Consider the following 69,014-nt stretch of genomic DNA (forward strand, 5'->3'; position numbering starts at 1 on the left):
CGACTAATCATTGCCGGATTCCGACAATTGGAAATCAAACGTGTGTGGAAGGACGAAGAGTTTAATTTCAAAAAACGATTTACGGTTTTGAAAATCGTAAATCGTTTTCCAAAAATTAAAGAAACTTTTACGGTCAAACTGAAAATGATTTTCGTTGACCATTATTTTCGCTCCTACCAAATACCGTAAAATGTCGAAATCATTTTTCAGAAATCATATTATGCTGAAACCAACTGAGCATTATGCTGAAATTAAACTCTACGTCCTTACACGCACGTTTGATATCCAATTGCCGGAATCCGACAATGGTCAGTCGTTAAAATCCAACTGGCGCCGAAATTCGACGACATTCGGCACCATCGCCGAATTCCGGAGGACTAGAATATGGCCGGATTCTGGCTATGGTCAGAAGCCGGCCGGATCTGGACAAAATGACTGGGGTCCGGCCAGATCTGGAGGGATCTGGCCATTGATCCAGCCGAATCTAGACGGATCCGGCCAAACCTGTTTGCCAAAATCCGGCAACGGCGACCGGACGTTGTAGGATTCCGATAGCAGTTGCCGAACTTTGATTTTCGCCTCTTGAAATTTTTTCATGCAAGCTAAACACCGTAAAATATTTTCGAGAAAATCATTTTTTTTTTCTGAAAATGATTTCGCCGAAAATATTTTACGACAAAAATCATTTTACATCAAAACAAACAAAGCATATATATTTTACATTATTTACCTCTCGAATAAGGCTGCTCTTCAGCCTTTTTACCTCTCTGGAAAATTATTCATTTTGGCATCTTTGGGACCCTAACGAAAAGTAGAAAGAGACCCTAGAAGTTGCATTTCAGTTATATTTGTTATTACCTAAATAAGATTTACTTTCAATAAAACATCTCGAATAAAATGGTTGTTATCTTATTCACTAAGCCTAAATGAGATTAACCTCCAATTTACGCACATGAATTACCTCAAAAATATAAATTGGAACCACATATATTGCCGCAATATGTTTCCAATCATTTAAAATTTTTAAATGGCGTAACACCATATACAATGTTAGTTGCAATAAAACAAAATTTGAACTATAAAACAAATCCTCATTATTTCACTTGAAAATGAGAGAATCATGTTCTGAAAGTGCAATGCTACCATTTTGAATTTATTTATTTTTTATACGTAATTTCATCTCATTGAAAAGTGCATAGAGTTGCAACCCTAATACACATAAAGTATATAAGATAATCTTCTATTCAATAAAAAAAGAATAACAAAGGTTCAAAAAATATAGAAAAACTAGGACAATAAAGAAACTATTATGTGCTACTATCCATGTTTAAAGGGAAATGAATATAATCTTCTTTAGTTATACCACTGAAGGCTCTCTATCTTCAAAATTTTGGGTATTCTCCAAAGACACCACATTAAACATAAAGGAGCAAACCTCAAGACTTTCAAAATGTCACAACTCTCCCATCTGACCTTCACAACTCATCAACAACTCTCTCACATTTCTAACCATAACTCAATCAACACCAAACAAATTAAATAGCAAGCTCCATAAATCTCTTACAGCTTCACAATAAAGAAGAAGGTTACATTATCATTTGACCTATTTACAACATACTACATATTGTTTCGTGAAAAGTCTTTACTATGAAAATTACTTAGCAGCTGTTTCATTTTTTTTTATTTTTTTTTATAAGTAAGAAAATTTCATTAAAAAAGCGTAAGGCGCCCCTAAGTACACAGGAAGTATACACATGAGCAACTCAGCTAGTCCACATGAAAAACCCAAGAAAACCCATAAGAAACTACATATCCACAACACCCAAAACTCACATGAAACCCAAGATATAATAGAAACCCCCCAACAAACACCCAAGATACAAAGTAACCCCCATAATAAAATAAAACCCAATAGAACCCCCCAACCAACACCCAAGATACAAAGTAATCCCCCATAATACAATAAAACCCAAGATTCAATAGAAACCCCCCATCAAACAGTTCTACAAACACCCAAGATACAATAGCTGTTTCATGCTACAAACAGTTCTTACCACTTCATCAGGCACAAGATAGATGGGTCCTAAGCGTTCGCAAGTACTTGCAGCTAGATGAGCCTTTGAAGTGTTTATTGCACCTGCTGCAGCGTGCGGCAGTCAAGAAATGAATCCCTTGCTCTTTAAACTTTCAACAGCTTCCTTGATAATTTGCTCCACGGGAATGAATTGTAAGCCCAAGTCCATCAGCTTCTTGGATCCAAGCGTCGCCCTCGACAACCCAGGTTGGGTATGCTTAGGCAACCTACATATACAAGAACATCATAAGTTAGGCATTTATGCAACCACTTCTATTGCATTTAAGTTCTAAAATTTCCATAGAGCAGATATATTCACGTGGCCATAAGTTTCTTGACTGCAAAATCTAAAAATAATATATGATGCATGGCAGCACAAAGAAAACTTAAATAAGCCAGTGAAAGATGGAACATCATCAAGAGGCAAGAATAAAAGTCACATCACTGGGCCTCTACAGATCCAACCACACCCAATTCAAGGATTAGAAGAGCCATTTTATAGTTATGATTTTACTTTGTTACATTTAATAGTGTATATGATGCCAAAAAATTCAATGACATGGGATCATGTATACCATTAGATGCAACAAAATAAAATCCTAAATATGAAATGGCTCCTCTCCATTACAAGTAAAATGGAGAAGATCATGTTCCGTCCAAGGATTGGAGTGACATTTGGTGGGATGAACCCCAGGAAAAACTAAAGTGATTTTTTATATTATTAAAAAACAAAAAATCATAGTTGATTTATGGCCAACTAAAAGTAGTTAAAATCAAAACAAAATAAAAGATACACCTCCATGATACTTTCTGTAGCAGAGAGTGCATTATCAATGTCAAACTTAATAAAGCTCGTTTGACAACCGGTAGTTAGATATCTTCTTCATCATTAATGCAATCCACCATTATAATCTCTAGATCACAATTATCCTTGGAATGCAATCCAATTCCACCATATTGTGGGCATAAGGTTCTGATGCTGTTTTTACGGTTATCAGATGTTCAAGTCTATATACAAGACGTGTATAGAGTGTCTGCTTCAAATCCATTTGCAGTAGCAGGAAGTCAAATTTATTACCTTGGCACCTTATATTCAGGGTAAAGTTCAGCAAGCTTTGCTACAAAATCACTATAATTCGATATAGATTCAACACACAAGTGCCTTCCAGTTGCTGATTTGTTTTCATACAGCAAGATATGTGCTAGGGCTACATCTTTAAAATGCACATATCCCATAAAAAGGTCCTCAGATGCTTCAGTGCCTCCTGCAGCAAGGATAGAATAGCATCATTAGTGCTTTTATTAACTCTAAATATAAGAAACTTAAACTTAAAAAGTCAAGAGACTACAGAGTCACAGACTACATTCAGTTAAAGGTGTGACAGGGGTTTCGGAACATCAACCCAAATAGGGCTCATCTTCTATATAAAGGTAGAATGACAAAACTCGTTGAAAGCTTACACTACCGTGTTTTTGCCTGCTGCTTATTACTTGGCATGCATTGTCTTTAGCATCCTTTGCTTTTAGCATGGCTACTTCCCAACCCGGGGAACAGCAAAGGGTGACAAGCTTTAGACAACCCAAAGGGTAACTATAGTGAAACCCTTATGGACATCAATTCTCAAGACCAACCTATGGTAGCCAAGAGATGAAGAGAGTAGTATATCACTGCACACCTGCAGAAGTTGAGTACCGTCCCTTTTTCCAAGCTGGGGACTACCCACGTATATGACCCTAAATATGAGATTAAAAGTACTAAATGAATACTTGTTTTCTTTTTATAAATAATCGAAATATCATTAAAAGCTTTAAGCGCCACTAGGTACACACAAAGCATACAAGAAAAATAAAATAAAAAATAAAAACTAGCTAGAAGGAGAAAACATAACAGGAAAATCATAATAATTAATCATCACAGGAGAAAGAAAAGTATATGTCCAAAGATACTGAGTTTTGAAGAAAAAAATACTTAATCCTCAAAGGAAATCATGAATACTCGTTTTGAAGAATGTTAACAAACTTAACTTTTACAGTGACAAATTCTTTATTTAAGGCAGCCATTTGGTTTCTATTCCTTGTTCCACTCAAGCCTTAATCATATGGAGACTTGACCAAAGTAAAGGGGAAGATGGGGTTTGTTTGATAAAACTTTTTAGATGGTGCTTTTTGCTTAAAAAAGTGTTTTGATGTGACATAAGAGATGCAAGTAGTTATGAGTGTTTTGTGTTTGGAGCTATTTGTTAATGCTTTTGCCTTTTTCCTTAAAAGCAAAAAAAAAAAAATCCAAAAAAGGGTAACAAACGGACCCCGTGATTTAATCAGGGTAATATAAAATGAAGAAAACTTATAATTACACCGGTCATTAAAACATCTTCCAAGTAAAATAGTTGTAACTTTCTGAGCAAGCCTAACACCCCTTTGGCCCTTTGAGTTCTAGTTTGGTAATTCAAGTTGAAGTTAGAAATATAAGTACCATAACAATATAATGATCACTAAAAAGCCACATTGCACAAATAGAGCACTACCCTGAAAAAAAGAAAGAAAAAAGAAGCATTACCCTGGAGAAGGCTGCCAAACAATAACATGCTTGCGTTGAGTCTTGGAGGAATAACAGGGCCCAACACCATCCCAGGGTTCACCACCACCACATCCAAACCCTTCTCTTTGGAAAAATTCCATGCCGCTTTCTCGGCTAGTGTTTTAGAAATTGGATACCATAACTACACCACAAAACAAACAAACAAAATTGTCATTAGTGTTTGTAATATCCTATGTATGATTCAGACATTCAGTCCACGTCGATGCAATGCCTGATAACCCAATCGGGGGTCCCAATCGGGAGTCCAACAATTATTCTCTAACAAATTGGTCCAAAGCTACACAAACGGACGTGCATTTTGCATATATACGATAGGGGCACTCACTCCCTTCTGCTTGCAGTACTCAATGTCGGTCCAGCAAGCCTCAGCCTCGACAATGTCGTCTGGCAAATTAGGGCTCGTAGTAATGGCCATCAACGATGATGTCAGCACTACACGGCTCACCCCAGCTTCCTTCGCCGCCGTCAGTACATTTATAGTTCCCTTGATCGCCGGGTCCAGAAGTTGCTTCTACATAAGACATCAATTTATACAATATTGTTAGAATAATGGTTAAATCATAACATATATATATATAATTTCAGGTTACTGTGTGAAAATAAAAATAATTAAAAAAAAAAAAAAAAAAAAAAAAAAAAAAAAAACCTCGGGATCTGGGACTTGATCGACGATGTTGGGAGAGGCGACGTGGAAGACTCCGGCGCAGCCATTGACGGCGGAGACGATGGAGCCGTAATCAAGGAGATCGATCTGGAAGAGACGGAGGCGAGTCTCAGCGCCTTCTAGGGCCTCTAGGTGCTTCGTTTCACTCTCGTTCTCTGCAAATAGGGAGCGAATTTAAGCGGGGAGATGGCATTTCCGTAGATAAATGCAAGAGTAAGCGCATTTTTGAAACGAAAAATAGTGTGTGAAGTAACTGAGATCTTGGACGGTGGCGTGGACAGTGTAGCCACGGTCCAGAAGGAGACGGACGACCCAGGATCCAATGCAGCCGCTGGCTCCGGTGACGCACACCACCTCACCCTCCTTCGCCATCCCACTCTCTCCACTCACTAAAGTGTGGCACTCAGGGCTGGGTTCGGATTTTAGCTACGTGGCAAGATAGGAATGCTGTAGTGGCAGTGTATATATATATATATATATATAAAAGTAACGATTGATTGTCATCTTTTTATATAATTTTTCACCACATTTTTGATGTGGTAAGATAGTCTTCCACCTTATTTTATTTTTAAAATTCAAAAATAGTAGGAAGCCACCTTACTAAAATGGTAAAAACTTGTACAAAAAGATGATAATGAATCATTACTCATCGTGGTATAAAAAGTTTACTTTAATAAAGCTAGACTGATCAGCTGGTAGGATTGCGGGGTCAGACCAATAATGCTTGTTTGGGTAGCCAATAATAACAAGCCAATAATGTCATCTGAGTGGGCTTAGAATCACAAATCATCAAGTGATCCTAAGAAGTAAATGGGTCATGTCCAAACAGATTATGATTATGACCCTGGAAGATTGATTCTTCATCTTCAGCATCATCTTCATCATCACTATTACTATGCTTGAATGTTTTCAAGAATAGATTCAACATTTCCAAATCTCTCTTTGAAGGTCCTGTCTTTTTCTTGGACTTTGAAGAAGTAGAGGACTAGACTTTTTCTTACAACTGGAGTTAACAACTTCGTAATAGCAGGGGGTGCCACAGCAACAGCAGGGATAGCTGTTCTTGCTATCTTTTGGGCAAACTCCTTGTTAACAGTTTTCAACAATAAGATCAATTTGTGGAAATTTGTCTCACCATTTGGCAAACCAATGTCGATCGAGAATGTCACCATCTTTAACATATTGCCATTTAAGAATCCAAAGAATCTTATATTTTTTTTAATGAAATGCAACATAGGGGTAAATTGTGTACCATAAGAATCCACCTTGTACAAATCCTTGAAGTTACAGAAGGCATCGGCAAGTTTTAGGGGAAGAATATCTGGAATGGGTCCGAAATTTTCCCACCATTTGCAGAACCATAAGGACAAAATTCCCTCAAATTGTTTATCAAAATTAATGAATCAGGAATGATCAAAATTAGGTGTCTGGAATAACATTAATTTAAACCAAGCCTCCACATAATCATAGTAACAATAAGGGATATCGAAACCAGGAAGTTCTTTGGTTTTGGAAGGGTGTTCACCCCGGTCCTTCTCATAAATAATTTTATCAAAGTAGACACAATGGTAAAGAAGTTTAGTGGAATCAATTCTATCAAAGATAGGTTTAAAATGGACAGATTTGGTTGTTAATAGGATAGTAGTATAGAAATTGAGATTTTTAGCTGGATGTACAGGAATCCAGTGAAAACGATGAGGAAAATAAGTAAGTGTCAATTGAGAATGGTCTCTAATAGAGGCACGATTTAATTCAACAAAAAACAAGTGTTGGAAGAAGGAATATAAACATAAGCATAAGCTTGCTCGTGTTTAACAAATGGGGATCTGGGTTTCTGCGAAGAAACAACAAAGGGGCAAAAACAATGAGCCAGGAAGTTAGAGAGAGAACATCTGAGAAACTTCTAGAGAGAGAGAGAGAGAGCCTTTCCGAGATTTTGTTTCGTCAGGGGGAGGCCCCTCCCGGCACTGGTCTTTCCCTTAATCCTTATGGATTAGGGAGGCTTTTGTTCGCCCCACTGGTTCCCAATGGCGGGTGTTGTTGTTCTCCCAGCCTCTAGGTTGTGGAGCTTTTGGTCCCTTCAGGTGTTGATCCGGTTGTGGTTTGTTTTCTTTGGTTGTTTTGTCTTTGTTTTTCTGTTGTTTTGGTACAAGCAAATGGATTTTCAGGCTTTGGCCTTTAGGGAATGGCGGATGTTGGTGGGTCTTTGGCGGAGTTGTTCTTTATTGTTATATCTACAAGCCTCGGCTGGGGGTTTGTCAACAGGAGCCTTTTCTTAGTGTTCACCGGCTTCCTTTGGTCACGGCTATCACTTGACGGGGCTATGCGGTTTGTTGATGACCACGCGCCGGGGAGCTTCCTCCCTAGGTTCATGCGTGAGGGTCACGACTTGTATATTCGGTCTTGACTGGTGTGGTTCTGGGCTTTTAGAGGTCGTTGGATGCTGGATTGGTTCTCGGAGTTGGTGTGTCCTCTTCAAACGCTAATCTCCAACGACGGTTTTCCCGGAGCTTCAATTTGTGTTCTTCTGTTTGTTTTGTATATTCTTTTTCTTTGTTTCACAGTCTACCTTTTGGTAGCTGCTTCAAGCCAAAATCTTTCCTGACTTTGTGATTAGAGATTCTTCATCTCTGTTCACTTCTATGGCCTACGGGCTTTGATGTAGCCTTTGGGCATTTAGATTACCTTCTGTGTTCCTGTAAGTGTATTGGATTTGGCCTTGTGTAATCCCATCTACGGTTTGATTCTCTGCAATAAAGGTTGAAGGTTGTTATAAAAAAAAAAAAAAAAAGAGAAACAAGGGCACTAGCGTATGTAACAAGAGGTTTTGGGCTGGAGGCCATAAACCTATTTGCAATAGTAACAAAATAGGCAATAGGGGAAGACTCTAATTTGATGACCAGAGCGTTTGCAGCATTAGGAACCTTCGATTTTCCTTTGTCCTTTTTGCTTGCTACGAGGGCATTGCAAAAATTCACAAGAAAGAAAATCTGGAATGGAATTATTAATTCCTTTGATATATTCAATATCAAAATAAAAAATACTTAAAATAGCTTACCATCTTGCAAAAATTTGTTTTGAAGCAATATTTTCAACATCCTTTTTCAAAATTTATTTAGCAGATTGACAATCAATGCGTAATAAGAATTTTTGATTTAGCAAATTAGATTGAAATTTTGTAATGCAGAGAACAATAAAAAGAATTTATTTTTTAATAGTACTATAATTAGTTTGTGTATTATTCTAGGATCCGGAGTGGAATCAAACAATTTGTTCAGGAGATTCTGGTGAAACAATTTGTTTCAGAATTCCTCAATAACCAATGTCAGAGGCATTAGTCTCAACAACTTTGAAAGCATGTTCATAAGGAATACCTAAGCAGGGTAAAGTTTTAACATGGGTCTTAATCTCTATGACTAGAGTGGTATGTATATCAGTCCAGGGAGGAGAGTTATCTTGTAATCTATCAAATAGGGGTTTGCAATATTTCCTAAGATCCTTATAGAAGTCGGCAACGTAGTTTAAAGACCCTAAAAATCTCTGGAGTTGAGTTTTATCAATAATGACATCAGGAAATTTGTCAGCAAATTGAATAGCTCTATCAATTGGATGAACTTGTCATTCAGAAAAGTCAAAACTAAGGAATCTAATCTTGATTTGAAAAAGTCAAATATTTGTAGCAGAAACAAGAAGACCATTGTGTTTGATAATATCTAAAAACGTATTCAAATGTTTCCAATGTTCATCAATGGATTTGGAATAGATTAGAACATCATCAATGTAGACAATAGTGAAATGGCTGAAGGGATTTAAAATATCATTCATAATATTTTAGAATTCACTATGAGCATTTTTGAAACCAAAAGGCATAACATTCTACTCATAATGACCAAAATGAGTGGTAAATGCTGTTTTGTATCTATATTTCTCAATAATCTAGATTTTCCAAAACTCAAACTTCATATCAAACTTAGAAAAAACTAGAGCCTCACTAAGACGACTAACCAAATCTTTCCTATTAGGGATAAGATACCTAATACATTCTAACACATCATTAAGGGGTTTGTAATTAATAACTAGCCTAGGGGTCCCTATTTCAAGTTCAGCATTTTTCATAACATAGAAAGCAGCACAAAATCGTGGAGACTTACTTTTGCAAATAACATTTTTAGCAAGTAAATCAACAATTTCTTTTTGCCAGATTTTTAAAGTTTCAGCATTCATTTGGATAGGTCTAACCTTAGTAGGAATTTTGTTTTCAGATAAATCTTTAATGTAAGGCAGAAAAACAATATGTTTTTTCCTATGCTAAAAGGCAGTTGGAAGGTCATAACAGATAGTATCAATAAGCAGGGTATTGAAAGCATCAATTTTTTATTGCAACAATTTATCACAAAGTTGATTTGCAATCTTTTTGTATTAAACTTCTTGTTTTAAGAAGTTCAGATGGTTAGTTTTTTGCAGTTATTAGATTTAATCGATTAATAACCATATCAAATTTGGATGCGAAGTTGAATTTTACTTTTGCTAGTGGCCGGTAATCGTTTGCATATTAATTATGAGTTAAAACAATATTCATGTTTGCCAAGATGAAGTCTGTTTCCCATTCATTTCTTTGCTTGTTAAAAATATGTGTGATAAAGTTATTCTTGGTCTTCCGTTTATTGCTGCACTTTACCCTTTCTCTGTCGATGACACTGATATTATTACTAATGTACCTCCTTGTCCAAATCACCTATTAATTGAGAGGAAAATTGTACTGTGTGAATAACCCCAATTTTAAAGAACTACAACGATTTTTTAACATGGGCATAAGTACAACGAATAAGTAAATCAAGAACTCGGCTATGTTTATTTGTGTTTTTGTTTTGTATTCTCAAGACAAATACATTAACAAATAACTCTAAAAAAAAAACCCACTAACAAACATGCCTCCTAAACTGTCCTGAGATTGAAGAATACATCCGCAAACTCACTAAACTTTCATCAGACTGAAGAATACATCCGCAAATGTAACTATCATGAAACGAACACAGAAATAGTACAAAATCATAAAAATTGAATCTTTGCTAAAGCATTTCTCTCATCAACGGGACAATTTCTAATCAAATGAGGATCAAAATAAGATATCGGGAAATTGTGAAGGAGCTATCTCTTCTCTTAGTAACTAATGCTTGCAAAATTGGAGCAGGCACAGCACACTAAATCAATTATGTCTATCCAGAAACTTCTCTATCACGACTGAAAATGCTGCAAAACCAGCACAACCAGCACACGCTGCTTTTGGACCACCTAAGAACCACACAACGGAAGAAGATGGGTAAGATATTACATGGGAAGTAAAAGGCAGAACCAGAAAGAATATATAGTAAAAGAACTGCTAAAGTGCATTGCATATAGGCATGATAGAGGATCTACTGAAGAATCCAACCTCAAGAAACCCGCTCCTTCGAGAGATCCCTGTTATTACCCTTGCCCCCAGTTATTGGGCAGGGGGCTGTCAGAAGGGGGACCTCCTGCCCAAGCAAGGCCCCCTCCTCTCACAACCTCTTACATTTTTTCCTGCCCCCTCCTCCTCTTTGGGCAGGAGATTGTAGGGATCCAAATCTGAATGAAGGACTCCATATGCGTTTGTCTCCAGAAATAGTAACCAAAAAAGCATTTACCTATGATGACTAATACTGTAAATGAGTAAAAGGAGACATAAGCCGCATAAGGTCAGCCAACAGTGACTAATTAATGAATTTGTTGGTTCCAAATGAATCCATTTCCAGCTTTTATAAGAACGTTCATGTATTCAAAGGCAAGCATGTAGCTTCCAGAGTTTGATGCGAAAACTTAAAAGATAAGCCCAAACTAAGCAGTTCTCTAATGTTTCAGGAAGGGTTACACAATCGGGACCAGAAGTAGGCATCTCCGGCCAGGTATTTGTTAAAGTATGTTATGGCATGCATGTCATGTAAACGTATCTGCAAAGCTACTAAACTATAGTTAAAGCTGTATATCTTTTTTTTGATAAGCCCATACATCTGTATATCTCAACTCAGGCAAGATTGTGAAACTCAGGCAAAACAAAGATAAGTTTTCAGTCCATCACTATCTAGAAAATGGGGAAAACTATTTACAATTAGTTTTCTTTTCACATTATGTCCAATTTCATCACATTTACTACCCTCGTCATTAAATTCATCACATGCACAATCACCTCTGTTGTTGTACACATACATCACCCAATCAGTTGTTTTCCAAAACAGTTCCAGAAAGCTCTATTCTAATGCCATTTTGTGCTCTCTTTTTTTTAAAAAAAAAAAAAAAAAGTTGATTCCTCCAAACTCATCTAGAAATCATGAGTATCTTTTATCAATAGATTCTGTTTGAGTTAGTCATCTCCTAATAGTAGCCCACCTCTCTAAAAGCCTAGAATCTTCCTAATTATACTGAACATAAGCAAAGAGGAGTCACCTTCCAGAACTTTCTCTTGGACAAACTAAAATATTTATCCACCAGCCTTTCAAACTCCTACTTCTGAGTTTGGACCACTCAATAAACCTCAAAAAGAGGGCAGATCAAAATCTCATCTGCTTTGCAATTGAACAACTAATCAAAATATGTCTTATATTCAACGCAAAGCTTCCCACGCTTGTGTTCAAATAGACTAGTTTCCTTGAAATAAACTATTTAACAATACATCAGATAACCTTACAGAACACATTGAGGTTGTTTGGCAAACAATTCTCACTTCCCCTCTATTTTTTTCACTTCTCCCAAAAAAGTCAAATAAAAAACATTCTCTCTTTTTTTCACTTTTTATATCACATCAATAATTTTTTATTATTATCCAAATAAAAAAAATCCATTACAAAACAACGAACCTGTTTGGTAATTCATCCAAATAATTTTCATTTTCATTTTACTTCTCCCAAAAATATCAAATCAAAAACATTCTTACTTTTTTACACTTTTTACATCACATCAATAATTTTTTATTATTATTCAACCAAAAAAATCCACTACAAAACAAAACTTTTTTACTTTCCTATACAACATTCTCAAATTTTATATCACATCAATCATTTCTTACTACTATTCAAATAAATATTCCAATTCACAATCACTTACCAAACACACTCACTTTTTCATTTCTATAAAATAATTCCAAACTTTTTTATACTTTATATCACATCAATCACTTTTTACTACTATTCAAACAAATATTCCACAATTACAACCATTTGCCAAACTTGCCAAACAAGCTCATTGTTTTCATACAAAAATAATGGTACCCAGATATAGCAGCCACCAAGATTATCTAGATAATGACTTAGGTTGGATGATAAAGACACCATTGGCATGAGAGTCACAAGTGCCAGGATCCTAATGTCCATGCTCTAATAAGACTCCTTATGGGCCCAGCCAAGACCCTGGACTAAAGGTCATTGACATCAAAATTGGCAGCTAAGTTTAGTCTTTCCACCAGATGGGTCAGCAAAATGCTAATTAGAGTGATAGGATCTACGTATGGGGAATGAAATATAGAGATGAAAAAGGGAATTATGATAAATAAATGTTCCACTTAAGGTAGGGAATCACCGTAAACACAAGGCGTTTGATTAAATATTTTCTTATTCGACATCATAACCTCTTGACTCTATACATAGAAGAACACTCCAACTGGGCATGAACAACCCATCAACCAATAAACATTACTACTGATAAATAACTACGATAAACGTAGGCAATAACACTCCTACTAACTTAACAACTCTTAAGATAAACCAGCTGGAAAGATAAAGATAATAAGATAAACCAACTGGAAAGAGAAAGATTATATTTCATCACTAATGAGATGGAGATCAGCTTGAACTAATCCAAGTACTAGGATTGGAGGAGAACTCCTATCAATTCCGCCCCCTTGACACGACACTTGTCCTCAAGGTCGAACCCAATAATTTTGCAACTTTGCTTTTCTTCTATAGACTTCTTCAAGAACACATTCTGAGAAGGACGGTACCATGAATCTCAATGGCAAAGGGGGCTGCTCTAGAGGTTTGGGAGGCGGCCTTCGATGGCGGAATTCCACACATGGTAGTGCTCTCCGGTGGAGCGGCCGGATTTGTGCAGATTTGGCCAACGGTGGTTCTGTGGGGGGTTTTGCTATTGATTTTGGTGCTAGTGGGTGGACTGGGTGTTGTGTGTACTGGTTTGTGTCCTGGGTCACAGTTTGGCCATCCGTCTGATACACCTTCTGTATCCACTACCATTTGTTGGTAAGCAAAAAATTGCACAACCCAATCCAGCCACTCAATGGTTTCATCGCCAGAGAAACAAGGAAAAACCATTTTCATTGGCCAATGGAAATTGGGTTGCTCCTCCCAATTGTCACGATAATGGTTGTGACAATAGAAAGAGCCTCGATCCTTGGTTTCGGTGGTAGGCTGTAGTGCAGGTTTGCGGTTGGGTTTGAAGTTTCGCCATTGATTTTTTAAGAAGTCTCCATAAACTCGTGCACAGAACGGTTCCAGCCCCTTTGATGGAGGTGTCGTGGTCTTGCATGGATGTGACGAGCTGTTGTTGGGATGTCACGAGCTTTTGGACACTGTCCTTAAGCTCTTGCATATCTGCTTCCAATTTTTGCATCCGCTCTTCGTCTGTAGCCATGGCGGCAAATCTGGTTTACTGATAATGGAATTTTTCAATGGTGGTGGTTGCAATGGCTCTGGTACCAATTGATAGGATTTACGTATGGTGGATGAAATATAGAGATGGAAAAGAGAATTATGACAGATAAATGTTTCACTTAAGGTAGGAATCACCGTAAACACAAAGTGTTTGATTAAATCCTTTCTTATTCGACATCATAACCTCTTGACTCTATAAATAGAAGAACACTCCTTCTGAGCATGAACAACCCATCGACCGATAAACATGACTACTATTGATAAATAATTACGATAAACATAAGCAATAACCCTTCTATTAACTTAACAACTCTTAAGATAAACTAACTAGAAAGATAAAGATAATATCTCATCACTAATGAGATGGAGATCAGCTTGAACTAATCCAAGTACTAGGATTGGAGGAGGACTCCTATCATAGAGCAACCCACCACTATTTTGCTTAAGCCACTCAACAAGCTTCCGTCAAAGCAAAAGATTTGATCCAACAGAAATCCTGCATATTGAATGACTCCTTGTCTATCTTGAGAAATGCAAAAATCATATAACCAGCTGAATCCATGACCATTGTAATTCAATCCACATATGCTATAAACTTAAAGTTGAAGCTATGAAGCAAATAAAATGATATGGTGGTAATCTGAAACACAAAAGGCCTTTGACTTTAATAACTTCAACCCAAGTATAGGACTCGAAGGTGATATCTGCAATATACTCTTCTCTAAGTGCAAGTCACCAGTTGTTATGCACTCGAACATGGAAAGAATGCTCAGGTGATGGAGAAAGGGGTTACCTTTTGCTGATATTGCACCTCCAGTTACACACCCAGCGACAACTGTATTTGTCATATCATGTTTTGCCCGTGCCTGAAAACCAATAATCAAGAACCATTTTTCATTCAAAGACATTAAACCGATCATATCTTTTTATATTTAGATTTGCAACAATACCTTCTCAACAACACATTCAGCTGCTGAAAAAACCAAGCCCATGACTGCAAATGCTTTGCAGGAACTCCAGCTCCTCCGCCCCATCTGCTTTGCTTGATAAATGAACTGCTGCTTACCAGTCATTTCCTCTTGCATCAAAGGGTTGTCCAATGCCCCTAGAAACAAACCCATGAACAGCCCAAGGCCACCTCCTAGAAACATTTCCACAACACAATAGAAAACAAATTATCAAATAGAGGAAGACCCGTCTGATTGCTTCATAGACAATGAAAAAGTATCTTAAGATCTTAAGATACAACGCAAATATAAAACTAGCTTATCAACAAAATTCATAATATCTATTGGTTTGGTTGCAGAAACAAATGTGGGTAAAGGGAAAACTTCCCCATCCCAAAATACCATAAAAACATAAACCAACCGAATTACTTATCAAAACAACATAAACCAACCGAATTAACAAAAAATGGGGGGCTTTTCCCGCATTTTCTCAGCAACCAAACAGATTAAAAATGAAAATTGGAAAAGAAACGTGAGGGGAAAAAAAACAAACGACTGAAGGGTGGTTTGTTCTTACCCATGACTCCGCTGACGACACTGCGCATAGCGCAATTGTTCCAAATATCTTGGCCGCGTATTTCCTCGACCGTGGGCAATCTTATGGGCTCAATTGGAGGCCTCTCTGCTTCTTTTGGGCTCGAGGAACCGTTTGTAGATTCATTTCCCGTATCAGAAGCCATGGACGTAGCTCGAATCAGAAGCGGAAACTGGCATAACAGTAAAAATGCTTGTGTGTTTGTGTGCGCGCGCGAGGAGCGGTCAGCGGTGGTGAAGATGATGAGTCACGGAGGCTTTGTGGCCTCGCCGCCAGTGAAGTACAGAAGTGGTCTTTGAAGCTCTTTATGAAGCTCATTGAGTCGAGGTAAATACCTAGTTATAGAAGCCTAACGTGGTTTTGGTCCTTTTGGAATCTTGGGATGCAAGAATTATGCGCGTGCGGTGTTGCTAGATGCTGCGGAATCGATAGTCAAGTGACGGCTTGTCGCAAGTGTTGGTCGGGATTATGGCTCGGTTTGGTAAATATTTTTGTGGTGGGTTTTTTATTTTTTATTTTTTAATAGTAATCAAATGTGATTGGAGTGATTTCAAGTAAAAATGAGTTTTTAATTTTTTTTTTTATGAAACAGTGAATTTTTTTTTATAGTACCAACAAAATTATTGTGAAAAAAAAAAAAAAAAACTTATAAAAGGGGAGGAGAGTCCAATTGTTTATCGAACGGTATCAGTATTGTTTAGATAAAAATATGATATATAATATTTGTTTTATTGTTAATAATTTATTTTGTTATATTTAATAATATATATTATGCCGTATCATTTAAAATTTTAAATGATATGAGAGCATGTTCATCTTGTAACAATGCATATAACATTATAGGTAACTAACCATCCCAAAATTTATTTTGGGGCTGGCAACTATCCCATCAACTACCTTGGGATGAGGAATCACCCTGGCCCGCAAAATTGTTTTGGGGTGAAGGGACACCTCCATTTTTTTGATGTCATTTCCATACTAATAGACATCACCCCCAAACAACTCCACCATCACTGGTTGTCACCCCCAAACAAAAGGCTAAAATACAAAAGCATTCAAATCCGATTCTTTAAACATGTTTTTTTCTTCAAACTAATAAAAAAATAAATAAATAAATTAGGGCAACCACATCCGATCCTTAAAACAATCTTTTTTCTTTAGATTATGAAGAACCACAACTTAACATCACCATACGTCTGATTTTTTACTCATCCTTTACATTAAAGAAAACGCTATAATGATTTGTATGTCTTTTATCTCTTATTTTATTAATTTATCTGTCAAAATTCTATTTCTACCTTTATTAATTATTTTTTCTTTGAGCTTAAAAGAAAAAATAATAACATAATAATTAAATAATAATAAAATGAGTTATTCTCCAAAATAACGAATAAGGGTAAACTGTAGTTAGAACAAGTGATTCATATTTTAGTGGGCATAGAGAGTAATACAAGAGTACCAGTATAATGGTCAATTATAAGGTATTTTCGGGTTTTTCATACCTATTCATACAGTAAGGTTTTGTTATAAATATGTTATATTATAACCCTAAATCATTATTAAAATAACCACACTCCTGTGAACGTAAGTACATTGCCGAACCACGTAGATCTGTGTCTTAATTTTTCCTTGCTCTATCTCTTTTCAATTTTATATTATTCATTGTTGTGCATCATAACAACTGTATAGTCAGGATTTGAACTCAATAACTCTGTTATGATACTATAGTAAATCACCACTTATTCTAAAAGTTTTAAGGTAATAAAATGTTTTTTCAAAATATTAAAAATAGAGTTGTTCTTCAAAATTTGAAGAAAATTTCAAATGATCCAATGTAAATACTCTTATAGGCTCCACAATATCAATCTAAGGTATCATAAGGAATCATAATCCATCTACCACCATACTTTGTAACCTTTGGTTACTTTTGTTACTAGACAATAATCTTTTATAAGGATTGAGAAAATATTGGGAATTTTTTTTTTTATATCATCGACCGACCCATGGGAGGTGGGGTAGTTTCAGCCACTTCTAAATGGGCAGAATGTGGGTTTGGCTATACTCCTCAACTTTCACACATACTATTTAAAATGTATGTGTTTATCATATGCAAAATGACACATGATAGTTATTATAGGCCAAGTTAGAGGGACCTCAAATCCAATTTATATATAGAGTTTTTCTCTAAAATGGGTTGAAGAATTTATCTCTAAGCTAGTGTATAAAATTGTCATGTGCCCCTTAGTATGTGAGAATCACATGATTTTTTAATGAGTAATGCTACATACTATACGTTCATCTTATTGAAAGTTGTTTCGATCGTTGTTAAAAAAAAATCCAAAGTGTAATAGACAATGGCGCATATGCTTTTTAATATAAATATTTAAAAGAGTATATGCTTCTTACATATTCAAAGAACACATGATAATTTTATAGATTAAATTAAAAAAAATTCATCAAATTCAATGCAGAAGAAATTTATACATTTGTCCTTTAGAAAAAAGAAAAATTCCATCATGAAAACTATTTCCCACAGAAGTTATTGGGACGGCATGGATCGCCTCTACTACTTAAAAGGTCGCCAAATAAACATTTTCCACTAGAAATGCATGGGAATTTGTAACACCCTAAACGACGCCGTAGGAAGGCTCATAACGGCACTTCTGTAATTATCGCTCATTTAGAATAAGCACCGCTGCACCAGGTTTGAGCACGTATATGTATATATATATATTGCTCTCTAGGGTTTATGGTTGCCCTAGCTATTGTTTTTGGCAGTTTAGCCGAGTGAGGACCATCTCCGCCGTCGTCCCAGAGATCTACGATCCGACGACTCCAAGATGGTTCGTCTTCTCGCTATGTTCTCCATAATCCTCACATGAATTAGAATATTTGGATCTACTTGTTGAATATACTTTTACATGTGAAACAAAATTTTCTTTCATGATATCTGTACGATGATCTATTTGAGCTTTTGTGGTTTTTCATGATGTTATTGTTGGATTACAAGTTCTGGATTTGTCTGCTGCTGGCTGTTTCGCCTAAAAATTCCACAATATGTGGGTTTTGGATTCCATTTTGGTTCTAATACTGTTTCATGGTACTTCTTTTGAAAGAAATTGAATAGATTGTTGTTCATAAAGGTTTTTATTTATTTATTTATTTAATTAATCTCCTACTGATTTATTGGTCAGGTTGGCATTTTTACGCTTTGGTTCATTCAGATCTAGAAGTAACAAACAGTCATTGTTCTGGGGATGGTTTTCTTGTTTTTTGGGGGATGCTTGATATTAGTCCAACTCAAATTGTCTTTGTATTTGTAAATTGTATTATTCAGGAAACCGTACAAGGTTATGGGTAGAGAAAATGGTTTTGATTGTACTTATGAAAAGAAAAAAAATAACAAAAATGGTTTTGATTATGTATGGTGTATTGCTTTTGATTTTTCTAGTTGAAGTTTTGCTTGTAAATTGTAGTTTTGTAAGTATACTATGATGCGTTTTTTAACCTTTATTTTGGATTCTTTTGGTTCTGAGTTTTGGTTTACTATGTTACATTACAGGCTAGGGGTTTGAAGAAACATCTGAAGAGGCTCAATGCTCCTAAACATTGGATGCTTGACAAACTTGGGGGTGCATTTGTGAGTGAAATGTTCTGCATAATCTTTAGATATTTTCAACTTTGTTTCCTTTGTTTTTGGTCGTCCTCCCAGTGTGTATGATGTTTTCTAATTCTCTGTGCAGGCTCCTAAGCCATCATCTGGCCCCCACAAATCCAGGGAGTGCTTGCCATTGATCCTTATTTTGCGGAACAGGTTGAAGTATGCCCTCACATACCGTGAGGTCATTGCCATTCTGATGCAGCGACATGTTTTGGTTGATGGGAAGGTTAGGACTGACAAGACCTACCCTTCAGGCTTCATGGGTATGTACACTTCTGACTAATTTGCTACAAGTTGGTTGCATTATTAATAGCAACATCACAATGCAAAGTTTTACCCAATGGAGGTAGTGAGGTGTTGAGGTTTTATAGTAGCTACAATAATCATGTTGATATTTACTTGTATAAAAAAAAATTGTCATTTTGTCGTTTCTTCTGCTTAAAATTAATTTCTGTAATATGCTTGTTTTTTGGATACTTTTTGAAAATTTTCACCTTAATCTTTTTGAAATTTTCAGATGTGGTATCAATTCCAAAAACAAATGAGAACTTCCGTCTCCTTTATGATACCAAGGGTCGTTTCCGTCTTCACTCAATTAGGGATGAAGAGGCAAAGGTTGGTTGCCCAAACTTCTTGATTACTCTCTCTCTCTCTCTCTCTCTCTCTCTCAATGGGAGTAGGTTATCATTCTATCTTCCTTGATATAATGTTGCCATATCTGCAACTACAAGAATCATGATGTTCAACATATTCACTAGCACAAATTGATTTGACTGCAAAGGGTACCATATATAAATGCGTTTAGAGTGGTCTCTAAGAGGTAGCTCAATCGGCTGGTGACTACAGTCATTAGGTTGAATATCCCCTTTCACCTCCCCTCTTGGGGACAAAAAATTACGTAGAAAAAAAATGTGTTCAGAGTGAATTTATAAATACATGAAAAAGAAATCAGTCAAAAATGCCTTTGGGATGAAAATTCCATATGTAAGACCTCTGTTAATATAGCTTAACCACATAGGATTGAAATTTTGATACATGAAAATCCTTGGAGAAAAGATAATCCTTGTTGCAAGACTGTCTTTGGGGTTTGAGTTTAAAATCCTTGATAATTCTATAATTTGGGATTGGTAACTCTTATTTTTGTTATGGAGAGCCCTTAGTTTTTGTTTATGTATTGTAAGTGTTTACTTGACTTTCGGTTTGGTGATATCCAGTGAGTGGGAGCGTTTGGGTTTCAATGATACTTTTTTGGGCCGAGTTTTTGACTTGCTTACGGATAAACAGTTAACTTATGACCCTATCTTCTAATTTCTCTTGCAGTTCAAGCTTTGCAAGGTCCGGTCTGTGCAGTTTGGGCAGAAGGGAATTCCCTATCTCAACACCCATGACGGGCGAACTATCCGCTACCCAGACCCACTTATCAAGGCCCATGACACCATCAAGCTGGACTTAGAGACCAACAAGATCACTGATTTCATTAAGTTTGATGTTGGGAATGTTGTCATGGTGACTGGTGGAAGAAACAGAGGTCGTGTTGGAGTCATTAAGAACAGGGAAAAGCATAAGGGAACATTTGAGACTGTTCACATTCAGGATGCCACTGGTCATGAGTTTGCAACCCGTCTTGGAAATGTTTACACCATTGGCAAGGGTACTAAGCCATGGGTCTCTCTGCCCAAGGGCAAGGGTATCAAGCTGACCATCATTGAAGAGGCAAGGAAGAGGAACCAAGGCCAACCAGTCATAGCTGCTTAACCAGTATTGTGTTTATGGTTTTAGAAGATTACCTAGATTGTATTTTTTGCAATTTGAGGATTCATGTTTTGGTTTAAATTTGTAGTACCGGGGGTTTCGGACGCTGAATGAGTTGCAATACTGTTTAATTTTTTGTTTTCTCTAGAATGAAGAATATCAGACCTGTTTGATGAGCTTACTCTTTGTTTATGTGAATTTTAAATTTTCCCTAAAGCAGATTTTGTCAAAAGGCTTTTTGGCATTTTCAGTAGTTATCGATCTCTTCATATAGAATTTTGCTTGTGCACATTTGCGTGGCATTTTATTTGTTAGTGCACCATTAGCAGATTTCTTTAAACATTTATTCAATTTAAAGAAATAAACTACTTTTTTTTTTTTTTTTATTTAAATACACTCTACAATATTTTGTTTTATACAATTTAAATATTTTTTAAATTAAATGTTAGGAAAAGAAAGGAAAAAGAGAGAAGAAAAAAGTTATTTAAATGTTATTTTAAATAAATGATCAAAGAAAGAAAGAGGATAAAATGTTTTTTTTTAAAAAAAAAAAAATATTAAAGGAACTATTTTTGCTTTCTAGATTTAGAGTACAAATTTTAGTGCTCTCATGTCTCTTTTTAATTTAGGGAACAAAAAATAAATTTTATTTCCCTACATTTAGGCCTTTAGGGAAGTGAATGAGATTTATGAAAATTGATGCTAGTGCTCTTAATTGGAGAGTGGAAGAAACAGTCTGAAAAAAATTGAATTAGAGTTTGCTTAGTTCTGATGACGTTCTATATATTCTATGAATTAAATTGGAACCCTTGTTTGAATGTTGTGAGAGCTTTGGGAGCTTGAGATATATGCTGAAATGCAGAACTTCCTCATTCAGACCACCACCATTCATGGAAATACGATAGATGCTCTCATGGATTGTGTTTTGGGCGAATTTATGATACTTAAGAAAAAGAAAATCATCCAACATGCCTCTGTGAAGAAAAGTCCAAATGTAAGACCACAGTTAGTATTGCTGAACACCATTGAGTTACATGAAAATCCTTGGACAAAAAGATCATCCTTGAGGCAAGATTGTCTTTGAAGTGCTTGATATAAATTATAATTGCTATAATTTGGGAATGATAACTGTCTTATTGTTGTTATGTTGTAACTAAGAAATTATGATTCGGGTTTTCAACAACTTTTTAACAAAATTACCAGCAATTCGGACAAAAAATAAATGTTAAAGAATTTTATAAAATTTAGCTGCCCCAATAAATAGATAGGTTGCTTGAGACCTTTTTAGACAGGTAGGCCATATAAGAGCTTTCTCATATTTGTTCTTCGAATTCTTAACAATCCGAACAACAAAATTACTGAAAATCTCTATAAAAGAAATTAGGGAGCCTCTTAGTTTCTATTACTATGCTTCATTTACCAGACTATAGGTTTGGTAATATCGATTGAGTGGTGGCATGCAGGTTTCAATGATACCAAGACCCACTTATAAAGGCCAATGACACCTTCTAGCTGGACTTTGAGACCAACAAGATCATCAATTTCATTATGTTTGATGTTGGGAATGTTGTCATGGTGACTGGTGGGAGGAACAAGGGAAATGTTGGAGTTATGAAGAAGAGGGAGAAGCATAAAGGGAGCTTTTCTAGCTTTGACACTTTCACATCCAAGATGCAGTTTGCAATGATTTTGCAAGTGTCTCTTCCCAAAGACAATGGTATAAGCTGTCCAAGAGGCAAGGAGGAGACATGAAGCTCAAGCGGCTTACAATACTTGCTAATACTCGGTTTCTTTCCACGAAAAATGGTTTTTGAAAAATAATTTTGACATTTTTTAGTATTTGGTGGGGATGAAAATAATAATTGCTCACTACTTTTTATTTTTTATTCTATTTTTATTCTTATAAAATTGATATAACTTTTAAAATTACCATAAGATGAATCACTATTGAATCTGAATTTTAAAAGTCACATTAACTTTGAAAGGATAAAAAATGGTCATTAGCATTACTTATACGCTCCATTTTATTGGGCTGATGTGATAATGCTCATCAACCATTAATATATATAATTTAAATTTGTTAAAATAAAATAACACCATATATATATATATATATATATAACAAAATAAAATGTAAACCGTAAAATAGGGAAGAATTGTTGATGGTCAATCCGTTTCCCAATTTTGGGACTGACATTCCCCGTGACAAAATATTCTGAATCAGATAGGCTCCAAAAAGTTTGAAACAAAACAAGAAAACAGCACTTCCAACGTCTCAGCTTTGCTGTCCTTGTTTTTGGTTATTCAAACCAAAACCCCCAAGAGTCAAGACACTCTCACTCTTCCCACCAGTCCATGGCAAACTCTCACCAAATGCCTCCGAATCTTTGCCCAATCATCTTCTTCTTCTTCTTCGCCATCCTGGGCTTGGCCTCAAGGATCCGAGCCATAGGCGTGAACTGGGGCACCGCGGCCTCGCACCCTCTCCCACCGCCCGAGGTGGTGGAGCTCTTGAAGTCCAACAACATCACCAAAGTGAAGCTCTTTGATGCCGACCCACTTGTTCTCCAAGCGCTCTCCGGGTCCAACATCGGTGTCATTGTGGGCATTCCAAATAGCATGCTCAGAAGCTTGAACTCGTCCAAAAAGGCTGCGGAGAGTTGGGTACACGATAATGTCACCCGCTACTTCTTCAATGGAGGCAGTGGAGTTCGAATTGAGTATGTTCCTGCATTTTTTTTTTTTTTTTTGGCCTTTTCTTAATGGGTTTAATTAGATTTTCCAAGTTAGATTTCCAGGTCATGATTTTTTTTCCGGTTATGTAACATGGATATCTGGGTTTTCTTTTGTACTTTAGTATCTATTGTTCATCATTTTTGGTGACTTGGGTTTGTCATGTTTTGAGTTAATTTATCACTGTTCATGTTTGCTTGGTTTCTTGGACAAAAAGGCGTTAGTCAATTTGGGGTGGAAAATGTGGATAGATCCATTGGTTTTGTCTCTTGATTGATTAAAAAGAGGCCCTGGAAGTTAAGGTTTACATTGACGTAGTTGTTGCAGATGAAATGGTTGATGAACTTAAAGCATCCCTCGTCACGCCATTACCCTAGTCGATGGCTTGAGTGATACTACAACACCTATGTCTCATGTTGGGAAAATGAGGAGTAGCTCACATAAAGTTGGTGGTTTATAAAGATGGTAATGAGTGTTAAGTCTCACATTGCTTACTTACTAGGTGAAATTAGCGTTTATAAATAAATTTAGGGAAGCTTCAAATTGATTAGTCATTTTGTGGTGATAGCACAAATGTGGTTAGTGCTTTTCCCTAGGTCATTGCAGATACACGGTCATGATGTCACCTGATAAGAAAGGAAAATTACCAAATAATTGAAGCTACCAATTTGGTACTTTTCTTTTGATAAACGAATGGTTAGCAATTATAATTTTCATCACGCCATTGAATATGCAAAGTAGTCTATGAGTTAGCCTAATTTGGTAGTTAATTTTGGTTATATTTTAAACATTGCAAGCAACCTCTATGGATTGCAACATTTTGCAATTGAGAAGTATGGAACCCAACTGGAAAATCTTTGCTTGCCCGCAAATTGTCATTCCTAGTTCTAGTTCAGATACTGCTTTAGGTGAACCTGTTTTGTGAAAGTATGATACATTCTGTCAATTTTTTCAAGGGTGATGTACACATACAGAATTCGAAAGTATCTACCTTCTTGCAGCTTTGATCTGTTTAGAATGAAGCAGAGGACGTGCTAGGGCTTCTGTCAAGTGAATGAGGGACAATAGGAGGAGAGGAAATTCAAAATTTTTTAATGCGAAGTTGCATTCACCTAGTACTTTGACCTCATTATACTGCATTTGAAATGGAAAAAAAGATGCTTAGATAGCTGGGCACTGTTGTATGAAATTTTTCTAGTTAGATTTACAATGGATGTGTTGATAGTGTTAGAGAATATACTCTCCATATACGGGTCATGGTTCTTTGTAAGGGTCAGCTATATTGGCAGAGGGTATTTAGTAAAGCAGTTTCTGTCTTTTGCATGCTAGGAGCATGAAAACACCGGGTTTCGATGTTTGCATGTTAGGTGCACAAAGCTGTTTCTGACTTCAGGAGCTGCGCCATTTCGAATAAGTGATGAAAGTTTTTGCTTGGTGTTGTGGTAGATTAAACAATGTCACCCTTCTTGGTTTTCTGGCCCTTTGCAAGGTTAGTTTGGTCCAGTGGAACTCTCATCTTTTTAAGACACGAGCTTTCCTCTGTAAAATGAAGTTTTAAGATTGATTGCATTGGAAAACCAACTCACAACTGCTGCCCAAGTTTCCCCACCTCACTCTTTTTGTTAATGGGTTTTATGTTGATTTGGTTGTGATTCATGTTGAAATTAAGATGCCATGATGATTTTGCATTTGTGCGCATCTTTTTGTCACCATCATTTTGGTGGACAATTATTTGACAAGAAATGTGTTATAAGAATGAGCTTATAGCAAACAACTTAGGACAGGACTGGATGGTATCAGCTCCAGACAAGACACAAATTTAAATGAGTCGGTGTTTATTAGGGGAGCAAGCTTCAAGATGGGATAGAAAGATGCATCTCTCTCTGCGTATTGCATGCTTAGTCGGCAATGCAAGTTAAGGAAAAACTATTTAGGTCCTTTTTGATTGTCCTATGAAATTGAATGGTCCTATGTATAGAATCTAATTAAATGGGACCAATTTGAGACTCTTATATGACCCCAGTAGCTTCAATTATTTCCTTTGTTAGGCTAATCAAAAGCTAAATTGATTTTGCTTATCCTTAGGGGTGTGGATTCATTCTATGAATACTACTAACCAGATTATCTACAGGTATGTTGCTGTTGGAGATGAGCCATTTCTCCAAAGTTACGTTGAGCAGTTCCATCCCTTTGTAATTGGAGCGGCCACAAACATCCAGGCAGCTTTGATCAGAGCAAACTTGGAAAGTAAGGTGAAGGTTGTAGTCCCTTGCAGTTACGATACCTTTCAGTCAGAATCCAGCCTGCCCTCAAAAGGACACTTCAGGTCTGACCTCAACAAAACCATGATCCAACTCCTCACATTTCTCAGCAAGCATAGCTCACCATTCTTTGTGACCATCTCTCCATTTGTAACTCTCCACCAAAACAAGAACATTTCCCTTGACTTTACTCTCTTCAAAGAAACTGCACACCCTCATAATGACAGCCACAGAACATACAAAAATAGCTTTGACTTAAGCTATGATACCATAGTTAATGCATTATCAACAGTTGGATTTCCCAAAATGGATATTGTTGTGGCACAGATTGGTTGGCCTACGGATGGATCAACCAATGCGACCCCATCTATTGCAGAGACCTTCATGAAAGGCCTCATGAACCATCTTCATAGCAAATTAGGTACCCCACTTAGACCTCAGAATTCTCCAATTGAAGCATACATATTTAGCCTTTTAGATGAGGACCAAAGAAGCATAACCACCGGAAATTTTGAGAGACATTGGGGTATTTTTACTTTTGATGGCCAAGCCAAGTATCGAGTTGATTTTGGCCTGGGGTCAAAAAACCTTGCGAATGCTCAAAATGTGGAGTATCTTCCGTCCAAGTGGTGCGTTGTGAACAATAATAAAGACTTGTCTAATGCAACGGCACGTGCGTTAGAGGCATGTTCGGTTGCTGATTGCACAGCTCTCTCCCCCGGTGGGTCTTGTTCTAATATTAGCTGGCCTGGGAATATATCATATGCGTTTAATAGCTACTATCAGCAGCATGATCAAAGGGCAGACAGCTGTGATTTTGGAAGTCTGGGTTTAATCACTACTGTTGATCCATCGGTTGATCATTGCAGATTTTCAGTTGAACTTCGCACTTCGCAATCAAATTCACTTGATGGGTCCTTTTTTTTCCACTTGACAACCTGGCTAACAACTACATTAGTATTTTTGCTCAGATTTACGTAGACAATAGATATCTGTGGGGAATTTTTGCCGCTCTTTATCTTCTCAGATATGATGTTGTGGTTACTTGTCATTGTACAAGGTTATGTTTATTCCTAAGATTTCTTCAGTGACTTCAGGCCCATTCATGTTTCCTGATTGTTCATCTCAAACTTTTGTGATTGACTGGTTGTTCCTAGTTAGAATGAGATAGCTGTTCCTTGGAATTTAGAATCATGGTCTTTGATGATTGACCCTAGACATGTCTCCTTTTTATGCCATTCAAACTGAAGCACATTCATGCTCTTCATAACTATTGGAACCCTGATATGACTTGTAGATTAAGAACACAGTATTGAAGGCATTTATATGATCATTGCAGATGTAGTTGAAGATGGCGTCCCACATTCCTTTCTGGTATTGGGCACTGTCTTGGTGACCATTTTATAAAACAGGACTAAGTTTTTGTTGGCTGTCTCAATGATTCCTCACAAGCTATTGATATATTGTGGTTTGATCATTGTAAAATTAATTTTCTATTGTTGATGTTTCTTTTTTGGATGGTTTTATGATCCTATTGCCTTCATACTTTAAATTTAGGTTATCCGTTGTTATTGGATCATCTTGTAAGCCGTATCAGAAGGAAAAGCTTAAAATTCAGTGGCATTGGTTTTTGTGGGCCGAAGGGCCTATCTCATTTCTACTAAACTACTACTAAACAAAACACTTTTCATAGAGCTCGTCTCTCTTCTTCTTTCCCACTCTCTTCTTCCTCTTGTGAGATCCTCCCTCTTTCTTTCTTTTCTTCATTTTTTGTTTTTTCGTCTACAACTTGAAAGTCAGATATACCGCGTCTTTCCCATGCATGTGATGCACCCATTGCACCACCGCTATGCTTTTGCTTGCGCGGCAGATCCTAGGCTTTCCCCTCTTCTTTTCCACTCGATCTCCATAGATGGGTACCCTCTTTTTGTCAACAGAGAGCCCCATATCTAACTGCAAATCCAAGTGTGGTGTTCATCGAGCCTATTTTGATGGGTACCTTCCTCATTGGACGCTAAAATGGTGCTCATCTTCGGCAGTTTCGGTTCAGCTACCGCTAGTACTTTTCTTCCTACTATAATTTTTAAGGTTGCTTGTTACTGTAATGAGTGTTGTTTTCAAGTAAATCCACCTCTGGACTGCCCCTTCAAACCGCCATCTAAAGCGCCCCCTCTCTTGGCCTTTGAGCCAAGAACCCAACGGACCTGGCCAATCATTTGGCTTGTTCTCAATAGATTTTAGGGTTTTTGAGCACTATAATGATTGTATTAGGGCCTTTTTTGGGCTGCCCCACCCATATTTTGTGTGGGTGTGTGTGTGTGTGTGTGTTTTTTTTTTTTTTTTTTTTTTTTTTTTTTTTTTTTTAATTTGATGTAATTCTCCCCTTTCCCTGTTTCCTTGTATTTGCTTAGGAAAAAAAAAACTACTATTAAACATGGCTGTGCTTGTTTCAACCTAAAACTTTTTTTTTTGGTTAAAAATATTTCCATAATTTATAAGGAAATTAATTGATTTATTAATTTCTTTGTTGTTTGGTAGAATTTCGTGAAAATAATACTGAAAATATTTTCTAATATTCAGCTCGTATTGAAAAATTAGGTGCTGACTTGTGTAATCCAACAAGGAGCACGAGTTATACCATCCACTCTTTGATCACCAGAGAGGGCATTTCCAGTTTCCACCGAACTTTGCAGCACTCCGTATAGCCATGATGACTCATTACAAACATTATTTTTTGTTCTTTAAATTGTCAATTCAGACAATTAAATTGACGCATAGATTTTTATATGAATATTTTAAACTGAACGTAAAAATCTTATACACTGTCAATCTTATTAAAAATATATATAAAATTACATATTTTAAAAACATATTTCAATTTAAAAGAAAACTTTATTAATCACTTAGGCTTTTTCTGCTTCACCGTAAAATATTTTATGAAAAATATATTTTTTCTTTTTTTATCTATTTATGAAAAATGCCTAAGAAAAATATTTTTAGTTGATCAAGAAAATAACGTTCGTAAGGTGTAAAATAGTTTACGCTTCTCATTTGCATAACCTATTTTTCGATGTTCTCCCACACACCCCGATATAGGAAATTGTGAGAGAATTTCTTATGATACATATCTGTCTGAACATGTCTCAAGCTGCTCGAATATTTGCCTAAGCAGGTGAGCCTCAAAAGGTTGTATCATAATTAACTGTCCAAATTGCAAGCAATATGGGCATAAAATTGTAATAGATCTCAATCCCACCTTCAAATACTTTCTATTTTCACACAATTTCTTCATTCGTAGTCCTTCTTTTGTCTCTCTCTTCCTCGATGATCTTTAAATTATATGAAAATATAAGAAATATTTGACAATTTTTCATACATATTAAATTTCAAAAGATGTTATTTTCTAACCATATTTAAGGTTGCAAACATACAACAAAAAAATGCTACTATTTTTCTGAAAAATGCTTTCACATCAACAAAAAATATCTTATGTGCCTTAAAAGGACATCATTGGATTTTTTTTTATTTTTTTTTTTAGGTGAAGGACATCATTGACTCTATTTGTTAATGCTTTTTAAATAGTTTTTATTTTTTGCTTAAAAAGTATTTTAATGTGACATAAATGTAAAAAAAATAATTTTAAATGTTTTGTGTCTAAGTTATTTGGTAATATTTTTATTTTAAAAATAGAAAATAAAAGTGAGAAAAGTGAAAACAAACAAAGCTAATTTTGTTGTACTTTTTTTTTTTTTTTTAGGCCACTTTCTTTCTTTATTGTATTTACTTTGTAGGCTTTTTAGGCTATCTCCAACAGAGTAGTTATTTTAACCAAAATAGTCAAATATGACTATTTTGAACATTTTTTCCCCTCCAACAGATTAGCCACTATAACTTTTTATCTTCAACATTGAATAGTGAATAGCCAACACTGGCTATTCACTGTTCACCTGTTTATAAATTTTTTATTAATATTTTCTCTCTCTCTTCTTCTCCCTCTCTATCATTTAATAAAAGAAAATGATTAAAAAACAATATTTTAATGAAATGAAGAGTAGAATAAAGAGTATTGTTGGAGTGTTTTTAACTGTTGGAGTAGCTAAAGTAAATATTTGTAGTTTTTGAGTAGCTACTTTAACTTTAACTGCTGGAGATAGCCTTAGGTCGGGCAGGATAAAATATCATCACTTATCAAAAAAAAAAAAAAAAAAAAAAGGATAAAATATCACCCCCGAAATGAAAAAGAAAAACGAAAAAGAAACAAAGAGCGGAAGCAGAGATATCTTCGTTCTTCTCGCTATATAAGCCACACTCGTGCGTTTGCATCTAAACCGACTATCTCTCACGGACAAACCCTAGATCTCTTGCAAGCAGCTCCGAACTAACCCTCAGACCATGTCTGGGATGTACGGTCAAGAAGGTGGCGAGTCGGCCCCTCCAAACTACGGAGCTAGCGGCGGCGCCGGAGGGTACGACGGAGGTGGCTATGGCGGTGCTGGAGGTTACGGTGGTGGAGGTGGATACGGAGGAAGTGGAAGCTCTGGTGGAGGCTACGGAGGAGGCAATAGTGACGGTGGCTATGGCGGTCGTGGCGGTCGCGGCGGCGGAGGAGGTCGAGGCGGTGGAGGTGGAGGATACGGGGGAGGCGGAGGCGGAGGCGGAGGATACGGTGGTAGAGGTACCTTGTGCATTTCTTGTTCGCCTTTGTTCCGTTTCTGATTGATTTTGATTTAGACCTAGGGTTAGAATTGGCTTAGTTATTTATGATCTGATTGATTGGATCTTATTTGCAGGAGGTGGTGGATACCTAGGAGGAGATCGTGGTGGCCGAGGCGGTGGCCGAGGAGGAGGTGGGCGTGGTGGGAGCGGTGGGAGCGGCAGAGACGGCGATTGGCTTTGCCCCAATCCAGGGTGACTTTTTTTATTTTTTATTTTATTTCTCTGATTTACGATTTCTTTCACTGTTCTTGCCCTTAGTTGTTAGTAGCTTTAAGTTTTACAATTTTGGGGTTTAAGGTTTTCTGAACACTTGAATTTAACCTCTGCCATTTTTAATTTTTTTCAAACTCGCTGTGTGATTGAAACTGGTATATAATTGTATGTAGTTGCGGGAATTTGAACTTTGCAAGAAGAGTTGAATGTAACAAATGTGGTACACCGTCACCTGCGGGTGCTGGTGCTGGTGCGGGTGATCGTGGTGGCAGTGGTGGTGGTGGTGGTTATAATAGAGGCGGAAGTGGTGGTGGATATGGTGGTAATCGAGGTGGAAATTATGGAGGGGGTAGGGGTGGTGAGTACAATGGCGGTAGAGCTGGTAGCAATGATGGTAGAGGGGGGGGAGGCAATAGGGGTGGTTCTTATGGAAAAGAAGAAGGTGGATATGGTCAGGCTCCTCCAGCAGCAGCCCAACCTTATTATGGAGGGGCTGGTGGGAACCATCCGCCGCCTCATAACTCATATAGTGAGAGCACAAATTATGGACTGGATGCAGTTCCTCCACCTACAAACTTTGCTGGAGGGCCTGCATCGTATCCCCCATCTTATGGGGCCCCCCCTCCAGGTAGTTATGGTGGTGATGGTTTTGGGGATGGAAGGGGTCGGGGCGGCCCAGCCAGTGGATATGATGGTGGGCGTGGTGCTGGTGGTCGAGGTGGATATGGTGGTGCTCCTGCTGAGGACCCAGCTAAGGTGAGGCAGTGCGATGAGAATTGTGATGATTCTTGTGACAACTCTAGAATCTACATATCAAATTTGCCACCAGATGTGACAACTGAAGAACTAAGGGAACTCTTTGGAGGCATTGGACAAGTAATATACTGGTCTTTTCTTTTCTACTCCTTGAATTTAAGAATTTACTTTCCAATTTTGAAGTTGGGGATTGTTTTGCATCTGTGTGCTCTTTGTAGAAAATGCGTGCAGCATTTTTATTTACTTTCTGGTGTTGTTTTACGTTTAATTTCTCGAGGATGATTTGACATCATTTTTCAAACCACGTTGTCTACTTTAGCCCATATGCTTGATGCAGAAAATGGAAATAATACTTTATGCTAAGGGGGAGGCTGGTGGCCACCTTCTATCCATGGCCCTAGGGAGGCATCCCTAAGAAGGATAAACCCAACTAACCCCATAGAACTAGGTAGCGCCCCATGCAACATGAGTGTAGCAGGATTCGAAGAAAATTATGTTGAACCTAATTAACTTAAAACAATTACCATCTTGGTTGTATATGGGTGAGGAAGAATTTCTTCTTGTCCGTCCTCTATGTTAACTGTGATAGAGAAGACAGTGGATATGTTTGATAAATCTGGCATCTAGGCATTTTCCTTCTTGATGGTAATGTTTGACTGGGATGCTAATGATATTAGGTTGGAAGAATCAAGCAAAAGAGGGGATATAAGGATCAGTGGCCATGGAATATAAAATTATATACAGATGAGATGGGAAACAACAAAGGCGATGGAGTTTTGTCCTTTGAAGATCCGTCTGCTGCACATTCAGCTGGCGGTTTTTTCAACAGTAAGTAAACAACTTTACTGGATTTAGCATGATATTAGCATTTTCTAAGAGTGTACTTACCAGGAACCTTGCTTCGCAGATTATGAAATGAGGGGTTATAAAATCAATGTTGCAATGGCGGCAATGTCTGCACCAAAGGCTCCGCCTGACAACAGGTATCTCCCTGCTGATGTCCTCGTTTTATTTTACTTACAAATGTTGGTCTGATGTATATTATGTAGATCCATGTTCCTTACCAGTTATATACTTGCTACATGAGAAATGTGTTGTAACTGCAGTTCAGTTTTCTTAATGCACGCTCCACATTTTTGTAAGTCCCATAACAAATTACAGATTCTTTTTGTGATCATTGGTGGATGGTGTGCTTGGGTCCAACTGTTATAGGGTCTAATTGTTTGTTGATGATTCTCATTTTTTACTGAGGTTGCGTTATTATTTCTGTGCTTTTCCTTGGGCCTGGATTACTGAAGTTTTTGGTGCTCTAGCAGTTTCATTTTCTTGTGAAGTGCTTGTGGAGATATATTGCAATAGGGTCTTATTGTTTGTTTTACGGACTTGTTGTGTGTCAGTGTAAAAAGTAAGACTATATAGAATTTCTTGTTGAATTCACGTTCTCACATAATTGGGCTCTTAATATTTTGCTGATGGCTGTATTTGAGGATGCAATGAGATCCTGCTGACTGAAACTTTTTGAATGTACTTTCAAATATATGCATGTGATGCAACAGTTGAGCTCAAATACCATTCAAGGGTTGTGATGTTTACATATGTAAAGAAATATGAGACTGAGGGCAAGAAGATATGATATAGTGATTTTTTACATTCTGGCTATTTTAACTTGGTTCTTTTTCTTCTTTTTTAAGGTAGTTACTCAAGATGGTTGAGAAACATACTAATAGATGGGAAAATGATCTCCAAATCTATTGAGTGTAGCAGAAACTCAACTAAAACTTTTGGTGTTTTAGATGGCCAGGAGCTTTTTTATTTTTCTCTTTCGTTCATTATGGATATCTTTATACGTTTAACGGGGTTTTGCTCCCTGTATCTCTGGACTTGTATATTTATTTACTCTTGTAAGTAGAAACCTCAATAACATGCTTCAAGTTTTCAGTTTGGTTGACTGATTTAGCATTCAAAGTTTGCTGCATCTTTGGAGCATCATCATTGACATTTCATTTGTGCAATAGGGGTGGTGGTAGAGGCGGCTATGGAGGCGGAGACAGGCGTAGGGATAATTATAGAGATGGGTCTGGGCCTGACAGACATCAGCATGGTGGAAATCGATCACGTCCTTACTAAAGGAATCTCAGCATAAAGCATTTTATGTAACTAATTATGATCTGAGAGATTTTATTGTGTTCCCATCGCGTGATACTTGAACTGGAGACTAAGAGGTAGGTTGTTCACTTACTCTGAGCATGACCTCTTTTCTCCATTTCTTTTCATTCGCCGCTAACTGGAGGGGTTTTTATTTCTAGACATGGGATTGATTTTAATTGTGTGAATTTTTTTTAGAGACAAGTGGATAATCTCCAAATTGCTTGCTGCTAAGGTAGGTTGATATTTTCAGGTGAGTGCCGCTTTTTCAAAATTGTGCTTTAATCCTTGCTTGGAATTTGAACCGAGTATCTTAGTGTGGATTTGCTTGCATCAGTCACATTAAATGTGACAGTGATACAAGCATTGGAATGCATGTAATATGTCATTTATGCATGTCTTGACTTAGGTAAATAGGGCATATTCTATCTATAACATGTTCTGGCAAGAGAGCACTGGAATATTAATTCGTTCCTTGGATAAACTGAATTGCCCTCGCCCTTTCCCAGCACTTTTGGTGAGAATGTGGCTCACATTTTGTGGTTCATTTGTGCCCCCCCTTGTAAAACATTCCTGGACCTGCCGAGCAAGTTGAACAAGAAGATTGATAACTTGCATTTGGATAAATATTATTTGCTTCATTAGAAGGAAAACAAAAAGAAGATAATTTTATTTCTTCCATTTATAACGTCTAGTAGTTATATTGCATTAAACGCTAGTATTCGATGGGGCTATTTGGAGCCCTTGCATGTTGTCTTGAGAGTCGATGTTGGATTTTTAGAAGAGGAGTTTTTCTTTCGTTTGGAAAATGTGCAGTTTCGCTTTCGTCTACAACTATTCAATCCAAAATATCCAGTGGAGCCCCCTTATTTCAAACCGTTCAGAATCAAAGGTTTTGGAGCCGCCGCTGAACTGAGAAAGTAGCCGAAGGCAATAGCACCATCTCTTAACAGAGTAACTCGTTTACAAGCAGCCTAAAGAAATGGCTTTACAAGCATCATCCTATAGTCATCAATCTCTTTTATCCTCGTGATGGTTGTTCCACCTCAAGACTTAAAAAGTGATTCTTCCTCCAATTTTTTCTTTGTAATGAACCATCTTTCTTCAGTACTTTCTCTTGCTGTTATGAGTAAATGAAATCTGAAGGGTAAATATAAGTTAGAATTGGGCTGGCTCAATAATTATTTTCGGAGTTTTCCTGAATAAGTCTTTTGGTTATGAGGTTTTGTTTATGTCCCGTTTGTTTCTTCGGCATAAAATATTTGCAGATGAAATTATTTTTAAAAAAATTATTATTATTATTTTTTTTGACAAAATTAACAAATATTTCTTATATTTTTATTAAATCATATTAACCTGTAAATATTAACTTTTATTTACAACAGAAAAATATTAATGTAAAACAACTAAAAAATTTACTTACAAATTATGTTTAATTAAAATATGCGCATTGACTATTGACTAATAATGTGAGACGAAGAGAGAGTCGGCGAACAAGAGCTCGCTCTTGATAAAAAGACTTGTGAAATTTAAAGTTTGAAGAAATAAATCTTACACAAACTCCAATATCATGGTTAAGACTAATAACTTTTTAGATGACTCGCGAATTCGATACGAATCGAACATAAAATTAGCGAGTTATATTAAGTAGTATGTCCTGTTTAATTTATAAATTAGATTAAAGTTGACCTATATAATCTTATATCTATACCACGACACGACCTAGTACTGACAAGTGACATTTATAACCGATAATTTTTTATATGATCTAACACAAAATTAGCGAATTATGATTAAGGAGTTTAACCTGTTTAATTAAATAGGTTGAGTTAAGATTGACATATATAATCTCTTATAACTCGATACAATCTAAACTTAACACACGAATAAGAATTGTCACCTCTAAACATGGCCATAATGAGATCCCAAACCAAGTGCAATTTGCTAACTAGGGCTTTTAGAAAAAAATTAAACGATCTCAATGGGAGGTATGTGAACATATATGACCAACAATAATCAGGAGTAATGTTAAAAATCATATTTTTATTTCATTACTGTCTCGCTACACTAACATGATAATGTCAATCCAATAGTAAATTAGCACTACCACGAGCATAATAAATAGTTGTGTCCAAGGGTTGATATTGATACATCAACAAGTGGATAATGATGAAATTAAAGTGTAATTTCTAGCATTACCAGCAAATAACAACTAGAGGGGCAGAAAAGAATGAGATGATTTCAATAAAAGCTACAATTTCGGAAGAAATTCAATATCCTATGTGACAAGAAACAATACAAACAATATCAACAATATGATTCGAAATTTCCTGGCCATTTAACCATTGGCAAAAGAAAAAAGAAAAAGGAACTTGTTTAAATCATGGTTATGCCAAACTTGCTGAGATCCTATCTATATACATGCGTTCCTTGCATGTCGACATAAGTGCCATGCGGCATGGCTCCAGATCCATATTGAGGACCAGCATCAGCAGCGACCTGAACCTGAATGCAGTACATAGTTTAAGAGCTATCTGAATGAAGAGCCACAAAATTTTGTGGTAACCACCCCCCCCACCACACACATTATTATAATTATCCTAAAGCGCCACTGTTACTCCTTTACCGTAAACTTGCAGCGGAAAATACTATATATATATTGAACTATATCACACACTTATTAAAAAAAAAACTATATCACACAAATAAATCACCAAATATATATTGAACTATATTATCACGTAAATAAATCACCATAGTTCTACAACATAAACACATATATACATTCATTCAAAACTATTTACATCAAGTGTTCAAAACATACATCTTTTCCACATTCAATCCTGTCATCCTAATTACATGGGTCATGACTATATACACATAGGGCACATACGCCATCCAACCCAAACCTGGTCAGAACAAAATGCTACTCTCGATTGGACCCAAAACTTGTATAGTAAAAATGCACTAAGGCCCAAGATTGCTATCTAGTCCATCCTCATCACGTATGTCACATGCTGCAGTCTCTATAAATTAACATTTTACAAGTGGAAATGTGAGTCAACGTCTCGGTAAGTAAACAACCAATCAAAATGTGTATGATGTGAGCTCTCTTTTATAAGTGGAAAATTGTTCTAACATAAATACCGCTTTTTGAGCTGCTTTGCATAATAAATACTAAAAACTGTACTAACATGAAATACTGCCATGGATAACACTGAACTGACTGGGAAAACACATCCTTGCCCGACCCAACTATGCTGACACCAAGGGTGGCATACAACCATGACTGGGAAAACACATCCTTGCCCGACCCAACTATGCTGACACCAAGGGTGGCATACAACCATGACTATGTTGCCCCCAAGGAAGGAAATCATATTCTGTCTAGTCTCTTACTAAAAAACTTTTCTAAATATTATTCTCTTAAAACTTTTATGAATGCTCATAAAATTATGCTGAATAGTACGTGCTATGAAGATACTACTTAAAATTGGGGCTCATACCACGTAAAACATAATGCCCATTTTTTTTTTCTCTCTACTATGAAAATGCTCACACAATGCAAAATTCATAAAATTTAACATTTATCTATTTCAAGGAAAATTTACGTAATAAATTATGCTATAAAGCTTTCACTTCCTTCAAGAGCTGTTCACTTACTTTAGTCGCTTAATCCTTTTTGTTAACTTTTCAGGAAAAACTATGCTCCAACATCTAAAAATTTTTATTCTAACATTAGTCAGGATTTATTTCATAATACCCTAAACTTTATTTTTATTTTATTTTTTATATTATTCCTTTTTTCTTTTTTCATTTATTTTTCCTCTTCCTGCTTCTCTCTCATATGATCTCCCTCTCTTTATTTCTCTCAATTTCCATCTTCTCACAACTTGCCTCTCTCTAACAAATTGCACCCTCAAATACCAGGTTTCACGCCCAAAAACCAAACCCATCAACAACAAAATCCTCACTCCATCACAAAATCTCCACAATCATATAAGCTCCCTAAACCATTTGGCCAACCACCTCTTTCCCCAATTTCAGCCACCAAAAAATTTCAACACTAACCTCTCTTTCAGTCACCAAGCTCCAAAATACCCCCCAAAAAAAAAATCCCTCTCCATATTTGGTCTCCAACAACCAAAACCGAAAACCAAAATCCCCTCCAAATTGCCGACCACCAAAGTCAATAACCCAATAGCAAAGATCCTCTCAATTTTCGGTCACTAGCATCAAAATTCAACACAAAATCAAAAACACCCAACACAAACTACAACCCACCATAGCAAACCACATCAGAGGAGAAAACCCATAGCATCTCCCTCTTCCCCTACATATTTTGGCCACCATATCTCAAAAAAGGAAAAACACTCAACAACATCTCCCTCTTCTTCTCTATATTTTGGCCATAACTCCAAAAATACCCAACACAAAAATCAAATCCAACAGTAAATCAAAACACCCAACACTACACATCAGATCAAACAAAAACACCTAAAAAAATCACCTCTCCAACTTTTGGCCACCCGAAACTGAAAGCACCCAACTCCACAACAACTTCAAAGAGTTTATGTTTACTAAACCAACCCAAGAATCAACAAGTTTACTTCACAAATACAGAAAATCAAGTTTCAAAGTGAATGGACACGAAAAATCTCATGACTCTTATATGCATCCGGTGTAGCAAGATGAAGGGGGGGGGGGGTTTCCCCTCAACTGTTTCGTCTTTTTTTTTTTTTTAATTACATGATATTCATTATTGTTACATCATTCTTTAATTTTTGTTTTACCAACTAATCAATCAATACATACTAACCATTAAATCCTAATTAAACTAATTATCTATTTATTACTACTTAATTCTAACTAAACTAACCAACCATTTATTTACAATTAATAAAACTAACCATTATTTTAATTAATTTCATTATTATTTTTATATATATATATATATATAAAAAAATGGGGTGATGGTATGAAGAGCAAGCTTATACTGTATCTATTGATATGGTGGCAGCTAATGTGTTACAGTGTTACTGATATGATAATTCTAGTTTCATATGCTGAGAACCAGAGATATTACTTACTAAGAGGGTTTCTGTAAATAATAATGTAACTGATATTGACACTTAACACTTTAAAGAATATATAGATAGACAAGTGCCCCAACCATTGTTCTGTAAGTGTAACCTGAAACATGCGGTGTTGTATAACTACCAACTTGCAGTTTCATGAGTAAGTGAAAATCTAAAAGTGTAATAGGTTTCTGGGATCTAGGAGAAAATGTTAACCAAAGCAGCTTCCACATTTTCTTCAAGCCTGATACATCTCAATTTTCAGCTCAGTTGGTACTGATCCAACATAGTTCTTAGTTTCTTTTCAATCAGCTTCCAATTGCTCAGTGTAATACGCACAAGGTAACACAATGACAATGCAGAATCAGTATGGTTTAAAAGCAAAGTTTATCCTTTGGGGACATTTTAGAAGATAGAGCTCAGAAATAGTAACCATTCTTGTGAATTAGGAAAACCATGTTGCTAGGCCATTTATCATTTTAAAAACTTGATCTACTATAATCAACCATGGGTCAAATCTGAAACTGTTTATTCTTTATGTTTAAATAGGCTACTGCTCCTCAAAAGTAACATGGATGAGGAAATTCCAGACCATCTCCATGTATGTTATTGTGGCACTATCATAGAAGAACTATTTTTTTCAGCATGTTTGCTTCTAGCGATCACCACCTCAGACAAATATAATGTGTCAATTTTCCATTAATATATATCTAGACAGTGGTAACATCAACCAAACTATATATAACCATTACGCACAGGGAGTCTTAGAATTTTTAAAAGGCATTGATGAGCACATGAGGGTACGTACCTGATCCATGCCATAACGGTCAGGATATGAAATTCCTTGATATGCCACAACAGAACTGCCGTAGCCTGCAGCATATCCAGTGCCTGAATATAAACCACTCCAAAGGTCAAAGAGTTGAATTCAATAAATCTCTCAAGTTCTGCAGATGCTGCATTTTTCAATCAACCATGTCTCAAGAAGAACCAATTGAGTTAAAGGTGAATTACTCGGGTTTGCCGCATTGGCTGCTGCCGCTGCTGCTCTTGCTCTCTTCTCTGCATTCGCCAGCTCTGCTCGTAGTCTTTCGATTTCACCAGCCATGGAAGTCTGATGTCTCTCCATCAACTGTCTTTGCTCAAGGTTATGAGCGCGTGTTTTCTTCTCGTATTCGATAGCAGCCCTACTCGTATCCAAATTTTTTAAAAAGAAATTGATGTAATTTCTTAACACTTTCAATCAATACTAATAAAATCAAGTCACTCCCCACAAAAAAAATAAAAAATAAAAAATAAAAAAAATACTTCTTCAAAATTTCCTAACTTTCCAATCTATTTATCTAAAACAGATTAAAAAAACACGCTAAAAATTTTACAGAAACAAATTTGAAGCAAAAATGATTGAATTGCATTAAAAAGACAATCAAATAACCATGACAATAAAATGTGAAAGTGAATAAGATTTACCTTCCTCTCTGAATCTCCTTGTGCGCGGTCTCAATCTCGGACTTGATCGCCCGGACTTGCTGTACCTCCGAGCGTGCCCTCGCGACATCGTCCTCGATGGCTCGAAACTCTGCCACGAGCTCCTGGTGCGCCGGGCCGAGCTTCTGGACGTCGGCGCGCACCTGAGCGAGCTCGGCGCTCATCGCGTCGATCGCACGTACCTCGGCCTCCATCACCAGAGACCTCTCGTAGAGCTCCCGCACGTGAGCGTCACTCTCGGCCTTCACATCGGCCGCCTTGGCCGACACGAGGCGGAGCTCCCGCTGGGCCGCGGCGAGCTCGTGCTTGAGCGCCACGTGGGCGGAGGCGAGCCCTTGGTTCTCCTCGAGGAGGGATTGGATCTCGCGGTGCTGGATGGCTATGCGGTCCTCCAAGACGACGGAGCGTGAGTGGTGTGGTCTACTAGAAAGGGAGTAATGGTGGACCTCACGGAGGCGAGAGTCGTCTATTCTCGAGGCGTGGCTTCGTCCGGCCATGTCCCTTGTTTTTTATCTTTTGCTTTCTCGCTCAATGTAAGCTAAGCTGAGACTTGAGAGACCCTTTTTTGTCTGTCCGTTTGGGCTTCTGTGTGTAAGCTTTGTTTGGGGCCCAAGGTCTTTGTCTTAATTTGATGCATACAACGAGGAGTAAATACAACAGTAATTACTTTAAAAAAAAAATGACTCCAAACATTTTCGTAAGGAGAATGACAAACCCGTTACGAATATATATATATTTATACACGGATAATGTGACATTGTTTTTTTTTTTTTTAATAAAAATTTATTTAAAAATAAATTGACAATACGACGTTAGAAAAATGTCAAGTTAATGAAATAATAATATGATAAATAACATTTCATACGGAGATGAGGTGTAATAGGTAGCATGCATTGCTCCATATACGCGCCACAAGTATTTTTAAAGCCCAACCAATTCGAGAATCTCGTTCCTGATTCCCTCCAAAAATGTCAGACGCTCTTGATCAGCAAATCTCCCTCTTCCGCTCCCTAATCAAAACCAGAAGGTTCCACTCCAATCCATTCACGTCAAATTCCATTTCCAATATTTTCAATCCAATTTCTTGGTTTGGAACCAAAGCTCTCAATTACTTTATTGCTCAGATTCGACGACGCGACTCTTCGAATTCTCGAATCGGTTCTGGTTTCCAAATCTGTGAAATCGCTGAAGGAAGTCGAATCGAGCTTGAGAGGGCTTTTGAGATCTGAATCTCTCTCCACCATTCGCGAAATCGCCGAGAAACCTGTCGGTCAGAAGCTTGTGGTTCTTGAATTTTTCGTCCGTGCTTTCGCTCTAATAGCCGATGTTGAGGCACTTATAATCTCAATTTTAATTATCTTCGTTGCCTCGTAATTTGTAAAGATAATATCATTTACTTGCACGAGAAATCATGCTTAGCAGTAATTACGTTAGCTAATTTGGTTTACCGAGCTGGCTGGCTTAATATGATTGCTATAATTAGGAGATGTAGAAAACTTTGTTTTGGCTTTTAAGTGAAATCCTTTTAGTACGCCTGGAATTTTGTCCTGATTAGTTCGGTTTTATTTGGTGTAACATTGTGTTTGGTTAATTAACTTTTGAAGGAGCCTAATTATTTTGCTCCGAACTTTATGATCAAATTTTATTCTTATTGTTTTAAAATATGATTTTTTGTAAAATAAACGGATTAAGATTATGAACCTCTCGATTTTCCATGATAATTTTCAACTTGAAGTTCTTAAAATTTTAACTATTCTTTTTAATTAAATGATTTGAATTTTGTCACCTCAGTATTTGCCATATCTAGAGGATTTTAATTTATTTTTTTTTCTAAATTTGTTGTATCTTACTAAGTTGTATACTGAAGTAGAAAAATCTGAATTATTTGGTTAAAAATAATAGTTTAGATTCTAAGAACTCCAATGTAGAAATACATAGAAAATCCAGAAAATCTTTATGCTAAATAATAAATAATGTCATGGAATTACTAGGCCAGCTCTGTATTAGAGGGCCACCGGCCATTGATATTGTTGATGCAGTTTACTTAGGTAGAGAAACTTTGTATTAATGCTCCACCCTTATAACTTTTTTTGGGGGGCACTCTCCATGTTTTCAGAGTTGCTTGGCTTTGAGATATGAGGCCTTGCATATGCGGGAACTCGAGTCTGCAAATTGTCAATGGGTAGAAGTTTCATATTTGGAATGGCTGAATTTTGCTGAACACTCGCTGGACAATGGATTCTATTCTATTGCTGGAAAGGTCATTTCTATATTGTTTAATTTTATTTTTATTCTGGTGCTAGTGAAGTTACAAGTCACAAACTATTGTATTCTTATTATGCATTCACTATTACGATGCTTTTAGTATCACTTTCTATGTTAAATAGCTCGATTGTATTTTACATAGCATTTGGAGCTACAAATCCATAAACTAGAATGAGGTTTTGAAGAACATTGTTGTCTTTTTAGTCTTAGGAGTCCATGAATGCTGTTCGCTAAATTTCTGCTAATGATTTGTTGTGATGTCTACTAACTTCTGCAGTGGACCAATAGATGAAGATGGATATGTACAGAAAGTTTAGGTCTAAAAATCAATAAGGCAATATCACTATTGAAGTTATGGTCCACTGAGCCTCGTAGAGCATACCAGAGTCGTACTAAAGAATGCTTTTGCCAGAATTGGTGGTTAAAGAAAGCTTAACATATTAGCCTCGAGTCAATGAGTTTTCAGACTGAAATTGATATATTTTTTTTTCTTCGATTTTAGTACACGCAAGTAACATATCTAATGAAGCTATCCATCTTAATCTTGAGGGGAGTTTAGTCTGGATAGCTTTTATGTAATGGTCTAATGTGGTTTTTGTTGAGATGCATTGACATTGGTTTGCTCTGGTTTGGCGATAATATATTCATCTCTGCCAACTTATTCAGTGTCATTCAACAGTAGTATCTTCATGTGGTTAGAGCTCTGTGCCAAAGGGATTCTCTTATCTTTCCATTTTAGACGAACTCTTTCCTCACTTGCGTCGCAAAAGTCTGTGTGTAGAACATGATCTCATATCATCAATGTAACCTGAACATATAATTGCATCATTTCATTGGTTATATTTGATGTATTTCTACCTTACTTTCTGCCAGATCAAGGTGTCTCAGACATTCAAATCTTGTGACTTTTTTTCTTGTTGACATATCAGCTGTTCTAGTTTGAAATCACGGTAACTTAATGGTTGTATACTCTAATCTCAGTCTTCATTGCTGACTTTTTCCTTTGCAGGCATGTGAAAATGCACTATTATGCGTTAAAAGGAATGATATTGCAAACCCCAAAGTAGATGAATTATTTGAAAATGAGCAAGTTATGGAAAAAATAAAGAGACTGAAAGATTTTGCAATGACATCGGCGGCTTCATGCTCCGGTAAGTCTTCTTTATTTGTGTAAATTATTTGAAAGCTTTCTTAGAGAAACAAAAAGTTAAAAATTTACATTGCAACTGATTTGAACATATGATAGTCCTGACCAGCTCTGAGAGTCATTTTGGTATGGTTTGATGTATATGCTGCCAAGCCCATTTGTGTCAATTTGTTGAATCCATCTCACCTCCTCAAAGTGGCCAATTGGAAAGCCGGCAACTAACTTCGTTATTTTAGGGTCAATTTAACTGCCTAGATGGTACACCATCTGCGACATAACCTGATAACGCTGCAAACCAAATATAGATGTTAGTTTTGCTGCCAATGAACATAATACCTTCAGAGAATCATATAGATGGTTTATGTCAAACCCCTTGTACCATCATATTGAATTTGTTATAAATTGCATCTGAAGGGCAGCATTGTTTGCTGCTGACCCTCAATACCATAGGACAACCAAGGATTTATGACTACTGATGGTGCAATTTCTGCAACATCCATGCAATGTTTGTAACCACTAATGGCATAACATTTTGGTTCACACTCCCTATTACTCCTCTGACATAAGAATTTGGTTTTACTCACTCTAATTACTTCCCTTGGCATTAAACCTTTAATCTTTCAGGTTATGTTGAATTAATTTAGGATTTCCATGTGCTAGACGTCTAAATTGCATCAAGAATGGTATCAGCTTTAGAATGTGAGATGCAGGGACACAGTACTATATTAAATTACTGAGCATAGTTTATTTGATGTCTCATGTCACAAGTGAAAACATAATGGGTTTACCACCAACCCAGTTGTCAGAGAAGCTGAAGTTTGATTCTCGTGTCTTGGAGTGAAAAGGAAGATTATCCTGAGCAGATATTTACATAGTGATAGGAATTTGTGAGTCGATGATGATGAAGAACATTTAAGTATCCTTCTGAAAAATTTATGTAGGGGAAAAATGAAGCCTTAAGTTATGGTTGTGTTAGTCAGTAATGTGCAGATTATTTGGACAAATCACTAGAGTTTCAAAAGAAATTTGTATGGTTTGAGCTCGATATATGGAATAGATGTTGCCGATATGGTAGGGATTTGCAGAATGACTGTTCATGTCACCTTTGGGTAGCATCCTTTATTGAATTATCGCAATGCCCATATACAGCAGTTTGAAACAATAACTGATTTCATTGTGCACCATGTGGATGACACAGTCACGCTTGACAAATTGAAATCCTTATGACAATCAACCGCTTCGGCGTACTGTTGTGGGAGGTCCTATGATACAAGAGCTTGGACATTGCACTTGTTAATGTTGTTGTTATTGTCTTTATTCCTTTTTCTTTATTGAAAAGAAGATGCTAGCTTTTGCATTTAGTAGATATCTTTTAGGTTTCCATTATTTATGTGTCATTCATCGATGGTAGGGGTGTACAAGTGGGATGGTTATTAATCGAAAATAACCGGTAACCACTAATAACTACCAACAACCGTTAACTGGGAAAACCGAAAAATCGAAAATAACAGCAACCGGATAACTGAGTACTCAATTGCAGTTACTGGCTATGGCATTTTAAAAATCTAGTTAATAATTGAGTAACCGGTAACCAGTTTTTTAATTTTATATATGTATATATAGGTGAAAGGAATGGAGGAAGCCCTTGCTATCTGAGCATACTAGGTGGGACACTGATTTTGTCCGTCGCACAGTTGATGAACTCATATGAGCTAAGAAATGAGCTAACTCATAACTCAAAGATTGAATAAGCTCAAAAGACTTTCAGACCTATGAGCATAAGGAATCAACTTCCTACCTACTATCATGAAGGTTGCTATACGAAGCTAGAAGCAACGGAAGGATTACCTGTTTACAAAGGACTATATTTATTTGGGAAGAGACAAAGGCCAAGCTCACCTTACATGATTTTATTTGCAATCATTTTATTTATATTGAATAAATGGTGATAGTAGTATTTACTATTTAGTATTTAGCATTGAATATTGAATGGCCAAATATTAGATTAAAAAAAAAAAAACTAAAAAGATTCAACAATATATGAAAACCGATTATCCGATTAATAACCGGATAACGAACGGTTGGTAAAACCCGTAACTGGTTGTACACCCCTAATTGATGGTTAGAAAAGCAATGGCACCTGATCGATAATTTTGTAACTAAAGGCTTGTGAAGTTATGATATTAATCACCTAGTCATTTTGCTTACTCAAGCAAGTATCTTTAGCAAGTGACAAATTAAATGTTAGGACCCAGAATGAAGTGCTCTGAGTCTATTGAGGGTTTGCTATATTGACGCGGGACGAGACTTGAATAATCGGGTATTTTAGTTTTATTTAGGTTATTAGTATATAATTTATGTTTTATTTAATTTTTGCCCGAAGTCAATTAGGGTTAGGGTTTAATCAAATTAGTAATAATAGACTTGGTCCAAAGTCGGTCGAATTAGGTTTAGAATTTTATTAATGAGCCTATTTAAATGTGCTTTTGTAGTCTAATGGAGACAAAGTTGATGATGAGACTGATTTTGTTTTGAGGTGTAACTCATCTTCTTTTCGATAGTGAGATTCCACCAATTCCACTTTCCTTTGGACGATGTGACTCAATTCTCTCTCTTTTTTTTTAACCTTCTTCCTCTGTTCTTCTTCTTCATCCAAATTCGATTGTCTTTGCATCATATACGGTTCTTTGTTTCCCCTCGGTTCTGATCTTTGGCAATTAAAATCAATTTCTTGTTCCTAAAAATCAGATTTAAGGGCCAGATGCTGTCATTTGATCACTGTAAATTCTGTTTTCATTTCAGTTCAGGCGCAGGCTGCAGAGTACTTGAAAAAGAAGAGCACCGAGAAGCGCAAAATACATCCTTCATTTCGCACAGAGACACGATGTGTTGCAAGCACTATGTTCAGAAATGGAATTAAGAGGAGGAATGTACGAAAATTGCACGAGCTGCAACGAACTACCAGTGCATCACACACCATTCAACTTTGAGGTAATTGCTCTGTTCCCTTCTCTTTTTGTTTTGGTGCAAGAATTGTCAATTTATATATTTTCTCATAGTCTATTTCAACGCAAATATTTGCGGATAGGACATAAATTAGCTGGTGTGTAGCTAATTTTTACAAATCATTCTAATAAAATGACATGTTTGTTTAAAACATACGAGAAATGCATACTTTTTTTATTGATACTATTAAAAAACTATATAAGAAAAATATGCTTCTTACGTGTTAAAGAATAGATAAAGACTAATTTGTAATATTAATCACAGGCAAATTTATAGCTAATTTCTATCGAGTTTCTTACTGGTTTTGCACTCCGCGGTGATCTCTGTGGCACCTTCTTGATTGTTAATGACACGCATTATTTGGATGCTTTTTTTTCGTTCAGTTCAGTTGCACACTTCGTTTTTTCGTGGGCCAGATCATGCAGAGGAATATAGGATTGGGACACCCTTTTTTAACAGCTCTGTTTGAATGCAATAGTGAAATGTTGATTCTATTCAACATTTTGTTACGGTGTCTGCTTTTTTAAAAAGAAAATTATATTTTATTTAACTTTTTTTTTTAAAAAAAAAATTATATTTTATTTAACTTTTTCTAAACAAATCATATTTTATTTAATTTTATCTAAAAAAGTCAAATCTCAAAATTCGCGCACTAAATAAAAATTAAATTCTGATTTCAAAAATCGAACACCCAAACTCTCCCGTCAAGTATGATATTAAGTTATTACCCTCTATATTAAAAGAAAATAAAGCTACAAGAGGGGGTGGGGACCCAACAAACAACCCAAACGAGTCATAACAGTACAAGAGATTAAGGTTGAAAAAGAAAATGGAAAATGGATCTAAACACATATGATCCCATACTTCTTCGACCAAAAGGTTGAGGAGAGGGCCACCATAAAGAGAGTTTGTGATGCCGTTCCATGAATGGACAACTGAAAAAAATGTGTATTGTCGATGAGGCAATCAATGTATATCACATTTTTTACATCCTTGGACAAATGAGCATACTTTGCAATAGTTTTGGACAAAAGAGAAATCATTCCCGCTTTATTGAGTAAGAAGGTGGAGAGCGCATGTGCCTCAAACGCCGGCGGAGAGGGCGGCCTCACATCACCTTTCTCACATCCTTGAACAAATGAGCATGCTCTGTAATAGTTTCGGACAAAAGAGAAACCATTCCTACTTTATTGAGTAAGGAGGTGGGGAGCGCATGTGCCTCAAACATTGGTGAAGAGGGTGACGTGTGAGGCCCACGCGTAGTAAAGATTTTGGCTAGTGGTAGCTTGTAGAGTCGTGGTGGATATGGGGTGGGGCAGGTACATGGCGGATGTGAATAGCCGGTGGTAGATCTAACTTCCATCTTCTCATAAAAAGAGAGAAAAATGAGAAAGAAAAAGAAGAAAAATAGGAAAAGATCGAGAGGAGAAGGTAAAGAAGTAAGAGAGGGGCGGAGGGAGGGAGGGAGGGAGAAGCTAGCTCCCCCTTTTCGAAAGCTTCAGAGTTGGGGGAGGTTTAATTTTTAAGTATTAAATCATTGATTGTCTTAAAAGCGTAAGTTGATAGGAAGGTAATATAATATAATAATTTAATCAATACTTTAACAAGTGTGGGACCAAAAAACACGTTGAATATTTTAATTGATTTTTTTTTGGGAGGGGGAGTGGGAAGTGGTCAACTGTGAGAGTTTTAAGATTCAAACTCATAACTTCTATTAGGATATTATGTTAAATTACTACTTATTCTAAAAGCTTAAGTTGATAGGAAATACTTTAATTAATACTTTAACATTTCTCTTCACTCGTGAGATAGAATAACACATGAAAAATAGTTGTTAGGTGAACATTTGAAAATAACTTCAAATGTAAGGGGGAGTTTGAACCTATATGTGAGGGGGAGTGTTGGAGTATTAATTAAATGATTACTTTCATCAATTCCATCGGCTTAAGCTAATAAGAAGAAAAATTTAATCATTTAATCAATACTTTAACAATAATTTTTTTTTTTTTTTTGTGTTTTTGTTTTTTTTCATATGCAATTTGCCCAAGCCCAGGCGCCCAAATTAATATGGGCAGGACTTGAGTAGTCAGAGTGTCAGCCAGGCCCAGCCCTAGTAACCTTTATGGTTTGACTAGGCCCGTTAAATCATGGGCCGGGTTACAAATGGCTGTTCAAGCTTATCAGTCCTTTAGTTGCATTGTAATTTGATACGTTGAAAACGTAAACCTGAAGGATGAAGTAGTTAACACAAACCAATGTCCTTTAGTTGTATGTTTGCACTGAGCTGATAATATAGACTTTCATTTTGAATATTGACATTGGAAATCCAAAATCTCTCTGCTCAGGCAATTGAATTTCCGGTCGGTTGCCACTTAAGCCCCTCCCTAACTTTAGAGGTCGCCAATATTGTTCAAAGATTACTTCTAATCTCCACCGTTTCTGACTTGAGAACCATATATGCATATCTCAAGAATCGAATCGAATCTTCCATATCACCAAGCGCATTCAATGCTTGCATTGGACCTCGCATGTTTTATTTCTCTAAGATGATGAGAGATGTCTGTTTTTCTCTACTTTATTCATAAGCTTAAAAAAATAAGTTAAAACAAAGATTACAAGGTTCTCACCTTCTAGACCCTGTGGGGGTTTTTTTCTTCTTTCTAGAGCTTAGGTGTTTGAAACTTGAAATTTAAGTAAAATACGCGTTTTGTGAGGTAATGCAATTAAAGAAATTCCGCGGAGTACGTGGTCCCATTATTTTTATTTTTTTATTAGTATGAGATGAATTAAAGTCTAACAGAAAACATTAACTTAGTTTATAAGACAATGTTCATATATATATAAATATGCCATGACAACTAGGGAAAGAGAGCGGTTTTTCTCGGAACAAAAGATTAGAAGCTTGGAGTCATGTGAAGAGCATTAAATGCTAGAGTGAGAAAAGGTTCTTAGGGTTCCACAAAGCCAAATAATTTTAGTTTCAATCTCTCTCGAATTGGGATTCTTTTAAATAACAATTAGATCTTAGCTATATGTCGGATCTCATTAACTGTTCCATATTAAGAAATTCTTGGTGGGGTGTCGTTACGATTATTATACAAGAGATGAGAACTTAAATCAAGTTTAAAAGAATCCAAAGATGCATATGTAGTACTCATGCAACAATGCTGTGTGTAATAATTAACTGCAGTACTAATTTTTTTTTTAAAAAAAAAATTGAGGAGTTAGAAGAGTTAATAATGACTAATCCAACGGTTGGTTGAAATTACCACGTCAACATTGTAGGATGAAAATGTATAGTATGTAGCCGTACTCTTTTTAATTATTACATGCATTTTTAATAAAGCATGTCCGTTTGTTAATGCGTTTTAGAGAGTGCTTTTTCTTTTTTTTGTTTGAAAAAGTATTTTGAAACAATAAAAATGTGAAAATAGTTTTGAGTATTTTGGATTGTTTATTAATATTTTTATTTTGAAAAGAAAAAATAAAAGTAAGAGGAAAAAAGTATTATTATAAGTACAAAGCCATGTGTAATTCTCACATGCCTTTTAACCATATGTCAACTAAATATACTGAATGAAAAGAAATTCAGTCAATTCAATACGAAAGAAACGTCTATTTGTTAATGAGAACATCATTTTTGTTTCGTTATCACTATTTTTGTTGTTGATTTTTTAAGCTGATTAAATGTAGATGCTAGCTAGCCATCTGCCACAAAGGCCTTTATCGGCTAGTACCACGATCGATAGGGAATCTGAAATAATTAAAGTTGGCCTTAAGTTTCATTATCTCATATATGCATGTGGGTGCATGGTTGCTGTTCACACTCAAACTTGCTTTTGATGGTCATGACTCATATGTGATACGTGTTTTTACACTGTTTGCTGCGGCTGGTACATGCATGAATATTGTGGTTAAGGTTTGGTGTGCGCGGTGTTTTGGTGAGACTGTGATGCAATTCGGTGACACGTTTCTTTGCGGAAGAATCCCACATACGTATCGTGTGAGACTTGAGCAAATGGACTTATATATATATATAAAAAAAAAAAGAGACTTGAGCAAATGGATTTTGTAGATATATACATGTCGTCGTTACAGTATACTATTTGGACCTAGCCAGATCGAGACAGAAACCGAATCCCACTTGCTAATTAACGGTGTTTACAAAAATTAATAAAGGGATATTTGACGAATTAATATGATCATATTAAATTTACACTACTTGATGTACTTGACGTATTTTAAGTGGCCGACATAGAAAATCATTTAAAACATGTTACGTTAAGTACTGAGGTAAAATGATCAAACGTGAAGAGTACTTACTAATTCTAGGTTTTAATCTCATACTAATAAAACTTCCTGTAAATTGGAGTTTTTTTTCTGTATTAATCATTAATATTTATATATGTTTTTCATGAAGAAGCCAGTTTTTCAGTGTGTGTGGTTGATCTTAATTTCTTGGATTATTTGGTCTAGCCAAGGTCAATTGGTACTATTATCGATCCGTACAGACCACTCAGGTTAAGGAAACTGATTGAGACTTGTTGGTTTTATTTGTTTGTAGAATTTTCAGTTCTATCAATATAGGTTTCACCCTTTTAGGGAAATAGAAAAAAGAATGTATTTTACCACTATGTATACTGATAGAACCTAATGCATGACATATATAATTTTTCATTTCTAATTCAACTTTCCCCCTTTCTAGTACTAGGTTAGAGAGTTTGGAGGACATAGACAGTAAGCAATGATAAGTGTTAAAATATTAATTAAATAATTAAAATTATATTCAGCTTAAACTTTTGGGTTAATGTGATTTAACATAGTATTAGATCGATCAGAGATCATGGATTCGAACTGTCTCCATAATTATCTGATTTCAATTAAATATTTCACATGTTGAGCTTTAAGAAAAAGTTTGAACTCACACGCAAGGAAGAATGTTAAAATATTAATTAAATAATTAAATTTACAATTTTTTATCAACTTAAAGTTTAGAAATAAGTGGTGATTTAATAATAGGGTTTATATAGTCAGTAAGCTCGATCAAAATACATCTCTCTCTCTCTCTCGTAACTTAAAGCTCGAAGGAGGATGAGCCAAAAATAGAAAACGACACTACAGCATAGAAGTTGGTGGCGGTCATCTCGATATTTTAGCAAAGCATTAATTTGTTAGTTTGATTAAATTGAATAATTTAAGTTTAGAAGTTGGTGCACGAACGTTGATCAAAGTTTCTACCCACATCGTAGGTATTAGTGCGAGCCAATATTTCAAACAATTTGAGAGAGAGAGAGAGAGAGAGAGAGAGAGAGAGAGAGATGTGTGTTTCCATGTGAATGTCCGCCAACAAACATTCACGTTGAAAGCCATCTCTTTCGGGGTCTTGGTCCAAGTTAGGGTTTCACATCTCCCTTACTATTTTACTATTACCCTAACCCTCAATCAGTCTCTCTAATCTATCACTAATTCCCTGTGTATCTTAGAGACGTAGGAAGTACACTAACACCGAAATAGAAGAGTCAAACCAGAACGTGGAAACAACACAGCCTGCATGGGTCGATTGCCAATCACGCGCCTAGGCGGTGGTCAACCCTCACCCCCCATTGTTTGATAATAGTCTATTCCCCTGCTTCAAAATGACCTTAATGCCCTTCCTCATATTGTAGAAATTAGAGCTAACAATTCGTATTCGTGTGTGGGGTTTGGATTGTATTAAACAGATTAAATTTCTTAACCCTAATCCGTTAATTTCGTGTTGGCTTTGTGTCTAAATCGTAGGTCGTGTAAAACATTATTAGCTCTAAATGTTGTGTCGGGTTCAAGACATTATTAGCTCTAACGTCGATGCATAGGTATAAGACAATATAGGTTAATCCTAATCTAATCCATTTAATTAAATGGATCAGATCCTTGAACTCTAACTCATTAATTTCGTACTAAATTCATGTCGAATTTTGCAGATTGTCTAAAAAATTATCTGCCCTATTAATTAATTTATACCCAGGCTATAATTGTAAAGTTGTGTATGAACCATATATATATATATCGTAATGTAGTGTTGGTTTTTTCTACGCTCAGAAATAGCGTCTTCCATCAAAATGCAATTTCTTGTTGTTTAATTATGATTATACTTTATTGATATTTTAATACAGGAACATGTGGATCTATTCTACACTATGCTAGTACCTGCAGCTGAGCTATTATAAATACACATATTAAGCCCTTTCTGATCTTCAACACTAAGCTTCAACATTTTCCTCCGTTTCCTTATTTCCTCTTTCCTATTTCAAAGAAAAAGCCTCTCTCTCTTTTTGGGTTGTTCTTGAGTGTCTGTCAACATGGGGGGAACTTCACCCTGTGCATCCTGCAAGCTGTTGAGACGCCGCTGCGCCAAGGACTGCATCTTTGCACCTTACTTCCCTTCTGACGACCCTCACAAGTTTTCCATGGTACACAAGGTTTTTGGTGCTAGCAATGTCAGCAAAATGTTGCAGGTCTCTCTCTCTCTCTCTCTCTCTCTCTATAAATATATTTTCTAACCTTGAAAGTTTCACTTAATTTTAAGCTTGTTCTTTAATTACCTTCGGTTTGATTTCACAGGAGCTTCCCATTCATCAGAGGGGGGATGCTGTGAGTAGTTTAGTTTACGAAGCAAATGCAAGAGTAAGAGACCCCGTTTACGGATGTGTTGGGGCTATATCTTACCTACAGAATCAAGTGTCGCAATTGCAAATGCAGCTTGCAGTGGCTCAAGCAGAGATACTTTGCATCCAGATGCAGCAAGAGCCAAACTTACCAACCCAGATCATGGACCAAGACGAGAGGTCGCTTCTTTTATCCACCAACTTCAATAACATGCCCCAGTACCTCAGCTTTGCTTCTTCTAGCAATGTAATCCAAGACCCTCTTAAGAGAGAGTCTCTTTGGATTTAATGAAATGTTCCAACTTTGGTTTATTTCTCTCTCTCTCTCTCTCCCTCTCCCCCCCCCCCCCCCCCCCCCCCCCCTTCTTCAAAAAAGAAAAGAAAAAGAAAAAGAAAATCCCTCTCTCCCTCCCTCCTTGTACGTACGTGTATATTTGCGCGTGGATTTGTTTGTTTTTTATTATGCGAGACTCAGGGAAAGTGAGAGAAGTGGCTTTGTTCTACGTTGCAAAAGGGAAAGTTCAGCCAGGATTAGGTGCATAAGAAAATAAGGGGGACCTGGATTTATGGGTCAACCCTGCATGTGGGAGCGAAGTAAAATAGGTAGGCCAGGGTTGACACATACAGCTTTTCTTTCTTGCTTTAGACGTTTTATGAATGGCAAGCCTCTCCCATCTTTTTCACCGTGATTTAGACACTTTCTCTGCTTGTACCTATTGTTCTGACATGACCTATCGATTGAGCCCGTTCATGGAAAACATCTTTGAACAGAAATATAACGAAGATTAATTAGGAAATAATAGTTGATTTTTCATTATTAATCTCTTGCTCTTTACATTAATTGTATAAATCGATCTCTCGGAGTACTATATATATATATATATATCCAGTACTGTTCACAGGCCGGGTAGTGAACCAGGGTAATTAAGACCCTGATATATAAGTTCTTCAAGGACGTCCGGCCGTTAAGAAGGCCTGATCTTCTCCTTCAAGTCCTTCAAACGTCTTTCCTTTTGTCTGTTTGTGCATTTGAGTGTGTTTGTTTGGTTCGACAATGGGAAGAGCAGAGATGGTTTACGTGAAACGGTGGAGCTGAGGCATGTTCAAAGTCAGACTTGGAAGTGGGTGTTTCCTATTTTCTCTAGGGTAGAATATTACCAATTCCTTTAGAATATAAATTATCATTGTTCTCATTTATAGAATGTTGATTTTCGAGGAAAAGACTGAAATGTTGTAGCTAGAAATAGAATAACACCTACTAGTGCTGCTTGGAATACTACTGCCTTCACTATAAATTTTTTGCAAATTGATGTGACAGTTTATCTCGTAACTAACTAAATTTTTTTGTCAAATTATGTGGCACTTATGTGAACTATTACGTAAATTTGTAAGAAAGTTGTAGCAAAAGCATCTACCCTAATTAATTAAGCATTAGATTTTCCTAAAAAATCGCATTGCATGCTTCAATCCGTTTGAACCTTCCATTAATACTCCGTTTGTTTCGGCGTAAAATGATTTCTGAAAAATGATTTCGACATTTTCCAGTGTTTGGTAGGGGCAAAAATAATAGTCAACCGAAAAATGATTTCTATTTGACGAAAAATGCTTAGTAAATTTCGAAAAATGATTTACGCTTTTTAAAAGCGTAAATCGTTTTCCGAAGACGCCAGACGCAGTCGATCTATTTTAAACGGCACAGTCGACGTTCACGTTCAAACAGCTGACCACCATCAAAATATTGCCAGTATCGAAATCCAACAACATCCGGTTACATTCCTAACAAAATGTAAAGGATTTAAAGCCTTTTGGTTCTTCCAGTAATTCAAAATCTCTGAGAAAATGCATGCAGGCTGCAGCCGGTTTGCGATCTGATCAAGCAATACCAGGTGTACGTTGGTGATGAGCAAATCATTGGACTATAGTCTATAAATTCATAATTAATGAACGATAAACATAGATGCATTAATAGGCATCCTATGCTATCTTTTCAATGAATGAACAGATCGAAGGAGTGGAATAAAGCAAAAATTTACGTAGAAATGGTCAATATATATGGTCATCAACTTTTCCCAATTTTGATCTGGTTAATGGGCTAGCTTCATCACCATGCCATTTGTTCGAGAGGTATACAAAGAGACTAGATGGAACAACAAAAGTTCTTGAACGTACGCTTGAATGGCGTACATTGTTCTTTTGAAGAACAAGTCTAGCTATATATATATCAGAGAACATATTGATATGTAGGCTGGCAGAAAATGATTTAAAACATGGGAAACCAACCTAGAGCAGAGGAGAAAGTGCTTCAAAATCTTGTGTGCGTGGGAAGGAAAAATTTAAGAAGAATGATGTAAATATATATAGTGATATGTAGCAATTGGGTATATCTCAATATATATATATATACATCCAATAATTGATCCAAATTTCAATGGTGCATGCATGTTATCACAATTGAACAATGCCTATATATATATGAAGCTCCAATTCCAGTTTATTACTCTTTTCTTATTGATACGGGAATAACGACCTTTACATTGAAAACTATTCCAATTAACTTCTTTCGTACATCTCCAGCCAATTTATAATATGAGATTTATTAGAATTTGAGTTTGATATATATACCAGATATCCACTTGGCAAGCCCAGGTTGAGAATGCAGGCTTGAGAGCCTATAATTTGGGCCAGGTTGACCAAACCCAAACTATAGGCCTTGATTGAACCACATAAGCTAATGTGCCAGTGCAACAATTGTTTAAAGAATGTTGGGGGTATGGTGTAGACCCTAACTACCAGCAATTGGTGAATCTAGAAACATCATCCATAACTTACCTGGTCAAGGTCGTAATTAGTTCAATGCCTTACCTAGTCAAGGCCATAATTCGGTGTCATACTTGGTCAGGGTCGTACCCCATCAAAATATGATACCTGGCTAAAGTTGTACGCCATTAGTGGCACGCCACATAAAGAGAGGACATGCGACCAATTTAGGTACGATCACGTAACCACTTTCTTAGATAGCTAGACACTCTTCACAAACATTCTAGCTCTCTTCCTTAGAGCAACTCACCCTTTTCCTTTGCTAACTTGAGTATTGAAGAGTTTTCCTACATGCAACCGATGACAAGTCTCTTATATATTGTTCTTGTTCCCTTTTTGTAAGCATTTTGCTGTCCAAGTCTGACCGTGTAATCAACTGTACATCATGATCAGGGTTGATTTGCAACAATTTGAATGCATATATATTATAACGACCCAAGAAAAAACGCTAGCCACATTTGCGCTATCACTCCAAAATGACTAGTCAATTTGAAGCTTCCCTAAAATTCATTATAAAGCTCAGTTTCATCTAGTAACTAGACAATGTAGGACTTAGTACCCATGAGTATCTTTATAAACTACTCACTCTATGTGAGCTATTCATTTTTTCTCAATATGGGACCGAGGTATTACATATATAGTCCCTGAGAAGGAAAAGAGAAAAAGGAAAAAGAATGTAGAGAGTTTATAGTCTACTCAAACAATCAGTTTAAAGCTTTAGGGTAAATTTACACCTGAAACAAGTAAATTATACAATGGGCAGCAATATGTTAAAATAAATTATTAAAACTATTCTAATAACTTAAGTTTATAGTGTGATAAGTAACTTAATCCAAAGATTCTACTATTTTACCTATAATTAGAAATTAATAAGTTTCTTGATATGGCAAACCGTGACAAACAAGATTCAAAAGATATTATTCATCTTGTAATGTAAAAGTAATAAGTAATGTTATTTAATAGACTGTTATATAATCGCCAATTAGCCATACAATTAGGATGATATATCAGTGAAAAGTAGTCACTGATTTTGGTTCTTTTTTTTTTTACAAGTGCTGATCCAATAGCTGATTTCCATTACCACATTATTAAGTTGTATGACAGTTATACAATAGTCTATTAAATAGCATTGCTCAAATGTAACACTTTTGTTTCCACACACATTATCTTGGGTATGACTCATTGCCCTAGTTGAAATTTTTTTACTTAAGGATCAAATATTGTTGAGAGTTGAGGAAAACAGAGAAAGAGGGTTGTGGAGAATGGAGAAAGAGAGTTGAGGGAACTAGAGAAGGATAGAGGAAAATTGCATGTTCCGAGTTTTAGGAAAAAAAAAAACTTTTGATTTATATATAAAACGTTTTCATGGGTTACTTTTTTGAAAAATGCTAGGTGTACTTAAATTTTTACCAATTGATGTGGAACTTCATAAGTGGCTCCACATCAGTTTAATAGGAAAATGAATTAAAAAATATTTCAGTACATAAAGACAAAAATGCCCCTTCCATCTATCGGTGAAATTCCTGCTGGAAACACAGCATACCGCCGGAAATTTCCGACCACTCACCTCGACGACCTAATCCCCAGCCAAATAGGCCGGAATCCGGCCAGTTTGGTCAGGAAAGGGCCAAATCCCGGCCATCCCCGCTAGCCGGTCGGGAACGGCCAGATTCCGTCCAGCCGAGCGGGATCCGGCCGTTCTGTCTGGGGAACAGCCAGATCCCTTCCATCCTGGCAGTTCTGGCCGGGGATCGACCGGATCCTGTCCAGCCTACCAGGATATGGTCGTTCTGTCCGGGAACGGCTGGATCCCATCCAGCCTGCCGGGATCTTGCTGTTCTGTCCGGGAATGGCCGGGATCCGGCTGTTTTGGCCGGAGAACGGGGTCGCCGACGAGAACTGGATCCGACGATGAGAAGAGGATCTGTCCCATTTTTCTCAGAACTGATGAAGGGTATTTTTGTATTTGTATAACATGCCAAGTCAGTTAGTAAAACTCTTTTTGTAAAAGTTTAAGTACCTCTAGCATTTTTCTAATTTTTTTGTTTCAAAATTTTCTAAATATATTATTTCATATTTTTTTAGGAAAGAAATATTTGACATTTGAAATTTTTCTAAATAAAAAGCACAAAAGGTATCTAATCTACCCATTCCATTGTAGGCCCAACATATATTTGATTTTTTTCCCAAGTACATGGGCCTCTCTTTTCCTGCTGATTGTGCAATGTAAAGCCTATTGAGCTTTGTTTTATCATCAACCATTCAACCCTTTTTCATCACATGGATATCACTCAACTAGTCGTTGGCCCCAATTCCCAAGTCACAAGGCCATGAAAAGGACGTCAGGGCCCCACTACCTTCCTCCGAGTTGGACTGTTTCAACCAATCACAAGAAAGTAGGCCATGAACAAGCCAATAGCAAGAGGATAAGGTGCGATGTAGGACAACAAAAGCAGCAAAAACATAGAAAAAAAGAAAAAGAAAAAGAATATTCAATAACATCTACTCTCCGTCTCTCATATGTTATATTCGAATTTCCATGCACAGATAGTTCCCAAAGCAAAAAGGGGAAAGAGAGAGAGATAAGATGGGGTACAGTTCATTCTTAAGAAGCCCGAAGAAAGAAGAACAAGAGGTGCCAGACAGTACTGTTCTCACAAAATTAGCTGCTTATGCCGATGAAGAACTCCATATTATGGACGGGCTGGAGGGCATCTGGGGCATTGAAGATGACGAAAAGTTACCACAGGACAGCAAGAAGTATGGTCAACTCAACTGGGATTTCATGGATTGGGAAGAATTTCCAAACGGAGAGGGGGAAGAGCAAGAGCAGAAGGTGCTGGAGGAGAGCACAGACCGATGCTTTTTTGAAGAAGAAAGCTACTACAGCAGCAAGGTTGTAGTAAAGAAAGAAAACGTTGGGTTTTGGGATGATGATGATGAGAAGAGGCCGGCATCATTGAACTTGAACTTGAATTATGAACAAGTCTTGGATGCATGGTCCAACCGGGGCTCTCCTTGGGCCGATGGCGATGGCTATGGCTATTCTCTTTCTATGGCGAGCAATGGCTATTATGTTAGTACTATTTTCAACTCTTTTTCTTGTTCTGTGTTTTTGAAGAGAAAGAATCTTAATGATATATAGGATAAAAGCCTTTTTTTTTTTTTTTTTTTTTTTAAAGTTAGGATAAAAGCCTTTCATTAGTACATATGTTTGTACGATTTTGTTATACATTAATTTTTCTTTGATTTCCTTTTTTAATCTCTGCATATATTAAGATATTGTTTATTGTCTTTAGATGGGAGAGGTGCCAGTGATGGAAGAAGAGAGAACGAGAAGGGAAGCAAGAGTTCTAAGGTACAAAGAGAAGCGCCAGACTCGATTGTTCTCCAAGAAGATAAGATACCAAGTTCGAAAACTCAATGCAGATAAAAGACCTAGACTCAAGGTTTTTGTCATCTCTCTCTCTCTCTCTCTCTCTCCCTCTTTCCCCCCCTCTCTCTCTGTCTCTGTCTCTGTCTGTCTGTCTGTCTCTCTCTCTCTCTCTCTCTCTCTGTCTCTCTGTCTCGAGTTGGATTTTTAAATTTGGAATTGAAGTATGCGATTCTGGTTGCAGGGGCGATTCGTGAAGAGAGTTTCTTGACAAGAGTCAAGAGACTCAAATGTGGTATATATAAAATATCTCGCAAAATATCTTTGTGTATTTGTTGTTGCGTATGCTTTGTGGTTATCTCAATGAAAATATCTCTTTTATTCCAGCAGACTTTCTGCATGTGCACTTTTCTTTTGTGGTTCTTTTATGGAACTTTATGCCGTGGGCTTGACGTCCATCATGCGTAATTGACCTCATTCCTGTACGTATAGAGCTCCAGCGTAATACATTTTATCTCGACCGTTTATTTGAAATGGGCGATTCAAATTATGATAATAATAATAAAATAAAAAAAAAGTAGAGTTGACTTGGTACTAATTGGGATAGTTGAATCCTAAATGGTGGTTCAGTTACCTTCAAACCAGTTATTAAAGGCGGTTGAACCACTCTTGCGGCTAAGGAAGTGGCTTGCCAACCTCATTTTGGACACCCCTTAGCACTATGAGCCAAAAAATTCTTTTGCTATCAAGATCTAGACCGCCATATAAAATGTATTGCATCTGATGCACACTGGATCTCAATCTCTAATTACTCAATAATGAGTATAGCACAGTCTATCTCGAATCGAAATTCTCTAAAATTCAAACAAAAACTTAAAAGAATTTATACGAGAATCTTAAGTCTTGATGTGCCCAAGTAGGCGGACGTATATACCTTACGTACACCCGGGCAAGAATTAAGAGAAAGGATCTCGAGTCCCGAGTCCTGATTTGTTCAGATAAGTGAATCTATACTTATAAGCTGCTCGAAAACCTGTTCGAGCACTCCCAAAGTCAAGGTCTCCTCTCTCATCCCGACCGTCCATTGATCACTCACAAGTCTTAGAAAGAATTCTTCGGCAATCAAAAGTCAACAGTTTGAGGGATTCGTAATGAAATGAAAAGATGGGGTGTATTTATCATATAAACTATACGCACAGTGGTCCTCCTTTCTGTTCATCACCATTTTGGTTTTACCCCCTCTAGCCTCTTCCTTATGTTATGAGCCTCTTTTTATGTTTGGTGTCTTTCTCTGAGGCTGCTGCAAGCCTATGCTACTGCCAGAAAATACATCAGGGGGCTCAACGGCTATGGAAATGTAGCACATGATGATGATCCAAAGTGAAGAATCAATGGCGAATTGGCCATGTGTTACAAGGACTTCCCTTTTAATGTGACAGGCATGCATTTAGTGATCAATCACTGTCGTCTGTAGTCGTATAATCACATATCTCACATCAGAAAATGGGAACAGGAGAAGATCATGTGTATTATAACTTACACCCACTACATTGATTGATCAATAAATGCCTACCTGTCACATTAAAAAGTAAGTCATTTAACACATGGCCATTCTTGACTTTGCCACATTAAATTAATTAATTAATTTTTTTTTTAATTTTTTTAGAAATAATTGTTCATATACTATTTTTCTTATCTCATCATTTTTCGTTGATGTTCTCAAAGAGTAGCTCAATCAGATAAAGATCACGCCTCAAGAAGCAAAAGTTACTAAGAAGCAAAGGTTACTAGTTCCAATCCTCCTCCCCTTTTGTGTGAATATGTCAAAAAAAAAAAAAAAAATTTATGCGTCATTATCAATGTACTATTAATTTTTTGTATTAATTAAGAATGATCTAAAAATATATTAACAATGTCACGTTAGTATAGAAAGACAAAAAAAAAAAAAATTTAAAAAAATTTAATGAGATATGCTACCTTTCTATATGTTAAATATATGCTATTATTATTATTATTATTTACAAATTAATCATTAAATTTGTGACACTCACATATAAATCTCACAAATTCAATAGTTAATTTACAAAAAAAAGTTACACTGAGATGGACCAAAAATGTAAAAAAAAAAAGTATTTCCCTTTTTTTTTTTTTTTTTTTTTTTTTTTTTTTAATTTATTTATTTCCCACGTTTTATCACACCCGATGCAAAGTTGAAGCTAATTTGAGGCGTGTAGATTGAGGGATTTGCTGATTAGATTGAGAAAAGTTTTTTTTTTTTTTTTTTTTTTTTTTTTTTTGTTACTTCTGTCCAATCTTTATCAAATTTTAACACTTTTTTCTTTAGGAAGTGATTCTCACACTCACACTACACAATAATGGCACAACACCAAGGCACAATGGAGTGGAGCCCATGTGTGAGCTCCACTTCATGGGATTTGGTTCTTACACTACACCATCACAACAACTGCACAACAACCCCTCACATGAGATTTTGTGTCATTGTTATGTAGTGTGAGTGTTTTAATCATTTCTCTTTTTCTTTATAATCAATCATGGAATGGGTAAGATTCGCATATAGGATACACAGATCTAATAAATAATTTGAAATTTTTTTTTTTTAAAAAAAAAAATGAATGAGAATTTGGTAGGAGTAGAAAAAGTAGCACATATTCATTGGATTAGTCCCTTTTATCCATCGAGTGTGATAAAACGTGGGTAATAGTAAAACCCTGTAGAGTTTGGCAGAAGACAGCCGTTATACCTACAGCTCTAAAGCTTAAAGATATTTTTGTGAGGCACTTTTCCAGCTCCACTTTTTGCTTCTTTCCAATATTTAGTACGTGGTCAGTGAGCGTCCCGGTGATATTGTTCTTATCGAGCGTGCTTCAAACTTTAATTTTTGTGGGGTTTAGAAGAAAATGATGGATGGTGATCGCATAGTCGGGGATGGAAAAAGTTTTTGGATGAAATTTCTTTTAATTTAGGTTTATAAAATTATTATGTGCCTCTTTAATTGATGCAATCTTTAGGCTCGTAAGAAAAATAGTACTCAAAAGCTTATGTTTGTACATAATTAAGCCATGGGATAGTAATTATCAAGAGATTTTAATTCAACTTATAAGTTGTTCTTTTGGTAATTCGGCAAAAAAGTTGCAATTCATTTAATCGCATACTCAACGAGCTGCGTTCAACTCATACTCAATGTGGTGACGGTTTTGATATCAAGTGATATAAACTTTAAGTAGAATTTACAATTGAAAACCGACTTGTAAGAAAATTGATGAGAATGTAAAATGTTATATTTTTTCCCTTTATATTTAATCTCTTATGCTTATTTGATGCCTAAATACACTCATTTTTCTTATATTTTGATTTAGGATACAAATTGAGGCATTAAATGCAAAACAAAGCTAATTGGGCGATTTTGGACAGTTTTGATATCAATTTGTAATCTGGACATAACTCTCTCATAAAAGCTCCTATTGAGATAATTCAAGATGCTGTGAAATGCCAAAAAAAAAGATCTACAACTTTTATGTTTTACATTTTGAGAGATACAGGATGAATCAAGGTCGAAATCGGGCTTGAAGTTGACGTTCTGATATGGATTTGATGCGATTTATTTTAGGAAGTTTTCAGATATAGAAATTTCTTTACTTTGAGCCTTTTCATAATCATCCAATCAATTCCAGCCAAGCTAAGCAATAAATACAAAGTCAAGCAAAAGAAAGAAAATGAAGGAAAAGATGCGTAGAGGACCAAGAAAATAAAGAAGATATTCGTGGGGACCACGTGGAAGAAGACAACATGAAAGGAGCATCTCTTTCCATGACAAAGGAAATTGACTTTCTCTCCATACTTGGCAGATTTGTGGGGACTTATACAAGAAAGAATCGAGAAAGCATATGGCAACAAAAGTCCCCATTGAAATCATTACCTTCCTAATTATCCTAGCATTTATTTTATGTTTAATATTTTACTTAATTAGTCAAGATTTGGGTAGTGTTATTTTAGGATAGTATTTGGAATATCTTTCATTAGGAGATTTCTTAGGCTTCTAGCATATGGAATGAAACGTGTATAAAAGGAGGGAATCATGACACACCTTAGACCTTCTATCTTACAACACACCTTCTACCTTACATCTTCTATCTTCTATCTTCTCCCCTCTTCTCTAACTTCTTTGAGTCATGGCCCTGCGTGGCTAAACTTTCATAATTGGTCGAAGGAAACGGAAGCATCAGAATCAATAAAACTGTGAGATCTAATTTGTTTTTATTGTTTGATTTATGCTTTGAGTATCGGATGTTCTTCTTTGCCTAATTCCATGATTGTCTCATTTAATTGCTAGGAGTACTACTAGTTTATTATTCGTTGCAATCTATTGCTAGGATGGATATCAAATTCGTAATTGTTTGATCCCTCCAATCTGTGAAGCAACTAAGATTTAATGATTTGCTGCTTCTCAGTGATTATTAAATCTTAGGAAGAACATCCGACGAAATTAAATGCAACCGCTTGTGCTTGTGTTGTTTCGCTTCATCGATCTCTCTAATTTTTAAGGCTGCTACTAGATTAAACCTATAGCGCTTGTCTTAGATTGTTTAGTAGTTAGAGTTAATTAGAGCGCTTGTCTTCTAATTAACTACGACTAAGGAGAGATAGGAAAATAGTTCCAACGGTGAATATTCAAGTATGAATTGATATATATTTGCATCGATGATCAGTTGTGAAATTCCGACAGTGGAAGTTGACTTAGACCAATGTTTTCTTACTTGATTGATATTTTAAATTGTTTCTTTGTTATTTTTCTTAAAATTATTTTCATACTCAAAACCCCCCATCCTTGTTCACGTAGCATAAAAATCCGGCTAATTATTCTCCGTGGGATCGACCCTTACTTGCACTACTGCATTTATATTTTTAGAAGTAAGGTTTTATTTTTGGGTGCTCGCGACAGCATGCCAAAAATGTTATTTAAAAGCTTATTTACACATAGTTAAGATTGTACTTAAGTCATGTAAGATCGTAACATTCTTAATTAACATGTGAGAAGCACATATTCTTTTTAATAATATGTGAGAAATATATGCTTTTTTTAATAGAATTTTTCCCGGCTCTTTTAATGTTATTATATATATATATATATATATATATATATATATATATATATATATATATATATATATATATATATAAAAGGTGTATTACTGAACACATTGTTATTTTATAGTCTAAATATGAAGAGTTTCCTTCCACCAAATTCAATTTGAAAAAAAAAAAAAAAAAAATCGTTCGTCGGAATGGGTAATATAAAAACTTCTTTTAAGGGAATAAAAAAGAACAAAACAAAGAAGAAGCTAGAAGGCCTTCTGAACCCGGCCACGTGAAGTTCAATCATGTGTATGGCGTGGTTTTGTCACTAGTTGCACCTGTTGCTGCCTTCAACTGAACTCTCAACTTGCAAGAGTCGATCAAGACCATATCTTTTCTATTTTAAAGTAATAATATATATATATATATAAAAGGGCAATCTTGCAACATCCTCTGCAATTGATTGTAATTCAAACAGCCCTACAAAGGAGATTCTATGGTGGCCTGACATTCAAATGGACAGACTAGAAAGTGACAGTCGAAATTTTATTCATTCACTCTTCTTGTCCCTTGATCCCTCAGCCAAAACTTCTCATTCACCCGACTGCGGCCTCTCCTCTCGGACTTTTCCTCCCAAGCATGCTCTAAGATTTGAAGAATTTTATTGATCAAGCAGAATATCCTAAAAATTATAAGAATTGACAATCTTGTTGTTATATATATACACACAAACATTAGTAGAGTTGTTTTGGTAAAAGACGTAAATTATTAAGCTTTTAGGTAGGGCTGTAATTGAATTGAGCCGAACTTTAGAATTTTAAGATTGGCTCGTTTATGAGGATGCCTATTCGAACCGAGCTATAGAATGTGTATTCAAGCTCGGACGGACTCGAACTAGGTTATGAAATTTTTTAATATATGATTTGAACGAAATTCAAGCCCAAATTTGTGAACATATATAATAATAATAATAATAATAATAAAATTTATATTATGTAACTATATAAGGCAAATTATATAATAGAGTATATAACTATAGTCTATACTTAACAAATTAACAATGTGTTATTATATATAACTAGATAGTAGAACTAGAATATATATATATATATATATATCCACTGGAGTTTTCTCATTCGAGAATTCTGTAAAATGAAAGTGAAACGCCGTCGGACTCTCTGAGGTTTGGGTAGGGCCAAAACCATCATTGAGGTGTCGATTTTTGTCTCCTTCTGGTTGCCGGGATAGGAGGTTATTAGTCCTATCGTTCAACAACAGTACCTAGTTTGTTTACACAAGATTTGGTATTGATGGCTGAGGAGTGTGGGGAACCATATGGCCGTTATCCCTTAACCAAAGGAGAATTACTGGGTATAACGATTGGTAATGAGGAGACAGAAGATCTGCAGGTGAAAGGATCGAAATGCCTGGTGGGAAGATTGGGTGTTCCAAAAAAACTAAATAAGGAGGCTTTCAAATCTCTTTTGCTGCAGATATGGCGAACAATTTGAAGAGTTTTCTTCAAGGAGATATACGATAAACTATGGCTTTTTGAATTTGATGATGATGGTGACAAAAAACGGGTACCGGAGGGACGACCCTAGTGTTATGAGAGAACCCTACTTATTCTGAACGAATTTGATGGGAAAACTCCGCCATCCCAGATGGAATTTAACTTAACCCCGATATGGATCCAAATCCATGACATGCCCCTAGTGGCTCGTTGGGTGAAGTCAAGGATGTGGCAATATCTGAAGATGACGTAGGCTGGGGTCATTGTTTATGGGTGAGGGTATCCATTAATTTGTTCCAACCTCTTAATTGGAGTAGAGGATTGTTAATGCCAAGAAGGTCTTGTTGGGTGTCCTTCAAGTATGAAAAATTACATGGTTTCTGTTTTAAGTGTGGGTGTATTTTCCATGGCCAAAGAGGATGTTCAATCCCATTCACGAAGAAACAGAATCATGATGAGAGTCTGGCAACATGGGGTCTGTGGTTGCAGGTTGAGGAACTGTCACGAGGCTTCGAAGTAGCAGAGGACGAAAGGGAGATGGTGTCCCCACCACCATAGGCAGAAACGACGAAGGGAGGCGAAACCAGAGCTAGGGTTTTTTTCAGAAAAGGAAAGAAGCCAGGGTAGGAAAGATTCGCAAGAATGGGAGATTCATTCGCTGGATTTCAAGAATGAAAAAAATCCGAGGTGAGATACGAGATATGTAGAGGATCAAAATAGGAAAGAGCAGGCTACAGAAAAAGGGAAGCTTTGATCGGGAGGGCGAGAGAAGGGGTAATTGAAAAAGGAAAAGTTCTATGGAAATGAATGATACCTGGAATCGTTATAAGGAGTATTCAAATTCAAAAAGATAGGCTAGCTGATCCAGTGGGTGTCCTAAACTAGTCTAGGCCCATAAAAAAAAAGCCTTTGTTGTCTGGTCTTCTAAAAGAGGTGGGACGAAATGAGCCTAGTGAAGGGGTTTTAAAAAAGCCCAAGGTAGAGAATAAGTAAGACCCGTACCCAAATAAGAATCCAGATGTCTATCTGGAACGTTCACTTACATCTTCAAGGGAGGATTGTTCCAGAAGATTGAAAAGGAAAGGCAACGAGGGGGATTCTGATTCGGGAGGTTCTAAGCCGACTATTCCCCTTGTCGTGGTGTCGCCTCATGGTGGAGGGAAGACATGGAAGAAGGTGGCTCGGAGAAGTCAGCCTGATCCCCAGGAGCAGGAGGTTCTTGAAGGAGTACTGCAAGGTCCGAAAGTTCCTACAGAGAATAGGTGTTTTGCCAATGAAACAAGGTATGAGTCGAATTCTCCTATGGATAATAGTGATTTGGCAGAGGCTGCGGAGCAGCCCCACCATTCATTATGAGTCTGTTATGTTGGAATTGTCGGGGGCTTGGGAATCCCCAGGTAATTCGGCAGATTCACTGTCTGGTGAGAGTTTAGAAGCCCTGCTTTGTGTTTCTTATTGAAACCAAAGTGAAATATGAGAAGCTACAGAGGCTACAATGTTCTATAGGCTATGATGGATTGTTCCATGTGGACCCAGTAGGGCGTAGCGGCGGATTGTTGATGCTTTGGAAAGATGATAGGGAGGTACAGATTGTTAATTTTTCCCAACAGCATGTCACGGCAACGATCACACTCACAGGGGAGGATTTCTCTTGGACTTTCACTGGATTCTGTGGTCATCCTGATCGTAGTCTTTGTGAAAATTCATGGAAACTTCTCTCTCATATGAGTACTCTGAGCAATTCAGCTTGGCTTTTCATAGGAGACTTTAATGAGATAGTGCATAGTCGGGAGAAGGTGGGTGGTGCAGTTCAAAGTGCAACTCAGATGAGAAAATTCAGATCCACCCTGGAAGAATGCAATCTGGGGGACTTGGGTTATCGGGGATCAAAGTTCACATGGAGTAATAAGCAAGCCTCTGATAGGTTTGTCAAAGAACGGCTGGATCATGCGGTTGCTACCCCTGATTAGTGTGCTCATTTTGCAAATGTGGTAGTTGAGATTCTACCAGCAAGCACCTCAGATCATAAACCTCTTTGCCTTCAGTTTGATTCTAGAAACCGGATTGCTCCTAAATTATTTCGGTTTGAAACAAAGTGGAATCTGGATGATGAATGCTCAAAGGTTATCCAAGAGGCTTGGGTAGAAAAGGGTGGAAGTAGGGGCTCCCTGGTGTCTACTTGGAGTTCTATGGCTAGTTGCAAAGTCATATTGCAAGATTGGAGTAAGGAAAAGTTTGGGTCTACCAAGAAGCATATTGCTTTTCTCACAAAACGACTTGACCGATTACAATCTATGGAGTCCCCTGGAAATGTGGCCACCATAAAAAACGTCCAGACTGAGCTTAATAAACTGTTGGAGATAGAGGAGATGAAATGGAGACAGCGGGCAAAACGTAACTGGTTCTCGGGTGGAGATTGGAATACCCAATTCTTCCACACCTGAGCGAATCAACGACGAAGAACTAATTTTATTAGTTCAACCATGGATATGACAGGAATGAAGTGGACTGAAACTAAGGATATTGGAGTTGCATTTAAGGAGTATTACCAGCAGCTATTTACTGCCGAGGGGGTGGAAGGTATTGAGGACTGTGTGGCATGTGTTTCTGAGCAGATATCTCTTGCACTAAACGAATCATTGTCTGTTGAGTTTGTTGCTGAGGAGATTGATCGAGCTTTAGCTCAAATGTATCCCCTTAAATCCTCGAGGCCTGATGGGTTTCGTGTTAGCTTTTTTCAACAGCATTGGGGGATCATAGGAGATAAGGTGAGGATGGTTATTCTGGATTTTCTC

The 69,014-nt window shown here is 36.5% G+C and overlaps 9 protein-coding genes across 12 annotated transcripts; 6 read left to right on the forward strand and 3 right to left on the reverse strand.

Annotated features, from left to right (window-relative positions):
• Positions 1-1,641: 1,641 nt before the first annotated feature.
• On the reverse strand, positions 1,642-5,785 carry LOC133878084 (cinnamoyl-CoA reductase CAD2-like). Its single transcript, XM_062316576.1, has 6 exons — positions 5,592-5,785; positions 5,320-5,492; positions 4,999-5,184; positions 4,632-4,794; positions 3,153-3,339; positions 1,642-2,301 (listed from the first exon to the last, which is right to left on the reverse strand). Exons 1-6 carry the CDS (start codon positions 5,707-5,709, stop codon positions 2,157-2,159), a joined length of 972 nt encoding a protein of 323 aa, XP_062172560.1. The 5' UTR covers positions 5,710-5,785; the 3' UTR covers positions 1,642-2,156.
• A 4,513-nt stretch (positions 5,786-10,298) lies between these two features.
• On the reverse strand, positions 10,299-15,918 carry LOC133877025 (mitochondrial import inner membrane translocase subunit TIM22-4-like). Its single transcript, XM_062315256.1, has 4 exons — positions 15,540-15,918; positions 14,966-15,156; positions 14,809-14,881; positions 10,299-10,629 (listed from the first exon to the last, which is right to left on the reverse strand). Exons 1-4 carry the CDS (start codon positions 15,700-15,702, stop codon positions 10,544-10,546), a joined length of 513 nt encoding a protein of 170 aa, XP_062171240.1. The 5' UTR covers positions 15,703-15,918; the 3' UTR covers positions 10,299-10,543.
• Positions 15,919-18,263: 2,345 nt separating this feature from the next.
• Positions 18,264-21,151, forward strand: LOC133877492 (small ribosomal subunit protein eS4z). The gene is made up of 5 exons (XM_062315812.1): positions 18,264-18,400; positions 19,120-19,197; positions 19,301-19,481; positions 19,736-19,833; positions 20,539-21,151. Exons 1-5 carry the CDS (start codon positions 18,398-18,400, stop codon positions 20,971-20,973), a joined length of 795 nt encoding a protein of 264 aa, XP_062171796.1. The 5' UTR covers positions 18,264-18,397; the 3' UTR covers positions 20,974-21,151.
• A 1,985-nt stretch (positions 21,152-23,136) lies between these two features.
• Positions 23,137-27,386, forward strand: LOC133877491 (glucan endo-1,3-beta-glucosidase 9). Its single transcript, XM_062315811.1, has 2 exons — positions 23,137-23,690; positions 25,835-27,386. The coding sequence occupies exons 1-2, from the start codon at positions 23,326-23,328 to the stop codon at positions 26,943-26,945; spliced, it is 1,476 nt and encodes a 491-aa protein (XP_062171795.1). The 5' UTR covers positions 23,137-23,325; the 3' UTR covers positions 26,946-27,386.
• A 2,820-nt stretch (positions 27,387-30,206) lies between these two features.
• LOC133877482 (transcription initiation factor TFIID subunit 15b) lies at positions 30,207-34,978 on the forward strand. Of its 3 annotated transcripts, none has more exons than XR_009901744.1 (8): positions 30,207-30,639; positions 30,755-30,872; positions 31,067-31,769; positions 32,327-32,477; positions 32,557-32,632; positions 33,665-33,871; positions 33,993-34,047; positions 34,611-34,978. XR_009901744.1 is itself a non-coding variant. In XM_062315800.1 (6 exons), exons 1-6 carry the CDS (start codon positions 30,357-30,359, stop codon positions 33,774-33,776), a joined length of 1,443 nt encoding a protein of 480 aa, XP_062171784.1. In that variant the 5' UTR covers positions 30,207-30,356; the 3' UTR covers positions 33,777-34,068. The 3 variants fall into 3 exon arrangements, 1 of the variants encoding a protein (XP_062171784.1); XR_009901745.1 differs by having other exon boundaries at positions 33,993-34,029; XM_062315800.1 differs by lacking the exon at positions 34,611-34,978 and having other exon boundaries at positions 33,665-34,068.
• Positions 34,979-36,013: 1,035 nt separating this feature from the next.
• On the reverse strand, positions 36,014-40,941 carry LOC133878486 (protein FLC EXPRESSOR). Of its 2 annotated transcripts, none has more exons than XM_062317046.1 (4): positions 40,343-40,939; positions 39,887-40,059; positions 39,681-39,763; positions 36,014-36,299 (listed from the first exon to the last, which is right to left on the reverse strand). In XM_062317046.1, exons 1-4 carry the CDS (start codon positions 40,855-40,857, stop codon positions 36,204-36,206), a joined length of 867 nt encoding a protein of 288 aa, XP_062173030.1. In that variant the 5' UTR covers positions 40,858-40,939; the 3' UTR covers positions 36,014-36,203. The 2 variants fall into 2 exon arrangements, with proteins under 2 accessions (XP_062173030.1, XP_062173031.1); XM_062317047.1 differs by lacking the exon at positions 36,014-36,299 and adding an exon at positions 36,503-36,820 and having other exon boundaries at positions 40,343-40,941.
• Positions 40,942-41,241: 300 nt separating this feature from the next.
• On the forward strand, positions 41,242-46,762 carry LOC133878688 (protein DOUBLE-STRAND BREAK FORMATION). The gene is made up of 5 exons (XM_062317275.1): positions 41,242-41,387; positions 41,485-41,692; positions 42,477-42,620; positions 43,635-43,776; positions 46,575-46,762. The coding sequence occupies exons 1-5, from the start codon at positions 41,329-41,331 to the stop codon at positions 46,760-46,762; spliced, it is 741 nt and encodes a 246-aa protein (XP_062173259.1). The 5' UTR covers positions 41,242-41,328.
• A 6,339-nt stretch (positions 46,763-53,101) lies between these two features.
• On the forward strand, positions 53,102-53,734 carry LOC133878687 (LOB domain-containing protein 12). Its single transcript, XM_062317274.1, has 2 exons — positions 53,102-53,272; positions 53,379-53,734. Exons 1-2 carry the CDS (start codon positions 53,117-53,119, stop codon positions 53,709-53,711), a joined length of 489 nt encoding a protein of 162 aa, XP_062173258.1. The 5' UTR covers positions 53,102-53,116; the 3' UTR covers positions 53,712-53,734.
• Positions 53,735-58,731: 4,997 nt separating this feature from the next.
• On the forward strand, positions 58,732-59,998 carry LOC133878686 (zinc finger protein CONSTANS-LIKE 7). Its single transcript, XM_062317273.1, has 3 exons — positions 58,732-59,315; positions 59,539-59,688; positions 59,857-59,998. Exons 1-3 carry the CDS (start codon positions 58,827-58,829, stop codon positions 59,881-59,883), a joined length of 666 nt encoding a protein of 221 aa, XP_062173257.1. The 5' UTR covers positions 58,732-58,826; the 3' UTR covers positions 59,884-59,998.
• Positions 59,999-69,014: the final 9,016 nt, after the last annotated feature.

The sequence above is a fragment of the Alnus glutinosa genome, chromosome 9 (genome assembly GCF_958979055.1).
Source record: "Alnus glutinosa chromosome 9, dhAlnGlut1.1, whole genome shotgun sequence".
Classification (NCBI taxonomy): Eukaryota; Viridiplantae; Streptophyta; class Magnoliopsida; order Fagales; family Betulaceae; genus Alnus; species Alnus glutinosa.

Bases quoted from the DNA above. Each gene is read 5' to 3' on its own strand.
- LOC133878084 (XM_062316576.1), bottom strand. From the start codon at position 5,709: ATGGCGAAGGAGGGTGAGGTGGTGTGCGTCACCGGAGCCAGCGGCTGC. The intron at 4,795-4,998 runs GTGAGTGCCCCT...TTTGTGGTGTAG, and splicing joins AGTACTGCAAGCAGAAGGGA to TTATGGTATCCAATTTCTAA. The intron at 2,302-3,152 runs GTAATAAATTTG...TTGTATATGTAG, and splicing joins CCTGAATATAAGGTGCCAAG to GTTGCCTAAGCATACCCAAC.
- LOC133877025 (XM_062315256.1), bottom strand. From the start codon at position 15,702: ATGGCTTCTGATACGGGAAATGAATCTACAAACGGTTCCTCGAGCCCA. The intron at 15,157-15,539 runs GTAAGAACAAAC...AAATGTTTCTAG, and splicing joins TGTCGTCAGCGGAGTCATGG to GAGGTGGCCTTGGGCTGTTC. The intron at 10,630-14,808 runs GTAACCCCTTTC...TGTGGTTCTTAG, and splicing joins AGGTGCAATATCAGCAAAAG to GTGGTCCAAAAGCAGCGTGT.
- LOC133877492 (XM_062315812.1), top strand. The intron at 19,482-19,735 runs GTATGTACACTT...TGAAATTTTCAG, and splicing joins CTACCCTTCAGGCTTCATGG to ATGTGGTATCAATTCCAAAA. The intron at 19,834-20,538 runs GTTGGTTGCCCA...TTTCTCTTGCAG, and splicing joins TTAGGGATGAAGAGGCAAAG to TTCAAGCTTTGCAAGGTCCG.
- LOC133877491 (XM_062315811.1), top strand. From the start codon at position 23,326: ATGGCAAACTCTCACCAAATGCCTCCGAATCTTTGCCCAATCATCTTC. The intron at 23,691-25,834 runs GTATGTTCCTGC...GATTATCTACAG, and splicing joins GGCAGTGGAGTTCGAATTGA to GTATGTTGCTGTTGGAGATG.
- LOC133877482 (XM_062315800.1), top strand. From the start codon at position 30,357: ATGTCTGGGATGTACGGTCAAGAAGGTGGCGAGTCGGCCCCTCCAAAC. The intron at 30,873-31,066 runs GTGACTTTTTTT...AATTGTATGTAG, and splicing joins TGGCTTTGCCCCAATCCAGG to TTGCGGGAATTTGAACTTTG. The intron at 32,633-33,664 runs GTATCTCCCTGC...TTTGTGCAATAG, and splicing joins AAGGCTCCGCCTGACAACAG to GGGTGGTGGTAGAGGCGGCT.
- LOC133878486 (XM_062317046.1), bottom strand. From the start codon at position 40,857: ATGGCCGGACGAAGCCACGCCTCGAGAATAGACGACTCTCGCCTCCGT. The intron at 39,764-39,886 runs GTAATTCACCTT...GTTTATATTCAG, and splicing joins AGCCAATGCGGCAAACCCGA to GCACTGGATATGCTGCAGGC. The intron at 36,300-39,680 runs GTACGTACCCTC...TACTGCATTCAG, and splicing joins ACCGTTATGGCATGGATCAG to GTTCAGGTCGCTGCTGATGC.
- LOC133878688 (XM_062317275.1), top strand. From the start codon at position 41,329: ATGTCAGACGCTCTTGATCAGCAAATCTCCCTCTTCCGCTCCCTAATC. The intron at 41,693-42,476 runs GCACTTATAATC...CCATGTTTTCAG, and splicing joins CTCTAATAGCCGATGTTGAG to AGTTGCTTGGCTTTGAGATA. The intron at 42,621-43,634 runs GTCATTTCTATA...TTTCCTTTGCAG, and splicing joins TCTATTCTATTGCTGGAAAG to GCATGTGAAAATGCACTATT.
- LOC133878687 (XM_062317274.1), top strand. From the start codon at position 53,117: ATGGGGGGAACTTCACCCTGTGCATCCTGCAAGCTGTTGAGACGCCGC. The intron at 53,273-53,378 runs GTCTCTCTCTCT...TTGATTTCACAG, and splicing joins ATGTCAGCAAAATGTTGCAG to GAGCTTCCCATTCATCAGAG.
- LOC133878686 (XM_062317273.1), top strand. From the start codon at position 58,827: ATGGGGTACAGTTCATTCTTAAGAAGCCCGAAGAAAGAAGAACAAGAG. The intron at 59,316-59,538 runs GTTAGTACTATT...TATTGTCTTTAG, and splicing joins TGGCGAGCAATGGCTATTAT to ATGGGAGAGGTGCCAGTGAT. The intron at 59,689-59,856 runs GTTTTTGTCATC...TTCTGGTTGCAG, and splicing joins ATAAAAGACCTAGACTCAAG to GGGCGATTCGTGAAGAGAGT.